This window comes from Filicampus tigris, chromosome 13 (assembly GCF_054856515.1).
Source record: "Filicampus tigris isolate MCC_2025a chromosome 13, RoL_Ftig_1.0, whole genome shotgun sequence".
Lineage (NCBI taxonomy): Eukaryota > Metazoa > Chordata > Actinopteri > Syngnathiformes > Syngnathidae > Filicampus > Filicampus tigris.
In genome coordinates this window covers 21,172,487-21,238,455 of record NC_141229.1, presented here as the reverse complement: position 1 = coordinate 21,238,455, position 65,969 = coordinate 21,172,487, and the positions used below count along the sequence as shown (strand labels likewise).

Below are 65,969 nucleotides of genomic sequence, written 5' to 3'. Positions count from 1 at the left end.
TACCTTTTTACTAGCAGTTTGTGTTGTATTTTTGTAACTGCAGATACTTTCAACTACAATTCTGTGTTCTGTGTTTTTATCTGTAGATCTATAATTGTTATTTTCTTACAGTTTATTATATGTTACTGAGCAGTTGACAAGCTGTGTCATATGCATTTTTGGTGTCCGTCGCAAGCGTCAGCTGCGTCCTACATCGTCCCCTACAAGCATACTCCCTGTCCCACATCTGCTGAGTTTGGATCTGGTCACTCTAACCACAATTGCAGTTTAAATGAAACTTGAAATGCAATGCTACTTAAATAATAACAGTTGTCATGATAGTATACATTTTCCAGCATTAGGCAGCCCAAAATTAAGATAAGGCCTCGACTTTATGTGCGAGAGAAACCCTGCATTCATGTTATTCTCTGTATTTGGAAATATTGGGACATTGCTTTTGTTTTTCCAACTTTCTCATCGGTGTTAAAAGTAATCTCTTCAAAATCAGTGCAATTCAAGGCCGTGAAATACTGCACTTCTTCTCGTTATAGGTGTGAGGGAAGCTTCCACATTGCATACTCAGCATACGCAAATGGTTCATCAAATGAACTAATGTCTTCTCAGAAGTACGGGGATTAATGACTTTTTCCTCAGAACAAGCAAAATCATCACACCGCAGAAACTCCAAAAAGGCCTTGATAGTCTTGAGACGCCATTGTCCCATGTGCAGATTCAAGACACCTTGTGTCAAGTGCAACAGGGAAGCTGAGCCCCCCACCTCCGCCCCCACATCACTAACTTACTGTAGCTGACATGAAAAATACTTTTGTCCATATCCTGTGTAAGGTTGAAAAAATATTTTATTGAAGAAACATTAACACCTGCTAACTGATTGAACAAAAAGTGTATTGCACAAGCATTCAGAAACCTGAAAGTGTTTGAGGAGCGATAAAGGATATCAAAGCTGAGAGCAAGTGCCACAACAAGCTGATTAGCAGACATATCATCTGGCAAGGTAAGAGGCACTTCCCACTGGAAGTCAGCAATGTTCTCAAGATGACAAAGCAAAACAAATGAACAAATCTTCCATGATATGAGACATAAACTCACTGGCTGATTTCAAAACACAAGAACAATATAACAAAATATAATACCTCTCCCTACAAGGAATCCTCATTCATGATAATGATATTTTTATTGTTTTTTTTAATCTACTTGAGAGGTGCTTTATGGTAATAGCCATTATGGATGAAGCTGATATATTCGACTTTGTCCAAGTCACTCTTTAGTGAAGGCTGTTCACATATTGTCCTTGCTGTTTATATGATAACAGTTTTTGTTGAATATTCAGACTAAGAATTGCCTTATAAATTAATAGTGCATTTAATTTAGGAAGGCAAACTATTTTAGAACCTTAAGATTCAAGGTGATCTCCTTATCAACTTATTAACTGCCAACAGAATTCCCCACATTGCCCATTTTAGATCATTTGACTGATCTTACAAGACCCCCAAAATGTGAGCATCAAACCTACTAAACAAAAAGTAGAGAAAAGGAAAAAAAAGATTGTTTCTGGCTTTTTCTGTTCTCTGAAAATCAGCAGGCGAACATGAAGTGAAACACCAAAACACCAAAACACCAGTTTCCGTCCAAAAGGTGGAGAATAATCATTTTTGGTCAAGCAGAACAGTGACTTTGACCTTTATAGTTTTTACATTTGTGGCACCTCTAACTATAAAACAACAAAAATAAATCAGAGAAAGTGCTTTTGATGCTGTTAATAATAATTTATTTACAGATATAAAACAAAGATATGCACTGGAAGCCCCGCATACTGTACATATAAATACTCTGTTCGAGCATGAGGTTCTCAAACTTGTCAGACTTCCAACATGATCATCATGATATCTCCCTCATAATCGATGTGAGAAGCTGAGATTCATAGCCTAATTTCTTCATCTGTCGACTAAAAATAACATCACAGTTGCTCAGGTAACAACCAATCCAATCTCACCTGTTTTCTTAAACTGAACCATGATTGGTCGTTTTTTGAGCCCTCAGGGCATCTGTTCTGCCATTTTCAGTTGACAGAAGTGATAAAATAAAGTTATTATCGAAGAAAACATTTTGAATTAGGAACTCTAGTCTCTTCTTTTTTCCCCTCCTGTGGTAAAGTTAATGAGCAATAAATAGTTATGTTTTTCAAGTGTTTTATTTCTTTATAATAGTGTGGATTTTCGTTAGTTTTTCTATTGCATTATATTTAACCAGAACTGGGCATTTTACAAAAAAATTGTGGTCCGTTTATCGCCTTCTGTCTCCAGCCGCGGTACCCTACCGCTGTTCGTAAGCAAATTGTAATCGCCTATATGCCAGTCCGACTATCATTTTAAACAGGCTTCTGTTAGCATTTCCGACTACCAACTTCGACAAACTAAAAAATAATCCCTTGTTGTATCTCACCAGTCTCGTCCACACTAATCAATGAACGCCATTTTTGAACAACGTTCTATTTGGAAACTCATAAATTTATTAAAATATGCCGTTAAGTTAATCAGAGTCGAGCCTTGTGAACGGAGTGCGGTCAGCCACCCAAACACAACACATTCAGCACAAGGAGGACTGAAAATGGCATCACTGATGCTCAGAGCTCAGATAACGACCAATCATGGCTCAGCTTCAGAAATTGGTCGTTACCCGAGCCCTGAGCAACTCATTTTCAGTCGACAGAAGTGACAAAATGGCCGCCCCCAGAGATGGCTAAAAACGGTGGATTTTGTTGCTTAACTCATATTCTACAATCACAATATTTATCAGAATGCCTTGTTTCAACTTGTGGGCCTGCATAGAAAATATTCTTGAAAAAAAAATGCTTGGGTTGACTTGCCCTTAACTAGATTCCCATGTTGCATTTTATCCAAGAGATCATGATGGACCCCCTCCACTGTGCCGTGTACAAAACATCTCAGGTGGGATCTCCTTGTCATGCCAGTAACGCTGGAAGCCATCTGGACAGTTAATGTTCAATTTTTTTTCTCATCAGAGAGTAAAACTTTTTTCCACCTTTGTCATGTCATGTCATCTTCCAAACCGCTTATCCTATATAGGGTCGCGGGGAGTTGCTGGAGCCTATCCCAGCCGTCAATGGGCGAAGGCAGATTACACCCCGAACTGGTCGCCAGCCAGTCGCAGGGCACACATAGACACTGTCACTGAGCGGGAATCGATCCCACGCTGCCCTTACACAACTCAGGCGTGTGTACCACTACACTATCAGCGGACTTTTTTTCCACCTTTCAATGTCCCATGTTTGATACTCCCTGGGAAAGTCAAAATGGGCAGTTTTGTGGCGTTGAAGGAAGACAAGGTCTCGTTTCTTGAGAATTCATTTCTTGGTTTTGAAACTCTTTTCTCGCAGTTGTCGTCTGATTCACACTAACACATGCGGCCTTCAAAAACGGTCTTCGTTTCCATGGAGACCATTCCTGAGCCAAGGCTTAAGCCCTAGATAGACCAAAAAGACGCTGGCCAACAGTGACAGACGCTTACCCCCTGTGGCGTCCGGCCGGCTGTCGTCACGTCACGTTGAAGGAATACACCGCAACGACAGACAGCAACGCTGACCATTAAAGTACCTTCTGCGCATGCATAAGATGTAATACCCTTGCTTACCATCAGCGGCGGTAGTCATCATTTCTCACGGTTCGAAAAATCCAACCGGAAAGCTGTTGGCCGGGGGCGCATTATAAAAATGTAAACACTGCATTCGGCTCTATTCTTCGCTCACGATGAACTCCCACGCGAAGTAAACCATCACTTTCTTGACACGGTATTGTGAAATATTTACATTGTCAACCCTCGCTCTTGTATTTGTAAGAAGATGAAGGCAGCGGAGGCGTGCTCACTGTTTTCCCGCATTTGTCACTTCCTGTTGGTGCTGCGAGCGCTGATTTGCTAGCTAACAGCCAATCAAAGTGACCAAATGCCATGACTTACGACGCCGATTCAACATACGTCCACCAGACGTTTTCTGACGGCGTCCGACGCTACGACGGTGATCACTACACCAAACAGACGGCGCATTCAGACGCCACGACGCTTCACGACCTCCGTCGTTGGTTTCGTCTATCAGGACCTTTAAGTAACATTGGTCAGATGTTGCAGGTCGCGCATTTGCATGAGGTCGAGTGGCGCCGGAAGGTACGTCATGTGACCGACAAATTCTGTGTTTGGCGAAAGCTGCCTATAAATTTGCGCACAGCTAAATAAGCTTGTCCAGATTCTCCACGGTTTATGCAGTCCACGGAAACTACATGGATCAGCCTTCCAAGTATTCGAAGGACCCAGACTGCGAATTGTCCTTTGGAGGACACAGCATATGAATTTGAGTCAGCCACATTTGAGAGGTCCTCGGTTCGAATCTCACAAGCAGCTTCATTAAGATTTTCAATTGTTCATATGAAGAAATGGTTGCATGTCGATACAGTCTGTACCCTGCAGTGATTGGCCGGCGTCAAGGGCAACCCCCAGCCCAGTCCGCTGGGGTAGACTCCAGCTCACCTGCGACCCTACGAGCACATAGATGAGTCTCTGACTGATTGATTCATATATTCGTTGCGTCCCAAGACTTTTGTTCATGTAGTGCTTTTCATGTAGGCCTATTGGGGAACACAAGGTGCATTGGCTTTTCCTAAAGTAACACTCTCCCAGATAGAAATGTAGTGTGTCCTTTCAAGGAGACTGGAGGTGGAGATAATGTGAAGAGAGAAAATGGATTCACACGAATACACAAATACCATGAACACACACGCACGCTCTGGAAAACCTTTCAAAGGTCCCTACAGTCAAGCTACAATTTGATTATTTTCAACGTCATTAATTACTGATTGTTTTACAAATGATGTACAGTGCATATGAATTATTTTAATTGCAACACAATCTTAACTTTGAATTGTGCAGCGGGTTTCAGTGCCTTGGCCACTGTGCATATGGCCTTAAATTATAAGGATAGAATTAGTGGACGTTTTAGATGTATATATTATAGTTTTGTCGTTAACCTGCTTGCCAACATATCAGTAGATTTTACTTGCCATTTAAAGTAGAGATGAAACGTTTTACTAAAACACTTAAAGGCGATTAATACAGAAATGCCGGGTTGGGCAAGTCGCATGCGATTTTTTGCTTTTTCATTATTTTGCTCTTTCAAAAATAGTGAGATATCGGCTCAAAAAAACAACAACCACATTGCATTATGAGATCAATATAAAAATGCATATACAAAGAAAACCCTATACATTTCATACTGTGAGATGTATCTATTTTATTTGCAGTGGTGTTTAACTGAAATGCATCATATTGCCAACATTTTGTTACGCGTCTACACCGCTGCAATACAGTCATAATATTTGCCATCGTGGTTTTTTTTTTCAAAGCCATTTTACCGAGTTAGGCCGCGCACCTGTCTTTCGGCTGTTGAGTGTATTTTTTGTTATTTCAATTCCTATTCAAATGAACACAGATTGGAATGAATAGTTTCAGTGTGAACCACGCTGCGTGAAAGTCGAGCTTGCGGTGTGGGCCCCGCGTGTCGCTCAAAACCACCAGAGTCTCGATCCAGTCACTCCACGGCGCCCACCGAAGCACACGTGTACTCCGGCTCTGTCCGCGCGTGCGTCGGCCTCACTGAAGAGCCGTGCGCCTTTAAAATGACGCGCGCCGCTATTGGCTCTAAGGGCGGGCCCGAGCTGTGCGCGTGGGCGCGGGAAGCGTGTGCGTGCGTGCGTGCGTGCGCGCGCTTCTGCCTGCATCTGAAGCGACAAGCCCCTTGCGTGGACACCGTGTACCGTGGTCGACGCACCTGTGAAGAGGGACGTGAGAGTCATCCCGAAAACGTCTGCTGGTCACCACCCTGCCAATCTGCACGAGCGCCAATACCTGCAAACGGGATTTAAAAAGATTTCCAATTGCAGCTCCCTGGGGACCTAAAACTGGATTTACCATTCTGATGCTCTTGCTGGTCTGATTGACGGAGGTCAGAAAACATCACCTTTTTGCTGTTTATAGTCTCATTTATACCTAGCAGATGGAACTTCGTTTGGAAGAAATGTATTTTTTTAAGAGGAAATAAAATGGCTTGATCTCAGGTATCGCACCACTGTACACGTTAAAATACCAACAAAAGTGCAAGCATACACCCCATTCGTTCAGTGGCGTTTTGGGGTGATTCAAAATTGGAAAATGTCTCATGTTGGCCTGTGGACAGCACAGTGGAAGAAAAGCAGTGTGGCGAGAGGGGATAGAATTACACGCGTCTTCTCCTCTAGGCGATGCCTTCTAATTGTATAATAATTTCGAATTATTAAAAAAACAAAAAAAAAACCGATTTTTGACTGCATATCTCAGCTCTGCGTCAATATCCATCCACCCGGAGACATGTTTTTCCCCCTTACTTTATTATTTCCCATTCCTTGTGTGTGTGTGTGTGTGTGTTTGTGTTTGTGTTTGGATTAATTATAAATGACTCCAACGCAGGTGTCCAATGTCCTCGCATTGTTCTCGTCGTCAGGGTCCCTTTAGGATGTAAAACAAATAGAACACGCCAGGCGCAACCCTTTGCGCATATCAAACACGCCTTCCTTTCTCTCACGCACATGCTCGTGCGCAACACACGCGCGACATGTAAATATACTACTGTCGAATTGGACATATTTCGATCATTCAAACATGACTTTCACTCGTAGACTTGACTTTCTCAGGGCAACCGAGAAAAATCCGTCTCATTCGTCCATTTATGCGCCGTTTTCCTGCGGCTCCAAATCTCAATTGCTTGCGCACTTTTCAGAATTAGTGCAACAAATTGTAATCGTCCTTCCATATCACACATGTTTGATTAATTTTTCTTATTTAAAAAATGACATTTGCCTGTGTATAAATCAATTTGAAATCAAGCTAAATGCATTTGCAGAATGTTTTTTACAAGGCAGCCCGTAATCACATCCGCAATCGTCGTGCACGTGAGGAAATGTCCGTGTGTGCACGCGTGTGTGCGGTCGCGGGCGTACGCGTGGTGAAAAAAATCATCAAAATGACTTGATTTTTTTTTACCTCCCTAAAATGACGTCTTCTGAAACGCAGGTTTTTTTTAAACTGTTCCCTCTAAGCTTCAACGTGATCTGCCTTTCATGCTGCATTTTGCGCCAATCGTTGATTATTTTCTTTCTCATGTTACCTTCAGCGATCTCTTAACAGCACGCCTCGGCCTTCTTTGTGGCTCAGCTTCAAATAACAGAAATCGAAATGTGAATGCTCTTTTTGGGGCATTTATGCTGCTGGATGTCACGTTTAAACAGCAACGAGGCCCAATTTGCTGCTGTAGAAGTCTACCTGCCCGGAAATAATACAGGAGGCCTCTGTCAGTTCGCCTTGGGGGGAAAATAGTGATGAAACTGTTGTCAAGGTCTAAACTGGCACGAAATTTTAATGCGTGGTTGATGCACGTTTCGCCTTGTCCAATTTGAGGAGTTAGGATTAGATGAATCTCGTGCATTTATGCGGAGGGCATTCCCAATCAGGCTTTTTCCCCAAGAGCTTGGCAATGGGCGTGGACCGCAGTGGGCTCTCTTTTCCCTGGCAATGGGCCAAAGGTGTTTCATCCTTGAACTTGGACTAACAGTCATGCATTAGGACAGCGGTGACTTGCACTGGTAGTTCAGAATGGATTCATAATGTCTCTAATTCGTTACTTACACCTTGTGTGTCAAATACCGCATTGCCAATGATTTGAAATATTCTATTGTGGGTGTGTGATCAGTGTTTAGAACTTGAAATATACGGTTTTACAGCCATTCTGTGGCGGAAACTTTTTTATTTATTTTTTTTTGGGGGGGGCGCAAAACTAAACTCGTCCCTTTTTCTTAGTTTGGCGAAGCGTCATCGGGCATTCTGTTAATTTGGCCGAGCTGTTTTTCCTTCGGTTGGCAGGTGATGAAGTACGCTGACAAACCAAGCGCAAAAAGCCAAGGGCTCTCAAGGTAACACTAATCCCTTCTGGGCGTGGAAAGTCAAATATTATGCAGTATTTAGACGACTGCTCACTTCGTAGATCAAGGTTTTCTCTTTGAATCTGTAGCCTACATTCGTGTGTAAAATATCCCGGCTGCCTCGTGTTTATACTCCCACACGATATAAATACGCCAAAATAAATGGCTATCGTCTTTTTTGTCTGTAGCTATGATATGAGCACGAATTTTAAAAATCACGAAAAGCAGGACATTTCAATCAGACGCAAAGGTGTTACGTAAACGGCTTTTTTTTTTGGGGGGGGGGGTGCCATATATATTTGAGGCGCTCTTGTGTGTAAAATGCGTGCGTGCGTCTCGTCTCGTCTGCAGTGATGGCGTGTTGTCATGTTTATGATTTGTTACAGTGTATGTCCGTGTGCATATTTAGCCATATGATGTATGTGTGTGTGTGTGTGTGTGTGGGTGTGTGTCTGTGTGTGTAAGTGGGATGCTGGTGCTCTCTAACGGGGTGATGTAATGCCGTGAAGGGTGCTGCAGCAGAACCACACAACCCAAAGAAGGCGTGTCCTGCCTGCAGAACAGAGGGGAAATAACATGTTTCGCCCACGCGTGTATTCGCCGATATCCTCGCGCAGACATTCTCATTGCACTCACATTTGCGGTTATTTGTCTATAGTCATGTTTTTAATTGTAAATAGAGGTTAGTCAGAAACCTTAATTTGCCCTCTTTTTAATATAAAAGTGTCTTTATTTTTCTTGGTAGTTTGGTTTAAAGATATTATGTAATTGTTCTCTTCTCTGAAGATCGGCGTTTGTAAATTAATCGGGCCAACCCCCAAAATGGTTGTATTGTTTTCTTATTTCCCCCTCCAACGAACCAACATTTTTGGCAGAACATTAAAAACATAGATGATATTGTGGAGTATTACATTTATTGTTTATCTGGATTATACATTTTCTGAATATATTATTTTAAATCCAATACATTTTTTTGTTGTTGAAGTCGTAGGTTATAATAGCCTACAAACATGGACTGTCACTGTGGTGGTAACCTCAGAAGCTTTGCTTGACATTAACATCGGAATATGCATGCGAATCCATGAGGCCCTGCAAGAGTGCAATGTAATTCATTTGATTCAAATAATTATCTTTTGCGGTACACTTGTACGGACGCCATTTGTGTCATGATCATGAACCGTTATACTTGACGTGTAACAATCAACCCCGAGTTCTTTCAGTTAGATACAGATCCAACTAAAATGGCTTCAAAATTAAGAGCTGCTTTCTTCCTCAAATGTTTTGGTATAAATATGTTGCAGAGGAAGAGTATTTACTCCCTTTTGTATACTTACCTCGAGCTATTTCCCCCAGCAAATACTTTATAAAACGACACCAATATAGATCTTATTTTTCATCATACCTGCAAGCACACCACACTGGATATCTCACCCAGAAAATATCTGTTGACACGCACATAATACAACTATTAAAAACCCCGACTTAAAATGTGATTTAAAAATCGGTTGTTTTTTGATGAAGAAGGAGAAAACCCTAAAATGGCTGGCGTGGATAAAAGCAGCTGTGTGTGCCTAGACACAAATGTTTGTGCTAGAGCAACGTGATAAAGAGAGGAGAGGAAGGAGGAAAGGATGGCTGATGTCTGGGCGGTTCACGAGCTGCGTGAGTGGGAGTGGATGAGGTGGAACATCCTCCCTCGCTCTCTTTCCACTCGTCTTCTCCTCCTCCCAGTTACTGTCAGTGCCGGACAAATCATTTCACTGCAGCAAATATAGCAAATATCAAACACACTGTTTGAATAGCCGAATTATGCCGATCAATTAGAGATTGCACTCAGTCTTTTTAGATAGCAAATACTACGGGTGGGTGGGGGACATTTTGTTGCCGCATTTCGACTATGCGTTGCTGCGGCTTTTTTTTTGTCCATGTGATCGAGTCACCTGCTGTAAAATGACTGTCAAGTGGCATCCATTTAAACACAAGGGGCCCGCTGGCGGGTTGTTTTATTTGTTGCTGTGCGCGAGTGCGACATTGAAGCACGCGCGTACACGCACACACACACACACACGCACCCCCCCCCCCCCCACACACACACCCGCGTACACACGAATACGCTACCCCCCCCACGTACACACTCACGCACACACTCACGCAACCTCCACAGTGCTTGTTAATAGGTTCCAGAGTGCTGCTGCCTTTTGTCAGCGTGTGTACGTCGACTCGTCCCTGTGGTGCTGGTCAAAAGATCCTTTCACTGAGAACAATGATCCATGGCGTTTAGCCTTTTAACCCCCGACGGTCCCCAAACTGCAACCAAAGGCAAGCACAGACACATGTAACAGCCCCCCCCTGCCCCTCGCTCATACACACACACACACACTTACGCACGCTCCTACATCGGAGAAACCTGAAAATGATGCTGAAACAAGCCAGCATTTATTCAGTATATGCTTTGGGTTTTTAAAAGAGGCGATAAATGTAAAATGTAATGTAGTGCCTCAAGTGACATCTCTGTGGTGATTCCAACAATGTTCTTTGAGTGCACTGCTAAATTGCTGGAGCACTTAGTGCAGAGACGCGTGTGCACGTGCCGTTACCAAGCCATCTACCCACTCTCTGAGCCAGGTCTTTATAAATCTCAACGCCTCAAGCCTCAGCTCTAGAAAGAATTGTGGTTGATTAGCTGACACTGTGATAACAGAAAATATACAAGAAGAAAGAAAAATGCTACACTTAAAATATGGCGGACACAGAGAGCTACATACATCATGTATTTCTTCTTTGTGTAGTGGGCTAAATTGAGAATAGTTTCCCATTCACAATGCCGATCTGGAGGCAACTTGAGATTCAGCGTCTTAGCCATGGATAGGTCGACAGCGGACAGAGCGGGGATTTGAACTTGCGACCCTTCGGTCACTGGATGACCCACTCTGCCAAGTGAGCGACAGCCGACATGTCGCATCAATGAGTTACACGTAAAAAAAGCCGTCTTTGTGACTGTAAAAGCTTTTAAGCAGAATGGATGACAGACAGACGGCAGAGTGGTTTTGAGTATTTGGCTTTCTTAGAACAAGAGCAGAAGCGAGACATCTCATGTACCGTAATTGTTTCACATGTCTGATTATTGGATTCTAAGAAGAAGAAGACTCAACAAACCTGCACAAATACATTCATGGAATTAGGCATGGAGCAGCATCAGATTCTGACGGCTTGAGCAAATCATAGTTTCTCGATATTGCAATATTGCAATTCCAGCTCTAAAACCTATCATATCAATACTTGTTTCTATTGAACACAATCGATTTTCTTTTATAGAATATGTATTGCCAGAGCTGAGCATTCCGTCATTGACGGACGCTCATTTTGCTGATGGTCGACGGATGACGGGACAAATTCAGAGGATTCTTTGTGTTTGTGTGAAATCAAAAATAGAAGACAGATTAGAAGACCGCTACTTCTTACCTTACAAAAGTAGATAAGTGGCTCTGTTTGTACAGATTCGACCTGGGGAATGTATTCACTCAGTTTTGATAACAGTGTGCTTAAACAGAATTATAATGGTTGTTTCGTACTTGATGTTTCAGATGTAACTTGAAGCTAGTGTTTGCTTTGACCTATTGAAAAGGAAAAAACGCATACTATAAGGAAAATATTTAGGTTCACATCTTTTATATTATCCATCTATCTATAAACCAAATTGCTTATCCTCACGAGGGTTGCGGGCGTGCTGGAGCCCATCCCAACATGTCTTCAGGCAGTAGGCGGGGTACAACCTGAATTGGTTGTCAGCCAATTGCAGGCCACACAAAGACATACAACCATTCACACTCACAGTCACACCTAGGGACAATTTAGACCAGGGGTGGCCAACCACTCAAAGGCAAAGAGACACAATTTTAACGGTGTTACCGCAAAGAGCCACAGCATACACACACACTTGGTAACTTGATTGTCAAATGTAATCTGGTCCATCACCACGTTCAAACGAGCCGTCCATACACACCGTATTGCTCACTTTGTGTAAAACAGAATTTTTTCCTCACAATCCTATCGCGGGCCGAAATTACATTTTCATCAGATAAACCTGCTGTAACAATATCAAGAGCTCATGGTTTGGTTTTGATGTCACAGTATGATGTATACTGCGATATTGGGTGAAAGCTTCCACATCCTAAAAAGAGTTGGGTTCAAAATAACACAATCTTGGGTAAAAAATGGACCGATCCACTAATTGAGTCAATTTGACCCAATTACTTTGTACAAAGCAATTATTGGGGTTTTGTACAAAACTACCCATGTTTTGGGTTGTTTTCTGCTAATATAACCCAGAAAGTTGGGTCAAATTGACTCAAATAGTGGATCGGTCCATTTTGAACCCAAATTGTGTTATTTTTAACCTAACTGTTTTAGTGCAACACTGCAGTAAGCCTCACTGTATTGCTGGAAAGTTCACAATACGGTCTGCTCACTAATTTGACAGTATCATATTTCTTATTTCTTAACATTTGAAATGTGATACTGCCGACTGACAGTGATTTATTTGCTTATTAAGTCAGAAACACAGGAAAACCGTGAATAAAGCCAACAGGTATAGAAAAAGCCAAGTAACAATAAATAAAATAATCTTTTTGTTTGTTTCTTTTTCTGTGCTTACTGAGATGCTTAAATTTGGAGGGCAACTTTTCTCTAATGTGTCCGATGTGTGTCCAATGTCCGAGGCAAGGGGTGGATGTCGAGTGGCTGTATTGTGAATACAATCACCCGATTGGCCACGTAACACGAACACGGAAGTGAGGTGCTGAAATGCCACATTGGCGAGTAAAATTACATTTTAAGAAGAATGTCTCATTATTTTGCAGCGAAACAAGACCAGGGTGATAGCAAGGAACTTTTACCGCACCGATCTGTGCTTCCCACCCCTCAGTGGGGAGGGGTGCTGCGCTGCGCCCAGCTGAACTCATTTTCAAAAAGGGCTTCAGGAGTTGCATGGAACCGGACAAAGAGCCGCATGCGGCTAGTCCTGATCTAGACAGTATTCTAGACAGTATTCAATTAGTGACTGTATGTCACTTAAGAATGAGTAAAATTCCATTTGATCATAATGGAATTTGCATATATATATATATATATATATATATATATATATATATATATATATATATATATATATATATATATACTGAATACTATCTATCCGTCCGTCCGTTCGTCCGTCCATCCATCCATCCATCTATCTATCTGTCTATCCATTATCCATACCGCTTATCCTCACAAGGGTCGCAGGCACGCTGGAGCCTGCCCCAGCTGTCATCAGACAGTAGGCGGAGTACACCCTGAACTGGTTGCCAGCCAATCGCACACAGAGACAAACGAACACCCGCAATATATATACATATATATAAATACACTATGATCATATGTTTAATTGATTTGATTCTTGGTGGCAAATCCCTAGTTGGCACACACACCAGGAGTAATTTTTAGTACTTGTCTCTGCAGATAATCTCCAAATCCTGGAGGTTTTGAGGCTGGTGTTTGGAAACTCAAAGCTTCAGCTCTCACCATAGATTTTCATTAGGATTAAGGTCCGGAGATTGTCTAGGCCATTCCATATCTTTGATGTGCCTCTTATGGAGCTACTCCTTTGTTTCCTTGGCTCTGTGTTTTGGGTTGTTGTCATGCTGCATGCCATCCATGACCCATTTTCAGTGTCCTGACAGAGGCAAGGAGAATATCACCCAAGATTTTGTGATGGATGACCCCGTTCATCTTCCCGTCAATGCGGTGAAGTGTCGACTTGTCCCTTTAGAAGAGAAACACCCCCTAAGCATAATGCTTCCACTGTCATACTTGATGGTGGCAGAGGGACCTTGCACACGTTGCAGGATTTTATATCATTGTGTCTCAGTGTATTACCAATGGCTTTCTTGGTAACTGTGGTCCCAGCTTCCTTGAGCTCATTGACCAGCTCCTCTCGTGTAGTTCTCGGTTGACCTCTATCCATTCTCATGATCATTGAGACCCCAAGAGGTGATTTCTTGCATGGAGTCTCCAGCGTAGATCGATTGACACTCATGTTGTACTTCATCCACTTCCGAATAATTGCACCAACGGGTATCACCTTCTCATCCAGTTTCTTACGTGTGGTTTTGTAGGCCATTCTAGCCTTGTTTAGGTTAACCATTTTTGTCCCTCACATCTTTAGATAGCTCTTTGGTCTTTCCCATGGTGGAGATGTTGGCGTGTCACTGAGTCAATGGGCATATGGCTTTTTATATATGTGACAGTTTGGGAAGATTGTCTGTCATGCAGATTAGGAGTATGTCGATGGTCTGTGGGAGTCAGCATTGCTTGTGGTTGGTAGGGGATCAAATACTTATTTCCCGCAATGAAATGCAAATTAAGTTATATATATATATATATATATATATATATATATATATATATATATATATATATATATATATATATATATATATATATATATATATATATATATATATATATATATATTATATATATATTTATCCCCACAGCCCTCGTGAGGATATGTGGTCCGAAGCTCGGTTCGGAGCTCGGTTCGGAGCCTGGGAACTTTCACTCTTACAACCTCAAATTCAGCCATGGCACCTGCTCTCGTTCTCATTTACAGTGAAGATACAGTATGTGCGTGTCTCTCTCTGTATTCAGTTGGATTCAGCAGAAAGCTGTCTCTCCAGACTCATCATCAGATAAAAGGCGTGCTGCCTGGCTGACTGATAGTCATGCTTTGCCATGAGAATAATGGAATTAATTTACCCGGCAGATGACCGATAACTCCAAACAACCTTTGTGGGAGAGGAAAAATGCAGCACTATCAAAGCAATTTTAATTAAGATTGTTGACTCCCAGCCAAATACTACTTGTTAGCTGTGAGCAATCTGCAATATCACCAAATAATTTTCTTCTCCCTTCCTTTTTTTAAAGAAATGGAATGCTCCCTTTGTTATGTAATTATATATATATATATATATATATATATATATATATATATATATATATATATATATATATATATATATATATATATATATATATATATATATATATAATATATATATATAGGGCAAACACAGATATTATATATATATATATATATATATATATATATATATATATATATAATATATAATTGTGTTTGCTCCTTCCTGAGTCCTTTCTTCTTCCTTCCTTATCTTAGCCATTGGCTCAGAGTTAAATTGGAGGACTATGGCACTTTATGCCCCTGGGAAGGTCACGACATATCCTAGGAGAGAGACCAAATAAACCATGGCTCAAGCCCTTAGCACCCAATGACAAACAAAATCAATGGACCTTGTTTTCCCTCCCTATCAGGAGCCAAGTCTGGCAAAGGGGCTCAATGACAAGTGCCTAGTGGCTGGGCCTGCACTCATAGGGATGGGCGGAGCACAGCCCGAAGATGTAACATGCGTCTCCTGTCCCATGGGCTCTTCACCTGTGTAAGAGGCTAAAAGGGTGCAATGTTGTTTGGTACCGGCAGGGACCTTGGCAGACAGCAAAATGAACCAATCAGCGAAGGGCAGACGTGATGTCAGAAAACAAAAACACCTCTTCTTTCGAAATAAATGCTTCCAGTGCTGTCTGCTGCAGGGGTTTTAATGACTTTATGTGTTTCTGCTTTTTTAAAACGTATATAATGCTGAATGATGTTAACAAATTATCGTCTCTCTTTTGAATGAGGATGAACTTCTGCCGCCAAAGAGTGACGTTGCTCACAAAGTATATATTTACAGGAATCACTGATTGCACAGTTTGTTTTTAACCGGGTATGAGTCGCGGCGGAGGTTGGATTTCCTGAAGCAATTTCGTTCAAAAGAAAATGAATTCGGCTCGCCAGGCTAGACATTTAGGTACATCCCGGTGGGTGAGAGGGTAGCCTCCCTTTATCCTGTGGGGTGGAGTGACAGATCCTTACTATTGTTTGTGCCTTTCACCAAATAGCAGCGCACAATTTTTGGAATTGTTTGAGGGTGAGAGGGTGGAGATTGCTACTGCTGTGGACTTCCTTGTTCTGCTGGGGGAATGTGTACAATGACAGTGAGACCTGGATATGGGAAGAATATCTACCCTAGCTTGAACCCAAATTGTGTATGTCTTGGACTCAGGTTAAGAGAGTGATGGCCCTGTCAACTGATTGCCACCTGGAGGCCTGTTGACTCCAGTAATGGGGAAAGATGCTGGTCAGACCTGTCGGAAGAAGTTTCAACTCCCACCTCTGCCAGAACTTCGACTACATTCCCATGGGAGCAGGGGATATTCAGTCTGAGTGGACCATGTTCATATTGTATGCCTCAATTTTTGAGGCACCCAACTGGAGCTGCTCGGTGGTGGTCAGTTCCTGTCATGTTATTCCCGAACCCGTTGGTGGACACTGGTGGTGGGGTGTGCTGCTAAGCTGTAATAGGACTCCCATCAGGCCTTTTTCATCTGTGGAACTCAGGAGGCAGCTGTTGGGTACCAGCAGGCCAAGCAAAATGCAGCTTTGGTGGTTGTTGAGGGCGTGGGAGGTGTTTGGTGAGGCCAGAATGCTTCAAGAAAATTCTGGTCACCATCCAGCACCTCGGGAAGGGGAAGCAGTGCACCACTAACATTGAGTATACTGCGGTTGTGACAATGCTGCTAACGTCGATTTGGGACGTTGTGACAGTGGGGCGAATACTTCAACGACCTCCTTAATTCCACTGATCATTATCGAGACTCTAACATGGGCTCTCCTATCACTGGGGTTGAGGTTGCCAAGGTGGATGTAAAGAGATTGAGATCTGCCCGGATTTCCTGAAGGATCTCGCTGTTGTGGGGCTGTTTGGTTGTCATGCTCTTGTAAGATTATGTGGACTAGGGAGACAGTGCCTCTGGATAGGCAAACTGGGCTGGTGGTCCCCCTTGACCAAGGGCATGTTCCAATTACAGAGGGATCATAATTCCTAATTACTGTCGATGTTCTGGAAAAGAGGGTCAGTCAGGAAGTCGAACCTCAGGTTTAGGAAGAGCAGTGTGGTTTTCATCCTGGCTGTGGAACAGTGAACCAGCCCTACACCATCAGCAGAGTCCTGGGCAGTGAATGCGAGTTTGCACAATATGTGCTTTGTGGACTTGGTGAAGGAGTTGAGCATGCCCATCTGGGAGTGGTGCACCATAAATGTAGAGCACTGGACCACCAAATACGGGCTGTTTAGACTTTTAACCAGTCATGGCTGGTTAATAGATGGCACTGCGGAATTGAGTCACCTTGAATAAGACAACAAATAAATAATGAAAATGAAATATGATAACAAAAATATTTCAAAATTTATGTACAGTATATCTAGTTTTGGATAAAATGTAGTTGCAAGATGGCTGCCTGCACTGTCCTTTGTCATCAGTGCGTATTGAATTTTGATCTGTCTGTCTTAGTGTGCTTTATTTTTTATTTTTTCATTAGTTTTGAGCAAAAGAAGTTCACTAAGGAGGGATTATTCTTGAATCCTTCCCTAAGGAGCTTTCTTGAATGCTTTTATGGATTTTAGAATCTAATAGCTTTCACCTGCTATAGCATTAACCTTTGTTATCTTAGCTGAGCCTACAGATGGGGCCTCTGCTTGCCTTAGGTTGGCCTTCCATTGAATATATTGGCTAGAGTTGGGACATTTGCTAGCCTCAACCTCGCCTTTCACCTTCTATCGCCTGGGCCTCTGCTAGCCTTAGACAGGTCATCTACCTGCCACAGCCTGGGCCTCTTAACTTCAGTCTGGCCTCCCTAGCATCTACAGCCTGGGCTTCTACTAGCCTCAGCGGGGGTTCCACTTGCTACTGCCTGGACCTTGGTTAGACTCAGCCTGGCCTTTCAACTGCTAAAGCAGGGGTGTCCAAATCCAGTCCTCGAGGGACGCTATCCTGCATGTTTTAGATGTTTTAGGTTGCCAACTTTATTAAATGAAAATAAGGTACACCCACCACAACATCTCGGGGCACGGCCCCAGTTGGATGGAGTGACCATAACAGTGTTACATTTTTATTTTTGTCAATGTTTTCATCATCATTACAAAACTCTTGACGTCTTTCAGTCCTTTTGTCAGTTGTAGAAAAGAAGGCACAGACATTCAGAACAATATTTTCCACAGCTACAGTGGAATGGTCAAGAACCTGTCTTGGACACAGAATGTGTAGTTTCCTTGGAGAGCTTTCTTTCTGTTTCTTGTTCAAGTTGGTAAAGACAGGGTTGTGAATTCCATAATTCAAATTTTTATGGTCTGCACTAAACACTGTAGTTTGATCAAATAATAAATACATAAATTGTCTAGAAACTGATCTATGCAAGCTACAATCCTAGCAGTGGACTCAAACACGCCGGCGACCGTGAGGATCAAGCTGTTCAGAAAATGGCTGGATGGGCAATGGTTTATCTTCACAATATGTAAACATTTACTAGCTCGCTATTCCATCCATCCATCCATCCATTATCTATACCGCTTATCCTCACAAGGGTCGCGGGCTTGCTGAAGCCTATCCCAGCTGTTTTCGGGCAGTAGGCGGGGGACACCCTGAATTGGTTGCCAGCCAATAGCAGGGCACATAGAGACAAACAAACACCCACACTCACACCTAGGGGCAATTTAGAGTGTCCAATCAACCTACCAAGCATGTTTTTGGAATTTAGGAGGAAACCGGAGTACCCGGAGAAAACCCACGCAGGCAATGGGAGAACATGCAAACTCCCAAGCAAACTTGGCAAAAGCACAACTGGATAGGAAACTGAATCAATCGTCACATGTCATACTGTACCAGCCTCAGTAGATGATTGAGTCATCAATCTTTTTTCTCTGCCAAATGCTATAAAAATCACCCGATCCGAAGAAATTACCAAATTATCACTGCTTTTATTGGTGTCCTCTTGTGAGACAGTTTTAAACAAATTAACTGAGTTTCATTTTTGTAGTGTTTTTTTTTTTCGTGTGTGTGCGTGGGGGGGGGGGGGGGGTTCAAAATATGTTTTACTGAAATGATGTGTATTGACACCGTGGAGCCAAATATTGCTGTTAGCAGAGCTGGGCATTATACTAAAAATCCGTGGTCTACTTCTCTTATTAAAGATGAAGCCAACCCAAAAATAAACACTTTACAATAAACCCTTTACAATATTATGTTCTATGTAACCCCACTAGTCTAAACATGGTACTCTGATTAATATTGTGTTTGTGGAACATGAGTTAAGCAGCAAAATCCACCTGTTTTTATCCATCTCAGGTGGCGGCCATTTTGCCACTTGTTGCCGACTGAAAATGATGTCACAGTTGCTCAGGGCTCAGGTAACGACCAATCATGGCTTAGCTTCAGAAAACATGAGGTGTAATTGGTTGTTACCTGAGCCCTGAGCAACTGTGATGTCATTTTCAGTTGACAGAAGTGACAAAATGGCCGCCCCCTGAGATGGCTAAAAATGGCTGGATTTTGCTTCTTAATTCATATTTTACAAAAGTAAGATTAACCAGAATGCTGTGTTTAGACTAGTGGAGGAGCATAGAACATATTATTGTGAAGAAAATGTTTGGGTTGACTTCAGTGTCAAATCTGACTTTTTATTTGAAATATGACTTTTCCCATGAAAACGGAAATGGAAGACAGTGGATAGATAGTGTTTGTAAATTTAAAGCGGAAATCAACCTAAATATTTTAAATTCAAGAATATGTTCTATGCAGGCTCACTAGTATGAAACAAGGCCTTCTGATAATCGGAGGTGGGCATTTTACAAAAGTTTGCGAGTTCGTCCATCACTATCCGCCTGCAGCCTGGGGACCCTTCCACCATCTGTCTATCCTTCTATTTGTCAAGCCGAACCAAATAGTAATCGCCCATTGGTCACTCCTTCTATTATTTTAACCACGCTTCCGTTAGCGCTTCCGTTTTACCGTCTTGCACGACGATAAACGGACTGCAAAATTTTAGTAAAATGCCCAGCTCTAGTCGTGAGCCCTGAGCATCTGTGATGTCATTTTCTGTCGACAGAGTGACAAAATGGCCGCCCCCTGAGATGGCTAAAAATGGGTGGATTTTGCTGCTTAACTCATATTCCACAATGAGGCCTGCATAGAACATATGATTGTAAAAAACATGTTTGGGTTGACGTCCCCTTTAAAAGAAAGAAAAATAAATAAAATCGCTGTATATTATTAAAAAAACTTTAACGTGAAAAGCTTGGACAGTACCTCTAAACTCCGTGCCTCGTTTCTTTGATGATATGAGTGTAAAATTAGACCATGGCATTGCACATTCTTTTTCCCCCCCAAAAAACTAAGAAGATTGTTGTAGCCTTCTTTTGCAGGAAATCAGAATAATAATAAAAAAAACAACAATAACAGTACTTTTCTTTGCACCTCATCTGGAAAGAAAAAAGTTTTGAACGTTGACGTTTTTCGATGAGAATTAAAAAAATTCCTTGGTGAATATGTCATATGTAGATTTGTGAGTTTTTAACCATTATCTTCCAAATGCTATTTGCTTTCTTTTGAATTATTCATTTCAGGTTGAAAACCTTGCAGACTTTAAATCGTCTGACTGAAAGTGTTGGTTATATGATGAGGTTTAGAAGCAAGAAAACAGTTTGATGTGACGTGTAATGCTTATTGACCTTCTGTGACCTCCTCTTTTTTCTCTGTTTTTGACAGTAATGGCGCCAAGAGAGTCAAGCAGATCCCACGTCTGCTTAAATTCCCAGTGTGAAACATGAAGGAGAAAATTCTGCTTAACAGCATAGCCAGCGGAGTTGTTTCAAGCAGTACCTTGCACCATGAATCTTGAAATTATGTGCACAGAAGTGTAAAAAAAAACAAAAAAAAACCTAAAATAAATAAACATTACCTCCTCTCACTCTTTGGACTCTCAGGAGGAAAGCAAAGACCAATGCCTGCCAGCTACTCGACAATTTCCCGATGTGATCGGCCTCAAGACTGTTAACCGCAACGACTGTTATCCTGTTACTGCCCTTTTCCCTTTAGATATATATTTTTTATCGCAATACAATATTTATTTGAATATATCAATTCAAAAAACCCAACACAAATTAGTCCAACCAAACTGAATTCCAATCAAACATCCTGTTGGATTAATATATTTTTTGCAAGAATGGATCTCCTAAGTTTTTCTATCAAGCTGCAGTTGTTCCTCAGCACTTGTATGGGACTGCAATTTTTAGGCACACCAGGTCAGTGGGCTCGTTACCTCCGCTGGGATGCCAGCATCCGTGGTGATCTCAGCTTCCAGTTAAAGACAGAATTCTCAGAGGCACTGCTGCTGTACTTTGACGATGGAGGCTACTGTGACTTTCTGCAGCTGTCTGTGGTCGAGGGTCGACTTCAGCTCCGTTTCAGCATTGACTGTGCTGAAACTACAGTTGTGTCAGACAGAAGGGTGGATGACAACAATTGGCACTTTGCGACTCTAAGCAGGTATAACCTGCGCACAGTTCTAGCACTGGATGGACAAGCAAAAGCAGATGAAGTGCGGCCTCAGCGCCAGTTCATGAAAATCGTGAGTGACCTGTTCCTGGGTGGAGTGCCTCAGGATATCCGCAGTGGTGCGCTCACACTGCCCACGGTGCGAAACATGCAGCCCTTCAAGGGCACAATCACAGACCTGAAATACGGCAAGTCACAACCTCTGTTCCTGGGAAGTCTTAAAGTGCCCTTGGAGTCTGAGGGGTGGTGCACTGTGAACCCGTGTGAGAATGGCGGCACGTGCACAGTGGTGGATGGACAACCCGTCTGTGATTGCTCCAAAACAGAATACAAGGGCCGCTTCTGCACAGAAGGTAACAAACATTACTTTACCTCTTTTTTCATTCAACTTCACTATGTGGCAAACATCAATTAAAAATAATCATGACATTTTACTACAAATTCTTTGCAAGATCTAGCGCAGGGGTGTCCAAACGTTTTCGTCTGAGGGCTGCGTTCATAAAAATGCAAGGATGTAAGGGCCATTTTAAAATTCTTCAGCTCCAATTTGTTCAACACGCTAAAATCAGTCAAGCAAGCAATTATAAATTGTTTATATTGTGTAGTTATTTTGAAAAACTGTGACATAACAGTTTTCTGTTAAAGGTGAAAAGAAAAATTGTTTAGGATTTTTTTAAGATTTGGGGGTGGCCAACGGCCCTGTAGCCCACTCGACTAGATCCACGATGCATTGCCAAATCCCTTTCAGAACCAAAACAAGATCAAACTGTCGTAAGATGACCATTTTTAAAGCAGTTACTTGAGGCTGGTTAATGTGATACATTCATAAATTGGATCTTGACACAGCAGAATGCGGAAGGAACAATTGTTCCTGCTAAAATTGAATAATATTTATTCACCAGGATTTAGTAATTGTTTTAATTTGGTCATTAGTTAATACTTGTGGCATCTCTGCCCTCCTCCACTTTTTTTTTTTTTATAAACTAGCCATGTGGGTCATGACAAATGTCATTTTTAGTATATGCCGCGGGCTACTGAACAATGGATGTTGGGCCCAAATGTCCCGCGGGCTGTAGTTTGGACACCATTGATCTAGTGTATAGATAAAAATAAAAATATTGGGAAACCAGGTCACCACTTTTATTACATGAGGAGGGGAGAGCAAAGTTAGAGGTGAGTGAAATCTGGGAGGGGGAGCAACCTGAGCGATTCTATTGCGAAGATGACCACAACTACCGGTACATCTACCAACGCTAGTACAACTACTTTTCCTACTACCTCTACGCCTTCCTCAAGTGCCACCAACACACAGGACACCACTGACATTCTTTCACGTCAAACACTTCATCTTGTTCAGTTTGGTACAACTGTGTTGTAGCAGAAAACCAAATTCCCCAAACAATTTCCACAAAGCATAGACGTCTGCTGAGGCATTAAAATTCAGGGAGGAGATTAGGCATTTTGCCAAATCTCTGATTGATTATCTGTTTTATTAATGGTTTGTGTCCTTACTTCCGACCTTATTGTGCACCTGCACAATTGAACAGTCCTGCCTTAGGCCTTTTTGGGTGATCCATTGTTGATCTTTTAATAACAAATAGGTGAGACATCTGTAGTCCTATTTAAATGATCATTTGGTATATTTGGAATGGCATATCATAGAAACGATATGTTACCACAATGACCTTCAAATGTAAAATGTTCTACATTTTTTCTTTATTGTTCGCTATTCAAAGGATTGCTTCAGCTATTGCACCAAATGTTGCAGGCTCACCGGTTGTTGCAGCCTCACGGGTTGTTTGACTTTGTGAGCTCGCCAGGTTCTCACTGTGCTTGTCCCTCATGTATGTATTTGTGTGTGTGTGCGTGTGTGTGTGGGTGTACATGTGCGCGTGAGACCGAGCTGTAAAATCTGAAAGCTAATCTAAATACTGCTAGCCAGTACAACACATTCTAATGACATTGGTTCTGCAGTCACTGATAAGGATGCCTCTTGAGAGAATGGAGCTCACCAGGCCCCTTTTCATTACCCAATCACAAGATGTCAGGTGTTTTATATCACATTCTTTTGTGCTGGGAATTGCAGTGGTGCACTGCCGAAAAGCCCACCAGTTTCCCCAACAACCTCAGCTTCCCATGTGTTTTCTCCCTGCAGTCCAAACACAAAACACTCCCTTGCTTACACTAACCAGCAACAACATTACAACCACTTGCAATTTATAACTCAGGAGCTATATGAAATATTCTGCACAACAGCTGCTAAAATAATGCCCCAACAGTTTTGTACTACTTTAAAATACAACAATAATAATAATAATAATGATAATAATAATAATAATAATAATAATATACATATTAGTACTTCTCTAGCAACTTTGTGAAGGCAGAACATTTGATACAGCTATTGTACTGTATTTGATATGAGGTTGTCCTAGGGTCCATTGAAAAGTGCTGCATGCTGCGTTATCCATCCATTCAATTCATCTTAGGGGTATTATTATTATTGTTACTATTACTACTACTACTGCTGCTGCTACTACTACTACTACTACTACTACTACTACTAATAATAATAATAACAATAATAATAGTACCCCACCTACTGCCCGAAGACAGCTTGCATAGGCTCCGGTGACCCTCATCATTTGAAATTGATCCAATAATAATTTTTCCCAGTGTTTTTATAAAAAGCTTTGTTTATTTAAAATCAATACACATTTTTTTACATCTTTGATAAACAATAAACTCACGCCTAAAATGAACCATCAGCCACAAGATATAAATTTGTAAATGAAGATTTTTCAGTTGATTAAGAATTTATTCTAAAACCATTTTGATTCAGTTCTTCTCTTTAAAATGCCTCTCAGTGCAGACAAATAAAAAGGTTTGCATATTTTTCTCCATAAGTAAGGCAAACCATAAAAAAATCACCTCAGTTTTATGCTGTGCAGTTTTCATTTCATTGCATTTATTGGGATCCCCATTAGCTTTTCTTCATTCGCTATTCTTCATGGAGTCCACTTCCACCATGGTTACCTTTGCAATGCAATACATTATCCCTTTACAGACCACAATAATACAAAAGCTACATATATTTTTTCAGAAATAAAACCCATACAATGTACAGTAAAAACCCCAATTACAATGAAGTTGGGACATTGTGCAAAACATGAAAACAGAATACAATGATTTGCAAATTCTTTTCAACCTATATTCCACTGAATACACTACAAAGAAAATATTTTTATCAATGTTGAAACTGATAAACTTCTTTCGTTAATTTGATGCCTGAAACATTTAAAAAAAGCTGGGACAGGGGCATGTTTACCAAAGTGTTACATCACCTTTCCTTTTAACTACAGTCAATCAACATTTGTGAACTGAACACTATTGAAGCTTTGCAGGTGGAATTCTTTCTCACTCTTGCTTGATGTACAACTTCAGTTGCTCAACAGTCCGTGGTCTCTGTTGTCGTATTTTGTGCGTCATAACGTGCCACACATTTCCAATGGGAGACAAGTCTGGACTGCTGGCAGGCCAGTGTAGTACTCACACTATTTCTACGAAGCCACATTTTTGTAACACTTGCATAATGTGGTTTGGCATTGTCTTGCTGAAATAAGAATGACGTTGCCTGGATGGCAGCATATTATGCTGCAAAACCTGTATGTACCTATTAGCATTAATGGTGCCTTTTTGATGCAAGTTATCCATGCCATGGGAACTAAGACACCCCCATACCGTCACAGATGTTGGCTTTTGAACTTTACTCTGATGAAAATCCAGTTGGTTCTATTCAACTTTGGCCTGGAGGACATGACGTCCACAATTTCCCAAAACAAAATGAAATGAATCAGACCACAGCAGACTTTTCCACTTAGTCAGTCCATCTCAGACATGAAGTTGGAGGTGTTTCTGAGTGTTGTTGAGTTTTAACTTCCATTTGTAGATGTAGCAACAAATTGTGTTCATTAACTGACAATGGTTTATGCTTGGTGATATTCTCATTCATTCAGGTCAATTCATTCTCAAAGCTTTGAATGGATTGCAACTGGAATGCTGTTTGTCTTAGAAGATGTCCTGCCTCTCATCTGAGCGGGCTTCATCAGTTCATGCCTTGCAGAGAGGCTTTTGTCAGTAAACAAGTCGTGGGGTGGAATCTCCATCATTTATATCCCATTCAGTTGTAAAAAGTTAGTGGTGCGGCCTCGACACTGGGACAGTATTTTTGTTGTTTGTGAGAGGCAAAATCATTGTGTCCCTTTAGGATGGATGAAATGGTGGCATTGTAGTTTAGTTGTTAGATGGCCTCTTTCACTCCTCTTTCAAACCTTATCACCTCTCTGTCCAGAATATCGTCGCTGTCCTGTGCAAAACACGTATCTCTAATTTTGGAAACTTTTTAAATTTTCACTTTAATGCGACGTCTGTAACGCAGAAACATGACTTATGTAAAAATAAGAAAATGAAAAAACATGGAGAAAAGTGTTTTTCACAAGACAGTGACGATATGTAATTTTTTTCCCCTCAAAAGTGTGCTCCTTCTCTTTGAGGTGTAGGTAGAGAGCTTAGTCTTGACCTGAAGTATCCACTCCATTTTCTCCTCACTCTTGAACAAGACCCCAAGATACCTGAGCTCGTCCACCTGGGGCAGTATCTCCTCCACTACCTGGAGAGAGCACTCCACTGACTGAAACCGACTGACTCAACCTTCTTACTGAGGACCATGGTATCAGATTTTTGAGGTTCTGATTCTCATCCCAACCGTTTCACACTCGGCTGCGAACCACTCCAGCGAGAGTTGAAGATCACGGCTTGATGAAGCCAACAGAACCACATTGTCTGCAAAGATCTGAGACGTCATACTGAGTTCACCAAACCAAACGGCAATGGGGACCAACCTCTCACACTAGTCGTACAGTGACAGAATATCCAGGGGGTTGGTACCCCATACTCTCAGAGCTCCCCCCACGAACTCCCCAAGGGACATGGTTGAACACCTTCTCCAAGTCCATAAAAGATATGTAGACTAGTTGGGCAAACTCCTGAATGACACTGCCGATTTTGAAGAGCTGGTCCACTGTTCCACGGCCATGACGAAAACCACACTGCTCCTCCTGAATCTGAGATTCTACTTCCCGACGGACCCTCCTCTCCAGCACCCTGGAATATATTATATATATATATATATATATATATATATATATATATATATATATATATATATATATATATATATATATATATATATATATATATATATATATATATATATATATATATATATATATATTATATGTAATATATAATACAGTATATCCTGAACAGGCAACACCCGCTTGTAAGAAATTAGTCTTGAATGTGCAATCACACAAACTGATGACAGGTACAAACAATTCAGCTCTTTATCTACTTTTCATGAGTCCTCTAGAATCTTTTTTTTTTTTCAACAAGTTCTGCTTGGCTGCTTGGTCATGCAGAATGGCGGCTCTGTATGCCTTTTTATGCTGGAGCAGTTTTACTGTGATACCATACAGTTTGATACACTCCCAGTGGTTATTTGGATTTCCATTCTGAGAGGGGACAAACAGAGAGGGAGAAAAGAGAAGCAAGGAAAGGAGTGGAAAAGTAACAGTATAAAATGAAATATGAAAACTGTGTTGCTGGATAGGAATTTTATTCTCTTATGTTGACTAGGAAGATGGGACATGACAGTGGCACTGAGTCGGTCAGTACTCCCAGTAAATGGTGGGAGAGGCAATGCAGTGGCAAAACAGCTAGTAAGATTTTGTTGTGGAAATCAGGAGACAGCTCAGGACGTTAAAGATAACTGCTGTGTTTAGCAATTAGAGAGTGACCCCACACTAAGTGACTAAATCCCATAGGCTTGTGTCTATGGAGACATGCTAGTGAATCAACACGCTCAACATGCACATTAGTCAATGGAGGTGTCCAGAGTTGCTGTGCAGGCAAAATGAGGGATAGCGCACTCAGCCTCAGACAAACCAAAAAAAAAAGATTTTTATTTTTGAGTCTTTTTTTTTCCTGTTCTCCGTGTGATTAAATAAAGTTTCCGTCTTTTCTGAAAAGTATTCACATCCTAATTAGTATTGGGTGTTAGGACTGGTTGTTACTAGAGCTGGGCAGCGACCCTCCGTCCCCGGTTTCCTTCCTGCATATTCAATCGATCCACGTGGTCCCAGTCGGTCAGAATCAGCCAACCGGCGTCGAGACCAGACTTTACTGATACTGCGTCAGATGCAGGTGTCGCACTCCTGACGCGGTCAAGTAAGGAAACAATAAAAAATAAAAGGGTGTGGTGTACCTTGCGGTGCCACAGACATAATGATGTGTCCCATATTCTTTTTATTTCACCAACGCTGTGTGTGTGTCAGTTGTTTTTGTTTGATTTTTTTGTTTTGTTTGGTGTTTGCTCGTGTAGCACCTGCATGTGACTTAAAGATTATGTAATCGACACCGATTGGCTGGGCCGGGACCACGTTGGTCGATTGAATATGCAGGACGGAAACTGGGGATGGAAGGTCGCTGCCCAGCTCTGGTTGTTACGTGATGTATCAGTTGCAATATTGCTATGGTCCTTTTATACTTTGCCTTTTATCATGTTATATAGGCCTGATGTCTGACAGTTCATAAGCTTGAGTTACTCAGTGAGATGTTGTCAGCACGTCAAACCTTCTTCGAGTGAGGATGCAAACTCTCTTCCAGTTCAGCTCTCTGTTGTTACTTTGTATTTCGTTGGTAAAGACTTTTTACTCTACAACTGCCATTTCATGTCTGCGTATGGGTCCAAATCCTGATCCTCATGTGACGGAACGTACGACCAGTCTTGGACCCAGCCGAATCAGACACAATCCGTCAAGCGGAAGACGTCACTACCTGCCCCTGACCATCCTTCCACGTCCAATGAGGGAGTGATTGTCTCACTGGCTGCTGCTTTGCCTTTTCACTGGGAACCTCTCGTGTCGCTCCTCCGCGATGGATCGCTCAAGCCGTCGCAAGTCCCGGTCTGCCTCCAACCGCCCTCAGCCTGCCAACCACCCACACACCCTGTAAGCTCTGTCTTTTCTTCCACGTCCCTCTCATCTTTGCCATCTACTTGTCCTTGTTTTGTACGTTCCCCTTCTAGTTTAACACCCTATGTTTTGTTTATGGACTCAGGTTTTCTGTGAAGATGGCCACGATTTGGTTAATCTCCTTTCTGATTGTGATTCAGATTTTGACATTGATTTTGGTTTTCCGGTCCCTTCTCCAGTCATTATTCAAGCCCTTGTCAGTTTTTGTCAGTTTTTTCCAATGATGATCCCTTAGCTTCCGATTCAAATTTTGACACTGATTTTGGGCTTCCTGGTCCCTTTCCCAGTCATTATTCAAGTCCTTGTCAGTTTTTGTCACGTTTTTCTAATGATGATCCCTTAGTGTCCACTCCAGAACCCTTCCCATCAGACCCTTGCTTGGGCGCCTGGTTGGCCATTTACACGGGACCCCCACGGGGTGGCCAACATAGACGCCCGAGTAGAGATTCTGGTTCCTCACATAATTCAGACTTTTCCAAGTCACGCTACTCTAAGCCTATACCTTCACTCCCCGCCTTTTTTGGCACATTGTTCACTGCGTACTACTTCTAACACGTACTAGTCCCGTTCATCCCGTTTCTTCTAGTTTACCTTTCTCACTATCTGTATTCCGAACCTCTCGTGTCTCTTGTGCTTCCCAACCTCTATGGTGTCAGGCTGATGAGGCCAGCACCTCGCCAACTGCAGGGCCCCATGCCGGCTACTCGGCAGTGCCAGGCCCCCTTCCCGGCGCCTCAGCAAATGCAGGCCCCCATCCCCGTGCCTTTGCAGTGCCAGGCCCCCTTCCTGGCGCCTTGGCAAACTGCAGGCCCCAATGCCGGCTTCTCAGCAGCGCCAGGCCCCTTTCCCATCTCCTCAGCAGTACCCGGCCCCCTTCACAGTGCCTCAGCAAATGCATTACCCCATCCCGGGTCCTTGGCACCACAAGGCTGCAATCCTGCTTTGGCGGCTCAAGGCATTGGGCTTCCCTCTGAGTCTGCCCCGTTGGCGCAAGCTCTGCGGCTTCCCTCGGATTATGCTACGGTGCCGCAGGTTCTGCGGCCTCCTTCCGATTCTGCTACGATGGTGCAAGGCCTTCGGCTGCCCTCTGACTCTGGTACAGGGACACAAGCTCTGCGACCTCCTTCCAATTCTGCCACAGCGGCACAAGGCCTTTGGCTGCCTTCTGACTCTGCTACGGCAGTGCAAGTTCTGCGACCTCCTTCCAATTCTGCTATAACAGCAGAAGGCCTTCAGCTGCCATCTGACTCTGCTACGATGGTGCAAGTTCTGCGGCCTCCTTCCGATTCTGCTACGATGGAACAAGGCCTCCGGCTGCCCTGTGACTCTGCTCTGCCGGTGCCGCAAGGCCTTTGGCTGCCCTCTGACTCTGCTCTGCCGGCGCAAGATCTGCAGCTGCCCTTGGATTCTGCTACGGCAGCGCAAGCTTTGCGGCCTACTTCCAATTCTGCTACGATGACGCAAAGCCTTCGGATCCCTTCTGACTGTGCTACGACAGTGCAAGCTCTGCGACCTCTCAATTCTGAAATGACGGCGCAAGGGTTCGGCTACCATCTGACTCTGCTACAGCAGCGCAAACTCTGCAGCCTCACTTCTATTCTGCTACCGCTGTAGCTCTGCGAATGCCCTCGGATTCTGCCATAGCGACACAAGCTCTGTGGCCTCCTTCCGATTATGCTATGGCGGCGCAAGGCCTGAGTCTGCCCTCACCCCCCGTGTGACCCTCTGGACAGCCATTGGAATGGCCCCATCAAGAACCTCTCGTCTGACCTCTGGGTCGCCCACCTGACTGGCCCCATCAAGAACCTCTCGTCTGGCCTTCGGGATGGCCACTGGATTGGCCCCACAAAGAACCTCTCGTCTGGCCTCCGGGTCACCCACCAGACTGGTCCCGCCAAGACCCTCTCGTCTGGCCTCTTGGACGCCCACCGGACTGGTTCCGCCAGGAACCTCTTGTCTGGCCTTCTCTGATCTGTTGTTGATTTTGTTTTTTAGTTTTGTTTTACAATTTAGTTTCATGTTTTCCTCACGATTCTTTTAGATGTGTCTATCTTGTTGGGTTAATGTGTCCACCTGTGCTCAGTTACCAGATTCCTTGAGTTCCACAGTCAAGGTTATTGTGTCCATCTGTGCTCGGTTACCAGATCCCTTGAGTTACTCAATCAGGACCCTCTAACCCTTTGCGCTTTTTTCCAATTGTTCCTCATCTCATCAGTTTGTATTTAGTTCCTTGCTTTCCTTCAGTCTTTGTTGGTTCATTGTCTTTGTCGCGTTTGTTTGTTGTTTTAGCCGAAGTCAAGTAGGTTTTGCCCACCTGTGCTCGTTTACCCGATCCTTTGGGTTACCCAGTCAGCTCCTTCAATACACTTTGTGTCTTGTCCAGTGTTGCTCGTTGTCTCTCTGTTTGTATTTGGTGTATTGTATTCTTTCAGTCTCTGTTGGTTCATTGTCTTTGTTGCGTCTGACTGCTGTTTGTTTGCTGTCTTGATACAAGTACAGCTGGTTTCCTAGCGTTTGTTTAGTTCCTTTGAATCTTGTTATTTCATACATCCGTTTATTTGGTGATTTTGATTTTTGACCTTGTTTTTGTCTTGTTACTGTTAGGACTGGTTGTTACTTGACGTATCAGTTGCTATACAGTTGCTATGGTCCTTTTATAGTTTGTTCTTTATTATGTCATATAGGCCTGATGTCTGACAGTTTATAAGCTTGAGTTACTCAGTGACATGTTTCAGATTCAAACTCTCTTCCAGTCCAGCTTTCTGTTGTTACTTTGTATTTTCGTTGATAAAGACTTTTTACTCTAAAACTTCAGTGTCGTGTTTGCGTATGGGTCCAAATCCCAATCCTCACCTGACAATGGGAATTGATAAGAGTTTAGCTATTCTGATTCCATTATCAAAACTGCTTGTTGATCTGATTCCTTATTGATTGTCTTATTAGTTCTCATTGAGTAAGAGATATGTGAAAAAATGGTATTTTCTGATAATGACCTTTATTCTGATGATCCAGCCAAGTGCACTGTATCCCGATGTAGTATGTTTCCTTAAAATTACATAAAATGAATGGCAATTTTCTCGTATTTATTCTCCAATCTTTTGTAAAACACATATCTTATATTGGAGAACAATTAAATATCTCCACCCAGCCATCCATCCATTCTCTGTACAGCTCATCCTCACTGATTTTGGGCAAGAGAAGGGGTACACCCTGAACTGGTTGCCATCCAATCACAGGGCACATTTACACAAAAAAAAACATTCATACTGACATTCACACCCACAGCCAATTTATAGTCTGCAATTAACCAACTATACATGTTTTTGCTATGTGGGTCAAACCAGAGTACCCAGAGAAAACCAACGCAAGAATGGGGAGAGCATGCACACTTCACACATGAAGCCTTGATTTGAACCCACTACCTCTGAACTGTGAGGCGGACATGCTAACCAGTCGACCACCGTGCCGCACACAAAAACTAAAACTCATCTTATCTTTGAGCACGTGTGATGGTGGTAATCCGGTGCAGCCCTGTCTGTCATCAGCACTCATTTGTGACGTAAGAGGAATTGATCAACTGAATCATTAAGAAAAGAAACGATTCCTAGGGCTCATATAATTGCAAAGCAGTTCTCAAAAGGAACTGGTTTTCGATTCCTATCCTTATTGTATTATTTTCTAATTTTTGCAGATGGTCAAATCCTCTTTGTTCCAATGAAGAGGTATTTTATTAACATTTAAATCAAGATTATGCCAGACTACGATATCATACTGGTTTTTCCTGGGATTCCGTGGCCTCTAGCCTTTTCTACCAGGCATATCAAGTGGATACGATTATAGGGTTATCGTAAAAGTTGTTGCTTTTGAATCCTCTGCTCATAAATGGGATTCCCAAACGTTTACAATCTATTCTTGTTTGAGCCAAGACTGATGCTCCTTGTGTGTATCCATTTGATGAGGTATTGTAATTGACTCAATGATGCCTGGAGTTGGATATGTCCAATGCCACTTCAGATTGATTTTTCTGAAGGGTGGATCGTCTGATTCTCTTTCGTATTGTGAGAATAGATGTGTTTTTGTATTGGTATGTGTTTGTATTGAAAAAGAGTTGAATTGAAGTCAAGTTTTAATTTTAATCATATTTGTTTCAGAAGTGAGATGGGGAGACTATTCAGGTTTTTCAAGTCAGCAAAGATCTTTTTCAGAAGTTGTATGCCATTCAGGTTGATTAACTCAGTAGGTTTTGACAAAATATTACACTCTAGCTATATTCCATCGTAGTGTAGGGTTCTAGAAATTGCCTCAGTTGATAATCTCATGAGATAGAATGAAATTATGAAATTAAATTGTTTCTTTTGAAACATCTAATTTACAAATGTGTCTTGGTTGTATTACATACAGAGTAAATGCTGTGTATGCAGCTCTGCTGCGCAATTTAGCTGTTATGGCGATATCCGAGGACCAGTGTGAACAAGATGAGCGCTGGTGCTCTTTAATCAATGATTAATTAATTAAGTCAGGAAGAACAGGAAATTGGCAGAAGTGCTGAGCTGGATAAGTAAAATTGATGATGGAAGAGAATGCCAGTGATAAAACTCCAGATTAGGTTACTTAGAGTAACAGAAAACAGCAACATGAACATTCCCCAATGCAGAGGGACAGAGTATAACAGAGTGTATAACAGATGTCCAAAATTCATCAACATTTGATATTTTTGTTGGACCAATGTTTTATTGACCATATAATTACTGCAATTCTCAGAGTCTTTATTATGACATGTCAAAAAATAAATAAATTAAAATAGAGGTACATTTTAAGTTACACTACTTACATTTTCCGTTTGACTTTAATCACATTAACTACCGGGTAGTTAAAAATGTACTGAAGGGAAACCAGAGAAATTGCAGATGTGCGCGAAACGAGTACAAAGTACAAAGTACAAAAAAGATCACACTCAAGAATTAATAGCATACCGTTAAGTAGTAAGAGGAAATATATTCTGTATAGAATATGAATGCATATTGTTTGTGCTGGACAAACCGTGTGGGCTAGACAATGCCACCTTGGAAGTTTTGCCCAAGAAAATTAATAACAAACAATACGGCACTAATTATACAGAGAGAGCAAGACGTTAGGTTCCAATATATATAAAAAACATTTTCTTTAGCAGAACTGGGCATTTTACTAAAATTTGTGGTCCGTTTATTGCCTTCCGCCTACAGCCGGGGTACCCGCCCGCCGTCTGTTTATCCTCCATTTTGTCCAGTCTGAAAAAATAGTACCCACCTATGGGCCGGACCGCCTATTATTTTAAACAGACATTACACAATAGACATTCCATTAGTGTTACAAACCAACTACAGCTAAATTTTGATCCATCTAATCCCCCACCCCACCCCCAAAAAAACATGTCGTAATCGAACAGATAGCGTTATAATGATAATGCGGTTATTTTGTGTATATACATCATCTGCCCAAACAGCTTTACAGAGCCTCACATGCACATGCCCCCCCCCCCCCCCCCCCCAAAAAAAAAGCAAGGGATCAGGCGGATTGTCATCTGAAACACCATATGGCCCCCAACGAAATGTTTACTACATATGAAGGTAAAAGGCTTCACCTTGCTGCCGTTAAACTTGGACGCACACAAATCATTCACATTTATCTCTCTGAGTTTTTGGCCTCGGGAAACGAATAACAAATACATCCTTCATATGTGGACGGTCGTCGTGTCTGGAGTTGTTTCGGCGAGTTCCGTAGCAGCAGTGTTTACTCGGCATGTTTCTTTCTGAGATAAACGGGGAGAATACAAGCAGCACTAACAGGAGTCGTCTGCGAGTGTGCATCTATTATTGTCAAGAGTCTATGGTGTGACCCTGATGTCACGCGGCACACTATTGGGACCCATTAGCTGACCAAAAACATGCCTGATGTAAAATACACGAATCAAGCAGCAAACCTACAACAACGATAATCATCAAGTCAGGTTATAAACGATTACATAGACAGGCGAAATTCCACTTCCGCTTATGCTTTTTTCTTTAAAAAAAAAAAACAACTTCCTGTTTATCATTTATCGCCGGCAAAATAGGCGTCCGTCATAGGCGGATAGGCGGACCATTCCATCGGCTGGGCGGAATGCATAGCTCTGTTCTTTAGACAGTAGTTAAAAAGTCAATGTATAAAATGAAACACACATACGGGCAGGGTAAACACGAGAGGGCTGGAGTTTACCGGTGGAGGGCTAATGGGGCACCGGAGAGGGAGGAATTCTGGAAGAAGAAATAGTCACCCTAGTGATACTTGTAAACACATAAAAATCCGGTGAGAACGCAAACTCAAAAATCACACAGCACAGCAGAGCAGGGAGGCACCCCCGTACCAGGACCATCAACATAACTTTCCAGTCCTGCAACACGAAAGACAACTAATGGAAAATAATGCAAAAACCAAACAAACCCCCAAAACTAACTAAATCAAATTCAAGGTTTGGTACAAATTAGTTTAAAATTTGCATCAGTCTGATTTAAAATCACAGGCTGAGAGACAAAGGCTGAAAACGTGCGTGCCCAACGTTGCAAATTTTAAACACTCTGTTGTTCGACATCTTATTAAAAAGCCCAACCTCATTGCCTCTATCCTGTCCAATTTCCGGCCCATTTCTAAACTAGTGTTTCTTTCCGAGGTTGTGAAAAAAATTGTTCTTTCACAACTGATGTCCTTTCTGAACACCCATGGCATTTTGGAAGTCTTTCAGTCCGGTTACAAGGCACTGCAGATTACTGAGACTGCACTCCTGAGAGTTTTTTGGTTTTCCTGAGACATTTTCTTGGCCAGTGACACCGGGATAATACCCGTATTTTGGCCAGTCCGCCACTGATTTTAATCGGGCCTCCGTCAGAATTTCAAAATAAAAAAAAAAATTAAAAAATCGACCATCCGACTAGTGCAAATGGATGGTTGATTCTACGACAAGGGCCACCAATCTAAAACAAGCACTGCAGGGCGGAGCTCTATATGAGCAGCGTGTCGGCATGAGCGTTCCAAGTCAGACAAGCTGCTCGAAGGCACATTTCCAGATTCCAGTCAGACAAACCTAGCGCTCATTGAAGACACATTACAACATTTCCAGATTGTGGTACTTGGTGTGCACAAATGGCACATACGTACAATAGTGAGTGTTGTTGCTTGGGAACCTTCCCCTTCCCCTTTTTACATTTTTCAAACTCAGGACTGCCCTTTTCCCATGTGACACCATGCATGGTTTTATGTTCTTAGTATGTTTTTTAATGTTTTTTTCCAGTATGATTTCAATAAGATTTATGTTTTCTAATATGTTTTGTTTTAATATATTTTTAATTATGCCCTGCGACTGGCTGGCGACCAGTTCGGGGTGTAGTCTGCCTTCGCCCGTTGACGGCTGGGATAGGCTCCAGCAACTCCCCGCGACCCTGTATAGGATAAGCGGTTTGGAAGAAGATATTTTTAATTATGCTTTTCATGCTTTTTATTACACTCTAAATTGCCCTTAGGTGAGATTGTGAGTGCGGATGTTTGTTTGTCTCTGTGTGCCCTGCGATTGGTTGGCAACCAATTGAGGGTGTCCCCCGCCTACTGCCCGAAGACAGCTGGGAAAGGCTCCAGCACTCCCCACGACCCTTGTGAGGAGAAGCGGTATAGATAATGGATGGATGGATGTGTTTTATTTATATTTTTGTGACCTGTACAGCACCTTGGTGTCAACTTTTGTTGACTTTTAAATGTGCTATAAAAATAAAGTGGTATGGTATGGTATGAATGGTATGGTATGGTATGGTATGGTATGGTATGGTATGGTATGGTATGGTATGGTTGTCCTGCTGAAAAATGAACTGTCTCACCAGTCTAAGGTCAAGAGCGCAGGAGCAAGTTTAGGTCAAGGATGTCACTGTACAATATGAAATTTCGAAAGCACTGAACTCCTCAACCAAGCAGCTCAAACCGAGGAGAATCTTTTTTCAAGCGATTCAAGCAGATTAATTTTAATACTCATGCACACACAGACACACGCACACACACACACACACACACACACACACACACACACACACACACACACACACACACGCACTTCGCAGATGACCATTTCACCAAGCAATTTCATGTTGGGACACCCTTACACTAGTTCTCATTTTAAAAACAAATTAATAGTTATTGCATATCTGATTGACTTCCATCTGCTTGTGTCCATATTAACAGTCACACATACACAATTAGTCGCAGCCAAGGAAATTAGATACATCTTACATAATTACCTTTCATATTCTATTGAAGCAACTTGATTTTCCTGAAAATATGTGTTATTCTGAAAAGCTTTTTTTTTGTTTGGCATCACATGCTTCAGTGGATGTATTTACTGTATACGTACTCATATTTTGCAATAATCTTAATTCTGAAACCATGTTTTGTCCTTTATTTATTTCTTCCTTCCTTTTTTTTCTTTGTTCCACTTAATATTCACCATAATTGTCACAAACTCTGATTCCTGAGGTCATTTGTCTGCACTGAAAGACACACAGAGAAAAGAAAAGAACAAGTTTGTGGATGTGATTGCCAAAAAACACAAAACACACCTACATTTTCTCTCTCTTGGTATTTTCACACAAATTATTAACCCTCTAATAATATTGTGCTGTGATTTAACTGCTCACTGCAAGGTCTTTATTGCACGGTACCAAACATACACATGGCTGTGTTCACTACCGGCCATTTGTATGGACCATGAAGAGTGTTTTTATTTGCATGACAGTCAACATGCAAGTCATAAGAGTGTGTCTAATTCTTCCTTTGTTTGCTTGTCCCTTTGTCTTTTGTTTCAGAGGTCAGCAGCCAAACACCAGGTGAGTTGGAATTTACAAAAATAATAATTAATAAAAAAAAAAGCCTGAGTGATACAGGTGATTGAGAGAATTTTTTTGCATCTTGAATCTAATATTTAGGTCCTGCATGAATAATAGTTTGAATTTGTGTGTAATAGTAACCAACTGAGAACAATATTAAAACATATTTAAAGTACTAAAGACAGTTAGAACATCAGGCAGGCAGGTAGAGCTCGCCGCTTCCCCAACTCGACAATCGTGGCCACCGGGGATGGCGGCTTTGGTCAGAGCGAGGGGGAGTTTTCAGTGGACTGGACATTATTTTCTGTCCGTTAAATACGAAATCCGTTAAATCAGGGTCTGATAAATCAAGGTATTATTATTGATTCATTGTTTATAACTTGTTATAGTATGTATTCATAATCTGTTTATAACCAATATCATAAAGGCTTTTCATGAGATGGTATCTTGGAGAACGTTTTTATTTCCTTTGTTCCTATTTATGTTGCCAACTCCAAGTTTCACTGCAAAATACAATCTGTAATTAGACAAGATTATGTCCCTTACAGTTTAACTACAGGTTAGTAAAATAGAGGAATCAGGAGGTTTATATTACTCTGAAGCATCAGATGTTTCTTATGAAGAAGAAACTGTGAGCTTTGTGTTACCTCTTATTTTGTCCTGATGTCATGCTTTCACTCTCTGGAAAATCATGTCATCACAATACCGAAGTGTATTGGAAATGTGCTCAAGTGTTCTCTTCCACTTTTTTCTTTTCCTTCCTCTCTCTGTTTCCCTTTCAAGGCCTTGCACACATGATGGCAGAACAAGGTATGACTCTCTTTACCCTCTGTCTGTCATGTGCAGTATTTATTTTCATTGCCGTTAAACAGTTACATGTTATACTCTTGTGATAAACTGATGGACATATGTTTCTGTAGACACTGGAACATAAGTGGAAGTCAAGCCAAACATATTTTTTTCAAGAATATGTTCCCAGTAAGCCCACTAGTTGAAACACGGCATTCTGATTAATTTTGCGTTTATGAAATATCAGTTAAGCAGCAAAATGCACTCGTTTTTAGCCATCTATGGGGGCGGCCATTTTGTCTTCTGTCGACTGAAAATGACATCACAACTGCTCACAACGACCAATCGCGGCTGACCTGTTTTCTGAATCTGAGCCGTGAATGGTCATTGTGAGCAGTTGTGATGTCATTTTCAGTCGACAGAAGACAAAATGGCCGCCCCCCACAGATGGCTAAAAACGAGTGGATTGTCACTTATTCCACAAATGCAATATTTATCAGAATGACAACTAGTGGGCTTGCATAGAACATATTCTTGAAAAAAAAATGTTTGCATTGATTCCCTTTAAATACCTTCCTGCATTGTCCTACAAGGTTGAAATGCAGTCAAATCAGTTTTTAGGTTTTCAAGACGGCAAGAGAGATGTTAATGTTATGTTACCTACAGCACGTTACCAAACATTATACTAAGTTAACTGCTGAGGTAGTTAGCTATAGATCGTTGTTCTTTAAGCTACAAGTACATACAGTCGTAAGCAGCACGTACAAAACCCAATTCCAATAAAGTTGGGACATTGTGTAAAATGTAAATAAAAACAGATTCATGTTCAAATCAATAAACATGATTTTTTTTCTTATCCCCAAAAGATAAACTGATTTTGAATTTGTGTTTGTAAATGTTTTTTGTTGGCGCCTAAGTCCATCAGTGTTTCAAAGTTAACGTCAGTCATCAGTGAGCCAGCGAAAACAGGAGTTCATGTGTGATTTCTCCCCTTTTGCAGATGCACAACATAAAAGTGTGTGCTCTGTTGCTCAAAATGATGTTCTAATATTTGTTGGTTGATGTGGTTGCATGGTTGAAGTGGTTTTTGATGTGCAATTGCAACTGCACATCATTTGATGCTAATGAAGCATGTTCTCATGAGCAGATTACATAATACGGGCACAAACAAAATAGACAAAACCCACATACCATGGTCCGATGAAAAGCAGGAATCTCCACTTTTATTCTATTTTTTAGCTGTGTTTATCAGCAGGTTGACGGCTGATTAACCCATTCGCCTCACAGTTCAGAGATCGTAGGTTCAAATTCAGGCTTCAGGTAGTTTGTGTAAATGTGCCCTATGATTGGCTGGCGACCAGTTCAGGGGGCACACTACCTCTCACCAAAAGTCAGCTGGGATAGGCTCCAGCAAACCCACGGCACGAGTGAGGATAAACGGTACAGAGAGTGGATGGATGGATGCTCATCAGCAAACCAGATTTTGAGATTTTAAAAAAACAGTAACATCTGGAGATGCACGATATTCATCAACAATAATTCTGCCAAATACAGTACATAGAGTTGTGCTTTGGGACAAATGATATTTTTAAAGGTGCTACATATCCACAGTTCTTTCTGTAACTTTTAACTGTAACTGTAACTTCACTTCCATTTTTTTAATATTTCATGCTGTTTTTCAATCGAATTGATAAATCAAGCAAAAACAAAAGATTTCTCCCAAAATCGTCTACTAACTGCTCATGAGAATGCTACCTAATGACACTATCTAAAGACTAAAGACAATGGTAAACTGTTTGTGACGACTCACTAAGTTTATTTTACTTTTCCCTGTCTGTGTGTCTTGGCTCTGGCTGTGGACTGTTCTCTCTCCACCTCCACCTGCTCTTCTAGCTAAAAGCAAAGGTACAGCTTTTTCGAAATCTTTCCTTTTTCGACTTTATGAAAAGCAGCGCTTGCTCTGTGAGTGTTTGAGAGGACATTATAAGTACAATAATGTCTTTGGTGTTTAATGTGTTTACATGTCTGTGCTTAGTTTTTCTCCTCTAATAGCCTCTCGGTGGAAGATTAAATTAGCAATTAAGTCAACCTTAATTGAAGAGAAATGAAAAGAGTCTTCATTTGCTTTTTCCTTATGTACGTTTGCGCATTTTTCTGAAGGTTGCTTCATGTGTGAAGTGGGGCAATAGATTCTTTTTTACAAATCTAAATGAACAGCTGTCTTTTACAAGAAAACAATCCATTGCGTTTTCCTCGCCTCAACTAAACACTCACCAGTGTTTCATAGCTTTCCAGTTTAGAAAACATAAACTGCTGCTCTCTGCTCCCAGAGACCCGAAGCAAGGGTTTTTTTGAACAAAACAAATTCCACAAAACAAATGAAGAATTGGTTTTCTTTCTTTATACAATCAACAGTTTTTTACTTCTTAAATTCACATTGTGCATAGCAGTAAACTGTATTTTTCTTGTCTAGAAACATTTTCAATTTCAAACACAAATATAACTTTTAGCTTAAACTTAGTATTTCGGTATGGGTTTTTTGGTCTTTTAGCAAAGCTCAATTGATTTAAAAAAAAGATTAGCTCTAATGTAATGTAATTTTTGAGAACATTTGTTGCGCCAACTTCAAAAGTCAAAATTAAAACTCAGAACTCTATAGTGAGAACAGAAAAATAACATGAAATGAAATTTTAAATAATGTATACTATAATAATACTTTCAAGCTTATAGGCCACTCCTCGCGGGTGACATATACCAACTGAGCTCCTTATCTACAGCAGGTAAGGAGCTTCTTTACCTGCTAGTTGAGTAGAAGCACCTGAGGCTAAAGCCAAATTGTGAATTGTGCGTATAGGGGTTAGGTTTATAATTCGCAGTATTTTTTTCCTGAGGAGTTTTCGCGTGGGACTCGATTTAACAATATCATATTTCATTGACATTCTGCCAGTTTATTGAAAACTGTTTTTGAAGCAGGTGCATTTTAAGGGTATACAGGGCTCTTAATTGCATGGCTGTGTTGTCATGTCATGAAGTGGAAGTGGCCGCGATTGGCTATTTTTCACAACTCAAAATACATTCACACACACGACAGCACAAATCTCAGTCGAGTTGTTTATTTTATCCCTACAGTATGTCTGCAATATTGTGAGCACCGAAATCTGATGATGGATTGTAAAGGGAAGAAAATGCACTTTCTGAGAACCTCCCATATGTGGTGGTGTCATGTGAAAGCTACTCCACAGTAGGGCAGAACGATTTGGGGGAAATATTGAATTGAACAGATATTGGGATTTTGATTAAAATCAATCAATATTCAATGTGTACAGTAACATTTACAAACATGACAGAAGATCACATCATACTATCAAAACATCAAAGATCACATTCCAAAGATTTGTCAGAGTCTGTTCAATTTCATAGTCTCACTGTTAATACATATTACATACAAGTCACTTCCTGTAAGATGTCAACCACAGTTAGGTTTTAATTACACATTCCAAGTGTTTCCGAACCTACCGGAAGCTTGAGGTATCGTGGGTGTCGTTACTCTAGCCACTACAAACATTACAGGAAGTGACGTTTTAGTAGCTGCCCTGCGACTGGCTGGCGACCAGTTCGCGGTGTAGTTTGCCTTCGCCCGTTGATGGCTGGGATAGGCTCCAGCACCTCCCTGCGACCCAGTATAGGATAAGCGGTTTGAAAGATGATGATGATGACGTTTTAGTAGTGGACAAGCTCGCTACACTATAGAGTTACTTTACAATTTCCGTGTGCAACACAACCCAATACATTCGATGACAAGCATGTTTTGGAATTCGAGGAAGAGGATTTTGATCACACACGAACCGGCAGAAGCGGGCGTTGTCAAACATTGCATGATTGAGCCAATCAGGACGTGAGAGCCGGTCAGTGGAAGGGGAAGAGAAAGTGATGACTGTGACAACGCCACTGAGGAGCCTGGATTAGAGTCGACAATACCACGCAGAGCGGATTGGAAATACAGACTGGTATATTTTTGCACCCGTTTATCTAAATACTGTACGTATATTTGCTCTAGCACAGCTTCAGAGAAATGAACAGTTGGCCGTGCATGTGGAATTCATAATAACACATCGGCCTTACACGAAATGTTACAACGCAACGACCAACGAGCTGCATTTTCCATGCATGAAAATTTTAGATGTGTGTCATATGCACATAAAAACAACGATAGCAGCTTGTGTTTAGCTGTATTGGAAAATGTGTGTATTAAAACGCAATGCACAGAAATGCTTTGCTGTATCGGGTAGCTTGTCATGTTGGCAGGATACACTACAGGTGTTTTTTTTTCTTTTTTTTATAATGGCAAACGGCTCGGCTCAATTCATTATTCCCATTCGTAGGTGTCGTAGGTGCATTCTAATAACGCCTCACCTCTTGCCTGCACCACTTTTTGAATTCACCGTGACAGTGAAGTCACAGGCGGCACGGTGGTCGACTGGTTAGCACGTCCGCCTCACAGTTCAGAGGTCGTGGGTTCGATCCCGGCTCCGGCCTCCCTGTGTGGAGTTTGCATGTTCTCCCCGTGCCTGCGTGGGTTTTCTCCGGGCAATCCGGTTTCCTCCCACATTCCAAAAAACATGCATGGTAAGTTGATTGGATACTCTAAATTGCCCCTAGGTGTGATTGTGAGTGCGGATGTTTGTCTCTGTGTGCCCTGCGATTGGCTGGCAACCAGTTCAGGGTGTCCCCCGCCTACTGCCCAAAGACAGCTGGGATAGGCTCCAGCACGCCCCGTGACCCTTGTGAGGAGAAGCGGTACAGATAATGGATGGATGGAGTGAAGTCACATTTGCCGAACAAAACGGCAGCTGGTTTCAGCCTGGGTCGAAGTACACTTGTGTACCCAATGCTCTCTGCTAAATGTTTGCTTAAGCACGCTGGTTTGTGTGATTAGCACAAAGCTTGGAGTGCCGCCCTTCACGCAACCGCGCCTGACTGCGCGAACCGATTTGACTATATATGGAAACGCGGTCTGCACGTAGCATATTTTAATCATAAAGTGTTCATGATATTCAATGCTCACGTGGGCAATGAGAGGGAGACCTGGAAGGGGCTGATTGGGAGAAGCGGCACCCCTGATCAGAATCCGAGCGGTGTTCTGTTACTGGACATCTGTGCTCGTCATGGATTGTCCTCAACGAACACCATGTTCAAACATAAGGGTGTCCATATAGGCACTTGGCACTAGGACACAAGAGGCTGCAGTTTGATGATAAACCTTTTGGTTGTGTCATTGGATTTTCTGAGATTGGTTGTAGTTTTCTAACATTAAGCACCATACAGATTTTAATCTTTACTGCAGGGGTGCCCATTACGTCGATCGCGATCGACCAGTCGATCACAAAGGCATCGTGGGTAGGTCATCAGCCTATCATCCGTCCTCACTACTGTATTGCTACATTCAGACCAACTGCATTGGGAGCATTTCTGGCGGCACGTTTGAATAGGAGTCAATGTAGTTCGCACGGGCGGGCGCAGTTGCGTGCGGGGCGGCGCGAATGATGCGTTTGGAGCGGTGGGATGCGGAGCGAAGCACCAAAAATACGCCCATTCACTCCATCCGGCGCGTATAAAACAAGTAAACCTTTTTGCCATTTCCCCTCGAGGCAGCCAGTCAGCATCGGCATTCTACGTCACACACAGCCACACAGCATCCTGTTCACTCGGCGGCTTTTTTTTTGTTTTTTTAACAGTTCTTGAACTTTACCAAGACAGCAATATTGTTAGTATTAGCAAAGTGTGCAAAGAAGTTGACTTGTTTTATACGTGCCGAATGGAGTGAATGGGCGGATTGTTGTTGCCGCAAATCTGCTGGAGGCTGGCTATCAGTAGCTACTGTCCGGACTATGCGTCCCTGGCTGATTCCATTCAGTGCAAGCCATCAGAGTAAGGTAGTAACAAAAAATGTTTTGTTGTATTGTGCTATATAGGTTGATGCAGTCATGCAAGGTAAACCAGCATATACGGTACATATAAGAATAATTCTCAATGTATTGATAAATAATGTGTTTTGCTTTTTTTGTAGGTGGTAGATGATTTCGACTCGGTCATGTCATAAGTAGCTCTCAGGCTTAAAAAGTGTGGGCACCCCTGCTTTAGTGAATTTCTATGGGGAGGAAAAATCTTAATGCCTATAAAATCCCAAATACTCTGGCGATTGTTTTGATACAAGCTAATAATAATAATCAAGCTATGAAAATAGCAAGACAAGATAAATTTTCTGAATTTATTACCTCCACTTGCAATAACCCAAAATTCCCTTTTTTCACTCGTTGACAGACTTAAAAATCTGGCTTTTACAATGTTGAACAGCATTTTATCAGATTCCAAGTGTGGGGAATTTGCGGCCCACTTCAGCAGTGAAATAAAAACTATAAGGTCAGTTTTTAACCCCTTCCAGTCGGCTACTACTTTTAATGAGGTTGAAACTTTTTATTTAAGTGAGGTAACGCCGGACAGTTTTGCCTTTGTCCTCTTTGGATCTAAGTGCAGCATTTGACACTGTAGACCACAAGATTCTTTTAAATAGACTACGCAATACAATTGGTCTCTCAGGCATTGTTTTTAGCTGGTTTAAATCTTATTTGACTAGCAGAGAATTTTATGTTACCCTGGGTGAACACTCCACATCAGAAAGCCACAGAATGGACTGTGGTGTTCCCCAGGATTCAATTTCACTTTTTAATTTGTATATGCTGCCTCTGGGCAACGTCATCCGGAGACATGGAATTAGTTTTCATAGTTACGCTGATGATACTCAATTTTACATTTCCATGTCACCTGATGACCCAGGATCACTCTATGTTCTTTTTAACTGTATTTTAGATATTAAGTCTTGGTTGATGGAAAATTTCCTACAGCTCAACCATATATATATATATATATATATATATATATATATATATATATATGTATATATATATATATATATATATATATATATATATATATATATATATATATATATATATATATATATATATATATATGTGTGTATATGTTAGGGGTGTAACGGTACGCAAAATCACGTTCCGGTTCAATTCGTTTCTTGGAAACTTCGGTTCGGTACGTTTTCGGTACAAAAACAGATTAAAAAAAAAAAAAAAAGTTTATTTTGAAAAGATGACAAGTAAATGGTACATGTTTTTTTTTTAGAAAAAAATAAATAAAAGCGAACTATTCAGGTGACATTCTAAGAAATTACGCCAGAATAAAAAATACATTAACAATAAAGATCTCTTAATTTTGTAAATTATTAAGACACTGACATCTTTAAACACTCAGCAGCAACAGCCTATGACTATCACACATCTAAGTATTCAAGTTAAAGATAGTTGTGATTACAATACATATACGCTTTTTGTGGTGAAAAAAAATACATACAATAGCAGTTACAATTATTGCTAACTGTATTAAACCTCTTTTTATGATGAAATTCAGTAACTTTAAAGTCTTTATGAAATTATTTACACTTTTTAGGCATTGAAATCTTTGAATGTTCAACAGCATATTGTAACGAATTGGGTTATCTGTGTTGTGGTCGGATTTGTGTTTTGCTGAGTTGTGATTGTTCCGAATGCATCGTACCTTTCACCATCTGCGATTTTAACAGGAAAAGCTAGAATGTTCCCAAACAGGACACCGCAGTGTACGGGGACCTTCGAGCTCTGGCTTGTTTGCGTATGACATTATAATGCCATTTATCCATGCATTTATGATTTATCACGACTTCTGGTGCGGGAGTATAAAGAAGCATTTCAAAAGAAGAGGGCAGCTTTAAATTTCAAAAATGTGAATAAGTTGGTTTGCCTCAGCGACTGAGGATGAGTAGAGAAGAGGGCTGTCTTGTTTTGTGTTCATAAAGTCACTTAATCTAACACACGACGTGCTGATAACTGTACCGCTTCTCACTCACTCTCATAGAACGGAGCATAACACTCACCCGTCATATGAGCCAATCACGGTCGTGTGCACTTCAGGGACCACTCGGAAAACATAAACTGTAAGAGTATTACGAGGGCCATATATTAAAGTGTACATTACACACACACACACACACTCACACACACACTTTATTTGCACACATTTGAAATATTTCGGTGACTGTTCTGAGTCCCCTTTTTGTCCCGTTTTTGTTTTTGTTGTTAATTAAAAAACTGTCTACTACAAAAGAATGTTAATAATTTTAGTTAAAAAATTGTCATTTTCATCTCATGAGAATTTATTGTTATAATGAAAAAATACATTACATATGAACAGTATGTTGAATGTATATATCCGTCTTGTGTATTTTACCTTTCCATTCCAACAGCAATTCAAGAAAAATAAGAAAACAAAATTGAAAAATATGGCATATTTTGGAGATATTCCAAAATAGAGTTTGAATTGCAATTAATTACGATTAGTTTTTTTTTTTAAATGGGATTTAATAATTATTTTATGTGTACCATTTAATTTACATCATCATCATCTTCCAAACCGCTTATCCTATACAGGGTCACGGGGAGTTGCTGGAGCCTATCCCAGCCGTCAATGGGCGAAGGCAGACTACACCCCGAACTGGTCGCCAGCCAGTTGCAGGGCACACATAGACACTGTCACTGAGCGGGAATCGATCCCACGCTGCCCGCACACAACTCAGGCGTGTGTACCACTACACTATCAGCGGACCCATTTAATTTACAATGACGTTAATTCTTTCCTTTTTTTGTATCTTTTCATTTACAAAGTGTTTTAGCAATACGACTACAAATGGACACTGATGGCACAGCACTGTTTTAAGTCTTTTTTTTTCCTATCCAAAAATGATTTGCACTGGTTAGGGGGTCCTTAGCTGAAAAGAAATTTCACAGTGCTACATCAATTAAAAAAAAGTTGAGAACCACTGCTCTGTCACTTCCATGGTCAGAAAGATATGATTGCACTTTGCTGACGGATTGAATTTAAATTTCAGTAAAGAGAGAGCCAAATTAGAGCAAACATTATGAAGAGAATCGGATTTTTGATGAATGTCATGTCATCTTCCAAACCGCTTATCCTATACAGGGTCGCGGGGAGTTGCTGGAGCCTATCCCAGCCGTCAATGGGCGAAGGCAGACTACACCCCGAACTGGTCGCCAGCCAGTCGCAGGGCACACATAGACACTGTCACTGAGCGGGAATCGATCCCACGCTGCCCGCACACAACTCAGGCGTGTGTACCACTACACTATCAGCGGACATTTTTTGATGAATATAAAATAATATTAATGTTATAGTGACCTCAATATTATTCAAAACAAGCACAACAATTGTGTGCAAATTGTTGATAATTCTGATATGCTGTTTTCATCTTCAACAGCATATCGTAAAATTGACCCAAAATAACACAAATGAGTACAGCATGTGTACAGGAGATTGAAAACAAGTTCATTTAATGTTCACCCCAGACACCCCCCCCCATTAGATTATGGAAAAGTCACTAAAAATGAAGGATATATATGTATATATATATATATATATATATATATATATATATATATATATATATATATATATATATATATATATATATATATATACATATATATATATATAGATAGATAGATAGATAGATAGATAGATAGATAGATAGATAGATAGATAGATAGATAGATAGATAGATAGATAGATAGATAGATCTGCAATGTAAGGTCTGCACAGTAATTCATCTGTAACGTCCATGCACCATGAATGCCTTCCAAGTGTCTCTGCTGCCATCTGGTCACAGAAACAACTCCACTGGAAAATAAAAAGATCCAGTGTTGTGTGGTGTGATACACCTCTGACTATATCACAGTATGTGTCTGGTTTAACAATATTTATTTCCAGATTTTTGGAAGAATTTAATCCGTGCTCACTGGGACAATATGGAGACAAGACCCGTTTTAGTGTGATTCATGTTAACTTCTCACACCCACACTTTGAAAGAAATGCCATATTGTGTGGTATCCTGTGCTAGCAAGGATCATGTGCCAAAAAACAGCAGTGGCATCATATAGACAACAGAGCCAGACACAGCAGAGCGGGCAAAGCACTGACAAATCATTCTCTTCACTGGTTTCTGCTGCCGTAGCCTTTTGCAGCATACTGTACTGTATAGTGTTTTCTATTTTAATGTATTAGAGTTGCAAAAGGAAAAAACGTTTGTGGAAGTCAGTTGGCCATTCAGAGCATACAATATATCTTCATTTTTTTCATTATTTATTTGAAAGCGAATTAAATGCAGTCAGAAATTGCCTGACCCACGTTAAACCCCCCCCACACACACACACCCCACACATACACACACAGCACAAGGCCAAAACTCAGCAGAACACATTGACTTTCTCAATAATCACATATAGCCCAATATACAATATATAATGTATGGATCACAATTTTTAAAACAAAATATTTAATTTGAATGACTATACTGAAAATCTGAATTTGGTCAATTGTAAATAAATTGTAAATAAATATGCACACGGGAACTTCATGACGGTTCGGCGATGCCGAGTTCTGCTGTGTTTGTTGTTGTTAGTATAACATCCTCGCCCCCCCAACAGGGGTAAAATAAATCTATATTTTTTGTCATCTTTTATAAGCTAGAGGGACAATAAATATCATAAAATATCCATGGTGCCTTATTCTCACTAAAAATGAAAATGTAAATTCAGATTTTCAACTATATCCACTAGGGGTGTAACGGTACGCTAAATCACATTTCGGTTCGGTTCCTTGGAAACTTCGGTTTGGTATTTTTTTTTTGTGTAAAAAAAACTGATATATTTTTTTTTGGAATATGTTTATTTTGAAAAGATGACAAGTAAATGGTACATGTATTTTCAGAAAAAATAAATAAAAGCGAACCATTCGGGTGACATTCTAAGAAATTGACACATCTAAGTATTAAAGTTAAAGACAAGTTGACATTACAGTACATGTATACACTTTTTGTGATGAAAAGAAATGCACACAATAACAGTTAAAATTGTTGCTAACTGTATTAAAATTCTTTTTTATAATGGAATACAATATCGTTGCAGGTGTATACGTGTATACGTGGGTGTATTAATAAGTTTCGGTATGGCATGTTCGGTTCGGTTCGATCGTTTCTGATCAGTTTTTATTATTTGCGCGAGCTTACGCATGGACGCTATTGACTGTTGCTCGCGGGAGAGGAGGGCGGCGGCACTAAAGGGGAGCCAGTATGCCAGAAGCTGTGATAAATCATAAATGCGTGGATAAATGGCATTATTATGGCATACGCAAACAAGCCAGCTCGAAGGTCCCCCCGTACACTGAGGTCTCCTTTTTGGGAACATTCTGGCTGTCCTGTTAAAATCGCCGATGGGGAAAGGTACGTGGATAAGTCCCAAAATTGTGTGCCGACATTGCTAAATGAGATCGGCGGCTGTGTTGCTGGTAGCACGTCTAAAATAGCGCACTTAAAACTGGTTCGTTCTCCGCTGCTCCTCTCGCTAGCTGTATGATGCATTCATGAACCTCAGAAACATCACAACTAAGCAAAACACAAATCCGACCACAACAGAGATAAGCCAATTCGTTACAATATGCTGTTGAACATTCAAAGATTTCAATGCCTAAAAAGTGTATATAATATCATAATATAATATCATAATATACTTTTTAAAGTTTTAACAGAGTTAGCAATAATTGTAACTGTTATTGTATGTATTTTTATTTTTCGTCACAAAAAGTGTATATGTACTGTAATGACAACTTGTCTTTAGCTTGAGTACTTAGCTGTGTCATAGGCTGTTGCTGCTGAGTGTTTAAAGATTTCAGTGTCTAATTAATAGTTTACAAAATTAAGAGACCTTTATTGTTAGTGTACTTTTTATTCTGGTGTAATTTCTTAGAATGTCACCCGAATGGTTCACTTTTTTTTTTTCTGAAAATACATGTACCATTTACTTGTCAACTTTTCAAAATAAACATATTAAAAAAAAATATATATCAGTTTTTTTTACACAAAAAAAAATACCAAACCGAAGTTTCCAAGGAACCGAACCGAAATGTGATTTAGCGTACCGTTACACCCCTAGTGGATATAGTTGAAAATCTGAATTTACACTTTCATTTTTAGTGAGAATAAGGCACCATGGATATTTTATGATATTTATTGTCCCTCTAGCTTATAAAATATGACAAAAAATATAGATTTATTTTACCCCTGATGGGGGGGCGAGGATGTTATACTAACAACAACAAACAAAGATCATATCACCCGAATGGTTCGCTTTTATTAATTTTTTTCCAAAAAATCCACCGTTTACTTGTCCGTTTACTTGTCCGTTTACTTGACATCTTTTAAAAATAAATGTATTTTTAAAAAAATCCGTTTTTTGTACCTAAAATATACCGAACCGAAGTTTCCAAGAAACCGAACCGAAAAAATGATTTAGCGTACACCCCTAATATCCACACAATTGTGTTACGTTGGTTCAACACAAACATATAGTATTGAGTTGACCTAAAAAAACATTTCTCAAATTAATATTGATTCATCAAGTCACTGCTTTAAATCAAATGGAATTTTTTGAGATATTAATTCATTGTCATTTAATGGCTAATTTCAGACATGAGCTGTAGCAAACTATTGATAACTGAGAAAGGTCCAAAAGAGAGTGCTTCTGCGATGTTACAAAGAGCCGTATGATGAATTGTAGCATGTTTAGTTGAATATGTCAGCCCCAATAGTGCAATTGCCCCAGAGCAAGCACATTTGAGGTTTAGAACGCTCCCCAGACGACATTTCAAAGAGGAGGTTGGGGGGTGCAGTGGGGGTTGTTGCAGAAGGGGGAGCGAGAACATGCTTCAGGGGAAGAAAAACATGCTGCTGATCTGGGAAACGATTAAACGTAGATTCGTACTGACAAGTTTTCTCTTCTCCCAGGGGGGGAGATGGCGTAGTCGGAGTACAGACAGAAATATGAGAGAGAGGGTGAGAGAGATAGGGGAGGGAAGAAAGAGATTATGGGCGAGGAAAGGCTGGTTATCATAATTAAATGGAAGTGCATTTTATCCTCATCCTATTGATTTGTGCCAAGGGCAGTGTGTATATTACCAAAGGAAAATGTGCTCTTTAATTCTGGTTTGGAGCCGGTATTAGTGCTCATAGCAGATGTGAATATTGCAATCAACAATCTATTTAGTTTGTCATTTAACTCCGAGGAACAATGCACACCTGCCAGATGCACCTGGGCTCATACAGTAGTTTGATAATGAAAACACAATGAGACAACCAATGATGTGCAAAAGAAAGAAAGAAAGAAAGAAAGAAAGAAAGAAAGAAAGAAAGAAAGAAAGAAAGAAAGGGAAGGCAAAGACTGAAATTAATTTTTATTTTTCTGACTTCCCTGCTTCCCTTTGGGCCTTCTTTCTATTCATTTTGATTTTAGGAAGTTAATGTTAACCGTTTTGTCAAACGCTTTTTGCTCTGGGCAACATGACTTAAGTATATCTTTGCAATTTTAGTGACCTGCTTTCTGGCTCTGGTTTTTCCCATTAATGGGAATGACATTTCATTTATAGGCCATCATTCATCTTTCCGAGCTCCTGCCTTAACCAACCCCCAGCCCCGCCAGGCCCTCGCTTTAGTTCTCTTTATACTGTATGTACAAATACTGTATCTAGGAAATTCTCTTATCATTTGACAAATGATGCTATTCTAATATTGTCATGCACGGTGCTATTGCACATCATGGGCACTAACTAGGCTGGAACACCCACGTGGAGTTCTAAAACGCTTATGTTTGATTGTTTTAGTATGTAAACGTATTACCACATTTTTACAAGTGTACATCCCTGAAGGGCACATGTACACTCTGATATAGAGCAAAGCCACCCAGGAATTCTGTGCATGTGACAAATGAGTACAAGTCTTTCAAGCCCCAAAACCTGCCACTCCTCCTACTATTCACTGCCCCCACTACAATACACGTACAATTTTAACAGGTTTGAGCGGGCAACTGGCAACAACTCCCATTTGTCCCTCTGCTAGGTTCCAGAGCTGCCCATTACAAGGATCTTCTATTGAAGTTGAACTTTTCTCTTCTGTAAAATGGACTGTTTGTGTCTTTTGTTTTGTTCCACGTTTTTTGTTTATTCACAATTTGACAAATAAATGACATGACACATCCGGCCTGCCTTGTTTGATGCATCCAGTGTGAGAGTACAGGTATGTTGATATCTTCATCGTCTCAATATGATGTGGGACTGAACTGCCTTGAGTGTTTAGCTTGGTGAGACACTGTTTAAATGGATTTTTAAAGGCCTCCAGTAAGGAAGGACTGCATATTGTTGAATATTTGTCGAGCTGTTCACATTTGAAGAAAATTACCTTTTATGGGTGTTCAAGTGAAAGCCACTGCAAAATAAAGAGCCCCTTGGGTAGCAATAGAACCTATAGCCTGTTTGTATGCTGTTTGCATTTTTTACAGGAAAAGCTGAGTGTGTACCACTGGAGGTCATTGAACACAATCTGTTCCAATAAGATGGTCGATGTGATGTGTCGGAATTTAGAAAAATACATTTAATAAAAAATGGGGGTATAAAAAATATGATAATAGGTAAAACTTCATGATCATAAAACCAGCTAATGTTTTACTGTAATTTCTCAAGAAAAACATGTACTTGGATATTTTACCCACCCCCAAACATTACCTTTCGAAAGCTGTTTTTTGTACTTACTCGCACTATATATACTATGACAAGGTATTGTAAAAATGAGGAATGCGGGAAAACGCTGGCACATTATCTTAGCCAGCTCTTCTAACCTTTAAGTCTGTTTATCTATGACAAGAAAGCAGTGCAACCCGGAAAAACATGCCCACTCTCTGTCTGTTGATAGCCAGTAAATGTGGCAAACTGCGGCCAATTCGGGATTTAACACACTTAAACGGCTACTTTACAAGGGCTGTTGTGAGTGGACTCAACACTCTTTTCTGTCCGTTCAATCTGGGGTCCGTTGTTAAATGCCAGCGACATCCGAGTACTGTACTTCAAAGTCCGCACTCATCGTGCCCCCAGCCTTTGAAACGTCACACCAGCAAACCCACCTGCCCAATACAATACATCTTCATTTTAGCTCCAGCGCCTTCACAAAATGCCTTCTTTCAGGCTGAAAGCCATGAGTGATGCAGTAAATAAAACAATGATCCAAATAACTCCCGAGATTTTGAGCCGACAGTGACTATATAATTTTATTTTAATATATGGGGGTCCCAACAATGTTACAATTTACAACTACAATTAAACAAGCGAAAAAACAAAAATACAATTGTTTGTTCAGATATTGTACAATTTTAGTGTTGCTGGGCCTTCTGAGTACGACGGCTTCCTGCTGACACATTGTCAAGGGCTGTAAAAGTCAAACGCCTCAGAAGAAGGCGAATGCTGATCACCAAATTGCACAAGGTCTGATGAAAGAAGTTAAAAACTTTGACTTACTAAGAAAACATTTAAAAACAGATTTTAATTTATTTTCAAGAATATGCCAGGTTTCAAACTAATCCCTGCCTGTCCTGGTGAACATATATTTTTTACATATTTACTTGTTATTGAATTAAATTTTAAATCCCAAAGTTCAGTGAACATCTAATTGCCAGTGATGTCGTGTTTCAAATGGACCAAAACATATGTTTACAAATCTTGAAATTTAAAAAAAAAAAAAAAAAAAAAAGGCAGACTGCTTTGCTAAAATGTGCTTGGATTTATTGGTGTTCCAAAAAGAATGTCAGGCTAAATGTTCGGCCCCACGCATTTTCACCTCACCAAATATGTCCCTCTCTGCAAAAAGTTTGGACATCCCTGACTGAATGAGGTGAAATTCGTGCTGTTCTATTCTTTTCCGAAGAGGGTGTGGTCAGCAGAGATGGACAGCAGTATTATTTTCTGCTACGACACAAAATAAGATTCACATACCTTTGATTCTATTCATTCAGCAGTTAGACTTCCCCTTCCACATCTCTCTCTGTTTTCAGCATTGTTCCACTTGGCTGAGTCGCAGTGATCATCTGATCGCTTTTACTCAGCTGTAACTGCAGCAATCACCACTCTCTGAAAGGAGAAAGGGTTCACCATTCTGCCACGTCCTTTGATTTTGTCTGAGGAATTATCACTTATGCAGAATTTGTGAACTAAAGATAGATACTATTTCAGTATGTTGAAGGTGACCTGTGATCTTTTCCCTTTCTGCTTCTGTAACTTAGAAGATTGGCGCTATCAGATGGAGAAAGGCTAAGCCGATATACATGCTGCATGACGATGGCTGAACATATCTATTTGGTGAATGCCTATCGTTGATTGATCTGCCTTGCAGACGAACTTGTTTCATGTAATTTTCCGTCAACATAATCCAGTCTACTAAACGTACCCCTGAGGGCTGGGCCCAGGATATTGTCTGAGAAGTAGATGAGGCAAAAATATTCATGCTTGCAATTGTTATTCTAAATGAAAATTGCTTTTTTGGGTCATAGCTCCAGGCTTTTCGGCAGGCCAATTGAGCTTTTTACCATTTAGTCTCTGATAAGTTAAGTCTATCGTACCTCTTGCTAAATGCTTAGTGCATTTGGTGACTGGCTTTGGTGCCTCGAAATTGTAAAGGGTCGGTGTCCCAGAGGTTAGACTACAATTTGGAAATGATCTGCCTAATGTAGCTCCAGATGCCCTACGCTAAGACTATACAGTTTGTCTGACAGAAAACTGTGAAAATCATCACAAAAAAGGTGAAAGTAGCGTTCATCTACATCTATCTGTGAATACTTCACATATTTCTAGGAAATAATTCTATATGGCAGAATAATGATTAGCATTCTGAATGTTGTTGACAGGTTTGAATATTAATTGAAACATTTCCATCTCGAAAGTACAAACAACACTATAGTCATAATTAACTATTAAGTAACTATTAATAGTTACCATGAAAACATGTGTGCTAGTGAAAGTTTGGTCTGAATTGTCAACGGACGCCCGTTCAAAGTTAGAGGCGGACCGAACTTTATTTATGTTACTGTTTCGCAATATTAAAATGTTTGGGCCATAATCATTACAATTAAAAGAAGTAAAGACTTCGCTATGGTTTTAATGAATCTGTAGAATACATGAGTTTCACTTTTTGAACTGTACTTCCACCATATTCTAATTTATTGATATCCTGTTACTAACTTGCAAATATGTATTATTTGTTTTAAATCAGATTTGTTCTTTGATTATCTTTTTTGGTCAAGGAGTGCTGTTATTTATTATTATTTTATTGCAGCTATTTTGTGCGCGCGCCAGGTATTTTCATGGATAAAACTGCACAATGAAGTGTATGTTTTGCGCCAAAAATAGTTGAAAAATCAGTGAACATGGTAGACGTTTTATTGACTGACTTACCGTGATAACCATCACATTATTCTGTCCTCAGAGGGACATCAGTGGCCTTATCTGGAGTGACCGCATGCAGTTAGGGATCAGTGACAGAGGCAGACACTGTCCAGACATTATCTTTAAGATGCTTTAGAGCTGACTGTACTTCAGTTCTGTGTATATCTATAATAAATGCAATGTGAGAGTTGTGGGGTTGCTGAGGTTTTGCCTTTATATCATTCGAAGCAGTAGGCAGACGCAGAGGTTGTGTGTGTGTGTGTGTGTGTGTGCGTGTGCGTGTGTATGTGCATGTGTGGGTGTGCGTGCATGTATATACATGTGTGCATGGCCAAATTATTGGAACTGCAAAGGGCAATCTGCAATCAGTGCTTTGCTCGATCTCCTCAGTTTATGCAATTACGAGTCTGATGAGGTAGCATTGCGTGTGTGTGTGTGTGTGTGTGTGTGTGTGTGTGTGCGTGTGTGTGTGGGGGTGTGTGCGTGTGTGTGTGTGTAATGCGTGCAGTAGGCTCTATACATAAGGGTCCATATATTACTGATCAGCAAGACATCATGTTACTTTTCTGATTATTTGATCAATTGGGCTTTTCTAAATGATGCAGTGTCCTGCTTTTACTTCAGTTCATCGTGAAACTAGCAGCCTTGTTTTGTTGAGACATCAGATCACAAATTGGTTAACAATGACTCCAGGTTAATGACTGGTGACCTCTTCTCAGTCTTTGCTTAACATAGTGTGGTGTTCATTACCTGGGACATAGTGTGGTATTTATTATCTAGAACACAAAGTCTCCTATCTGAAAATACATTTAGTTCCAAAAGTGTTTGGACAGTGACTTTTAAACACTACAGTTGATTTGTGCGATTTAAGTGGAGACTTTCAGCTTTAATTTGGTGGCTTCACAAGAGTGTTTGCTCCTCGCTGAGCGCCTTTTTAGTTGGCTGGGGCAGTATGCCCCTGACAGGGTAACCTAGAGGAAACAGGTCCTTAAGGAGTAGCAGAGTGTATTTTTTTCCAGGCTGTGGAACAGTGAAACAGTTCTACACCCTCAGCAGGGTCCTTGAGGATGCCTGACAATTCGCCAAACCAATTTACATGTCTTTTTTGGACTGGGAGAAGGCGTTTGAATGTGTCCTTTGTAAATAGAAACGTAATTTCATTTTAAATATAAACCCATAAACAACTAACGTTGACACTTCAATCACATTTTGGTAATCTTATTTCAGATCAATTATGGTGGTGCATATAGAAAAAATCCAAATTCTTCCTGGAGCAACATAGTAACTATACTCAACATTGTCAGATAACGTGAGTGAGACCACAAGCAAGGGGCAAGGACAAACTCAGAGAAAACTCATTTAGGGGGAAAAAAAAGGAAGTAACCTTGAGAAGGGATCACAGATGGGATCCCCCTTCCAGGATGTCCTGGCTTAAATATGATCATAAATATAAACTGTATTTTTTATCGACATCCTATTTGTGCCGTGATATAATCTAGTTTCATATAAAATGCGTGTCCCCACATCCATGTGCAAGTTACATTCCTCAAATGATGCTTTGTTGCATTAATAGTAGCTGTTTACCAAGCTTACTGGTTTTGATGAACATCTTGCCTGAGTAAATTTGATTATTGGAAAGATTTTTATATGTATGTGGAAGTGTTTGCGGAGCAGATTATTGAAGCGGACCTCATCCTATCTCTGTAGGCCAGGTGCTCACTGTGACACACCACTCACATGATGAATCAGAGAGACAGAGAGCTGTTATCTCTTTCCCTCCAGAACACACACATGCATCCCCCTCCCTCGCCCCCCGTACCTCCTCCTCATCATCACCCCTCCTGTCCATTCACATTACTCCCCATTGTCTGTCTTTTTTTCCCATTCATCTTTATTCATGAAGGACAGTTGCACTATAAATCAGTTCACTTTTGATGGAATTGCAACATTAAAACAGTAACATAAGGGGGAGAAAATGCACTGACAATTACTTCAGATGCCAATATGACACTTATTTAACACTATCACAAAACGTTAATCAACAGATGTGTACTCATATCTGTAAACAAAAACAGTGAGTAATACAGTGTGGGAGTGAAATAGAAGCCTTGTTTAAAGAGGAAAACCAGGAATCGTGGGAAAAGGTGCTGCTGGAGGTGGTGGAGAAAACAAGCCAATCAAGCCTGCGAGTGTGTTCCGCTACGCACTGCTGACTCCCACCTCAATAACGCCCCCACCCGTTGTTGTTCAGAACCCATCTACACACACATATACACAACAGAAACAGAAAGCTTTGTTTATCATCAAGAGGGTTTTTTTCCCCACAAACATTATGTTGAAGACTCATGTTTGGAGGTAATCTATACAGTACTGTAGTTTGAACAGTTTTGCTATCCAGATTTCTCTATAGTGCAATACAAGTACTGCACCAGCCATCCTTCCAGTTTCTCTCATATCCCGTTCACAAGGATGAGTGAGCTGAATCTTATCCCAGCTCACTTTGGGAGAGAGGTGGGATGGCACTGATCGGTGTTCAATCAAATGGCACATATAGACAGATAACCATTCATACTTACATTCACACCTATGGACGACTGAGAGCAGGGGTCACCAACACGATACGCCACCCACCCCTATCTATCCTAACCCCACACCACCGCCCCCCAAAAAACATGACTAGCCTGCAGGCCTGCTGCAGTAATAGCTTTCCAGTGTGGACAATAGCATATTACATCCATCCAATCTCTTCCGCTTGTCTGAATATAAGATCAATTTCAATTATCAATATAAAAAATGCAATTAGTAATCGTGATGGAAATTGATCAGCATGTATTGTGATAATTTGTCAGTACGTCAGAATATATTTTAGTATATGTGAAAAAATAGGAAATTAAGCAGAATTATTAACGTCATGCAAAATAGGATTATTTGGATATTTTGTATGCAATTCAAACTTCTTTACAGAATGAAATAAATACTGTAAGATAATAATAATGAATGATAACAATAAGACTATTATAAGTTTGACATAAATCATGTTTATATGCAAATGAAATGTAACAGCTAATCAATACACATCTTGATTCTCATAAACATAATTTAATAATAATAATAATAATAATAATAATGTCATAAGAAAAATAATAATGGATGGATGGAACAACCAAGTACATAGCTTGAGGGCAAATTTCACAGATATATACTTAATGTGGGGATTTTTGGAGTACATGCTAATATGCTGCTACAATTAATTGTCCAAAATGGGTTTTAAGTGTCATGTATTGTGGGGCGAAGGGGGAGGGGCAAGTTTGGCAGGGGTGATTATTAGCGGTCCTCTGGGGCTTTTGTCTGGGCCCCATGAGAGAAAGAGGTTAATGCCACTTAGCCTCGGGATAGCCAGCAGAGGTCCATTGTGTGTTTGTATAGTTGCAGCTCACGGATGTGTCTGGATGATAGGCCTTCCCGCTGAGATCCAAAATCACTTACTATTTTCCTCAACCAATCACTCCCCCACCCTTACCCCTGCGGTCTCCATGCTTACACAAAGACCATCACATTTTAGTAAACACTGCTCAGGCGAAGACCTTAGGCCCTATTTTGGTTGACTGACACCCATGCGCTAAGTGTAAAAACGGATGTAACTTCATTTTCGTGCCGGCGCAAGTCTAGTCGAGCATGTTTGGGGCCGCGGTGCGCCGGAACGCCCAGCCAAGCGTAATTGCCTCTCCCGGCGACTCATCCGACATTTTTGTTTCAGAAATTAGTCTCCGTTTGACGTAAAAATGGACACATCTAGTCAAGTCAAGTAACATTTATTTATATTGCCTTTAATCACAAGAAAGTCTCAAAGGGTTTCACCTGCCCATAGTTGACAAATATTAGCGACATCCCCTGATCTTAACCCCCAGGAGGGCAAGGAAAAACGAAAAAAAAAAAAAAAAAAAAAAAAAACATCTTCATTTTCATTTCGGGGCAATGGTCTAGTTCAGTGTTTGTGAATTTGGTAGATGTGCTACGCCTCTTTGGGCGTTAGTGCCACACCACCATGGTGCATCTCGCAAATTGGTGACAAAAAGTGGACCAAATTTTAAACTAGCTAAAGAGAGGTTGATTATGGAGTTTTGTTAATTTTGTCGAGGTGCAGGCAGACAAATTCGGGGCTCCGCGGATGACCGGATGGACGTATGTGTTTAAGTCATTTCGGATTTCATTCATAAATATTCACCAGTGTGAGACAATCGCTCTGAATAATTGTAGAAATCAACAAAAAATGAGAATCATTATCACCTTAAAAATATTTTAGGACCCCCGTCACTATTGGTGGAGTGGTGGTTGATGTCCCACACACGTGCATGATCGGGGGTACAAGGCGGTCTCCAATCACCCCCGGTCTCACCATGTTATAGTATATGCACAGCCGACCACATCATTCGCAAGAGGAGAGCTTGCAGTTCAGCTGCCCATGTCATGATCAGATGCCAGCGAGCCTATTTCTGTTTCCACAATGTCAAGCATGGCGTACTCGGGTGTACTGCGCCTGGACACCCCTGATTTTGATGCAATTGAGGGATGCCACTAGCATTGGCCGGGAAAAGGCTCGTTCCATCCCACAATGGCGCACAAAGGCGCAAACACTCCGTTATGTCCAAATACCTGTGCAAAGTCCAGCAAAATACCAAAAGAAAGAAAACTCCACCCATGCGGACAATTAGACTTGCTACAAAAAAAGGGCCTGATATCTTAATTTTTACAGTGTCTAACAAGGCCTTCGAAATGGTCTGTCAATAATTTATGTTGGCTAGAGCAGATCGCTAGAGCAAGTACTGTAGCTCTCCAAAACCTGAGACTAGGAAGACGATCATCAATTAAACCATGTAAGTGTCAGTGATTTTCGGGATGAGTATCGACCAATAGTGCATTAGTTTAAAGCTTGGCAAGATATTTTCCCCCACGCTAACCTAAAATTCAGTTTGTTTGTAGGTGACAAAATGCATTAACAAGTCACATTTTCTCCGGTCTTTCGTTAACCTAACATAGAGGAATTCATTTGATGTTCTCTAAGTAGGCCTATTTCTGATCATGATCAGGTTTAAGATATCACAAATTTTCAAGTAGATTTTTTTTTCTTATTTTTATGTCCATTTTAATCCTCTTGTATTTGTGGATTTAAAAATATAAATGTGTTATGTACCGTAAAGGTCTGGCACTCATCAAATGTACAAGTCTCCCACACGCATGTAGACAGACTGTCAAATCATGTTGTTTTCTCAAGGAGGAGTTTGCTGTGGAGGGTGACAGATGTCTCATCATCCCGACCTGAGTGTCCCTTCATTAATTAGGTCACCATGTAGATCCAGTATTAGCCCTGCCACATCTCATTGCAGGTATTTATTTCTCCTCTCGTGGAATCACTGCTCCCACTGCGTCTCACAACTGTCCTTCAGAATTGAGTCTAATGTTTATGATTATTCTGTCCCTTGTGTCATCTATCCCTCTCAAAATGCAATTACGTCTCTGAGGTAAAGGCCAAATCATCCATCAGCCGCAGCAGAATACAAATCAGCATGGAACAGCGACTGGCAAAGGGAGAGGACTGGGATCAGATCCAAGATTGTTTAGAGTCAGAGATGAAGGTGGCACAGAAAAACAAGTAAATCTAAAACAGGAACAAAATCAAACCAAGAGACAAAAGCCTCTCAAAAAACTGAACTTCAATTTCCGACAATAGATATCAAACAAACTTGAACTGCTTGTATACTGATGACCTCAACAAAACTGCTTGACACAAATGGCAACATTTAAGGCAACAAAGTGTACACATTTAGCTACTTTAGTATATTAAAAATTTTGCTGAAAATAACAGAAAGACACAATTAATCAAATTCCGAGCTTTTTTTTGGTTTAAGTATACTGTCCTCCTTTTTCCTTCTGATCTCCCCCTCTAACCCCCTGTAACCATGGTAACCATCAGCTGAGAAATGGCAACCGTGGCCCTTCATTAGCTATCAACACAGGCTCAGACGGAGCAGATAATAGCCAATAAGAGAGTGTGTGTGTGTGTGCGTGTGTGTGCGTGTGTGTGTGTGTGTGCATGTGTGTAGGTGTGTCTTTGTGAGTGTGTTGGAGAGGCATGGGGGCACAGGGATATGGCATTATGTTGGGCAGTAAATGAAAAGCCTCCAAGGGATAGAGCCAACCTCACTGTCATGCTTCAGGGAGTTATCGGCTGGGTGGGTTTGTGTGTGTGTGTGTGTGTGTGTGCGCGTGAGCGAGCGAGTGAGTGAGTGAGAGGCGGGAGGTGGGCTCCTTCACGTCTCCATATGTGGGAAGATACACACATGTGGAGATGCATGACGTGGTCATCTCATATGCACATGAATGCATTCACATCCCGTCACGAATGCGTGTACGTGCTTGTCATTGTCGATTTAGGTCGACCACCACGTAATGTCATAACGTCAACTTCACGTCAACCCAAAAGTTTGACCAAATCAAAGTGCTCTGTGTGTATATGGCTTAGGACGGTTGCTGGATACAATAAAATGGTAGTAAGCTCTTTGCCAATGCTTTGGGAGATCCACCTCTTTTCTGCTGCCCTGCATTGTCACTTGGTGCAGATATCCAACGCACCATTGGTCAAGCTGCTGAACAAATGGAAATCCAGCAGCACGCTGAAATTACTGATGGTTATCTGTGCTACGTGTCATTGACCCTCCCCACATACACATGCGCATTCACCCGGCCCGTCTTCAGTCTCCCCCCAAACAGTCTTTTCTCTTGTGTCTCATTTGGCCGTTTTTCCACCCGGCCCAATTTTTAGTGCTGTGGACACTCAAGTTGTTATTTGATTTTTTTTTTTTTTTAACTCCCCCAACACCCCTCTCTCTACCCTGCGTAGATGCCATCCAAATGCCCAATTACATGGCATCAAAGCTGTTTGGAAATGTATGATTCTGACCACAAAGGATCCAACCCAATCATGTTTTGGGTGCTTTTGGTGAAGCCTTCTTCCTTGAGAATCTCAGCATTCATTTATGTCGCGCTGCAAAGACCAAACATCACAGAAAACAGAAGGCAAAATGGTTCTGTTTCTTCCACCTAACATGGCCTCCCATTTTGCTTTCACCCTAGCCACTGTTTTTGAAAGGTAGCAGCCTGACCAAAATGTTGTTGGTTATTTTAAATTCTTTGTTCTATATGTTAACAAATGAACACAACAAATGTCATGTTTGGTCAGTACATCAGAATTTGAAGGTCAATGTCTTTTTTTCAGATTTTTAACAGCTAGCCTACATCCCTGATTTTGTCAATCATAAGACTGCTGGTACTTGCACAGGAGACACATTACAGGCTTAATGTGGCACATGCAGTCATCCTTCACATCTCTGCCTTCCAGCCGTCTTTTCTGTTTTGCCATCTGTGCGTCACAGGCCATCATGTAGTACATAATGCACCCAGTGGGCCATGTAATAACTTTTCTGGTGTGTGTCCTTTTCTGTCTGCATGCAGAATGTTGCCTACATTCCTGCATTGATCTACATCAACATCATTTCATGCAAATCTTTTTTTGCTGACTAAAGCAATAGCGCTCCCTCTAAAATGACGTGCTCTCCCGCACATTGTGTTCATCCATGGGATTGGTTCAGCTTGGCTGTCTGTCTACTCGGGATTTCTCTTGATTCTTGATACCCTTTGTTTGTTTTCCTAGTGCCTTTCCGATGCCTAAAATGTAATGATTTTGCTCACACGCATTGGTCATTGCATTGCATTATGTTGATAGTCATACAGTGACCAGTGGACGGTAGCTTACACACAGTTTTCTATTGGGCTAAGTGCAATGAAAACTCAAATTCTTCCTAGTTTTCCCTCAAACATTTTAGTTGCAATTTATTTGCCTGCTTACAAATTTAGAATGCCACTCTTCCAAAAGTGCAAAAGTTATATATAGTGCATAAAAAAAATAAAAAATAACTAACTACCTCTAACACTGTAGATTGTATCTCTCACTTAAATGTAGCCAGTGTCATCCACTTGGGATAAAAATATGTCTCACTACACATCAAGACGTCCCTTTTCCCCTTGGAAAAAAAACAGGTGGGAACTGTAAATAGCTCAATTAAAGGGACCGGGGCCATGTTTTCACTAACAAGTTCATTTTATATATTTTTTGATCAGGAAAATGAATAGAGTTTCCATTTTCTATTTTATCCATTCATTTTGGAGAAATTAGGAAATAAATAACTTCATGAATAATGCCTCTCGTTAATTAGGCCAATGGCCGCACCCCCTACCGTTCTACCTATTCAAGATGCAAACCACATGTTGATTTTGTTGATCAATTTGATACTTTTAAATTATACATACTAGTCAAGCAAAGCAAAACGTTTTGGATGAATAAAGGTTTACATAAAAACAAAGCCGATACAACCAATACAAGTATTTTAGTTTTTTTTCTTTTAAGCTGTTTAGCTTTTGCACTGTTCTTTTACATAAGTGTACTCATCTGATTTTACTGTCTTCTGCACTTAAAATATACAAAGTACAAGTATTTGTATTTACTGTATCAGTGATCAGTGAGTTTGAAAAATGATATTCAATCAGCGATTTGATTTTGAAAGGTTGACAACCACTACAATGTATGAATGACGGTCATAGCTGGCATACGAACCCTCAACCTCAGAACTGTGATGCGGATGTGCTAACCACTTGAACACCATGCCACCCATCTTTCTCTTGTATACTTCTGTAATTATACTGTATATACTTATCTTAATTCATGTATGCCTGCATACAGTTTATAAATACACACATGCGCACACGTGCACACATGTGTCTTCTCAAACATTTCACAGCCACCTTATCCCTCACCTATGCCGGTGCTGTCTGTAAACCTGTAATTGAAAAGTTGAAGGAATTAATGTAATAACTCTAATATGGGGAGATGAAAAAGGATTTGTCAAATTCAAATTAGCTGGATACGAAATTGCTTCAGCAGGATGTAAACTATGTAGCGGCAGCCTGCTTTCAGAACGTTTTGATGTCATGACCTGCAGCACTGACAAAAGCAAATCATTTCCTTGAGAGGGGAGCGAGAGAGACTCCGTGGGCTCCGACATTGATTATATAGGAATTTATTTATCTCTTCTCTTAGTGCTGTTGCTATTAAGAGAATAAAAAATATATCTATTAAAAGTTACAACACTAATAACCACAAGATATATTCATTAAGTAAAAGTCAATGACGCTACCTGGCCTAATGATTTGACTGCTACTATTTAACTACTGCTGTACTACTATCAGTTTTGTTATCGGCAGGCATTTTAGATTTCGTCTTATTTAGTCACATTTTAGTCATTCCTATTCGTGATAGTTTTAGTCGATGAAAACTCCAAAAAGGATTTAGTCTAGTTTTAGTTGACAAGCACTCAAAAAGGTTTTAGTCTAGTTTTAGTTAGAAATAGGCATACAAGGTTACCACCCTAGCAAAGACTTTCTGATCTCCTAAGGATTATGCATTACACACACATAAAGTGGTAACAGTGGAATCAATGCTTATTACTCCAAATTAAGCCGAGAACCAAAACATTTTCTTAAGCAATTGTTGTGGCTTTATTTCCACCTAGTTTGTGGCCACATTTACCGTCACCACTGTCGGCAATGCATCGTGTTGTTCTTTCTGCTTTGGCATCGTTTGAATTTGGACGGTTCCGATTCCGGTTCTTTGATTCGATTCCAGTTCCTAACGATTCTTTTAACCAATATATTTATTTTTTTATTGTATCATTTTTCACAAAAGCTTTATTTTTGAGAAGCTCAAGACAATACAGTAGCTGTTACTGAAAGTATGCTACTGAACACCGTGCACTTGCGACGCAGCTTCGGCGGCAGGAGGGGTTGCGCGCCGTGCGCACACTTTTTTTTAAATCTGTCCTATTCTTCCGCGCGGCTAACGAGGAATCAAAATTTAGTACCGACATTCTAAAATCTTAATGATTCCGGTCATGCATTTTAAACATCTGACAGACCACACGCTAATTTTCGTCCAGTCTCGTCAACAAAAACACATATACGTCACGTCATATTTTAGTCATCAAAGAGCCACGTTTAGCTCATCATCGTCTCGTTATTGTCATGAAAAAAGGGGCATTAACGAAATAATTTCGTCATCGTTGACGAAAACAACACTGACTACTATAACTAATTTTGTACAAACATGTTTAATATTTAAGAATAGCAGCCCCAATCCGTGTCAGAGCCTTTTA

At 40.8% G+C, this 65,969-nt stretch overlaps 1 protein-coding gene across 1 annotated transcript; it reads left to right on the top strand.

Annotated features, from left to right (window-relative positions):
* Nucleotides 1-5,754: 5,754 nt before the first annotated feature.
* Nucleotides 5,755-40,320, top strand: LOC147137922 (neurexin-3a-like). The gene is made up of 6 exons (XM_086050053.1): nt 5,755-6,010; nt 20,721-21,862; nt 37,462-37,482; nt 38,266-38,292; nt 40,165-40,233; nt 40,307-40,320. The coding sequence occupies exons 2-6, from the start codon at nt 21,178-21,180 to the stop codon at nt 40,318-40,320; spliced, it is 816 nt and encodes a 271-aa protein (XP_085906179.1). The 5' UTR covers nt 5,755-6,010; nt 20,721-21,177.
* The last annotated feature ends 25,649 nt before the right edge of the window (nt 40,321-65,969 follow it).

Excerpts from the sequence above, each read along its gene's own strand:
- LOC147137922 (XM_086050053.1), top strand. The coding sequence starts at position 21,178 with ATGGATCTCCTAAGTTTTTCTATCAAGCTGCAGTTGTTCCTCAGCACT. Across the intron at positions 21,863-37,461 it reads GGGCCGCTTCTGCACAGAAG|AGGTCAGCAGCCAAACACCA; the intron begins GTAACAAACATT and ends CTTTTGTTTCAG. Across the intron at positions 37,483-38,265 it reads GGTCAGCAGCCAAACACCAG|GCCTTGCACACATGATGGCA; the intron begins GTGAGTTGGAAT and ends TTCCCTTTCAAG.